The sequence below is a fragment of the Thamnophis sirtalis genome, unplaced genomic scaffold (genome assembly GCF_051295495.1).
Source record: "Thamnophis sirtalis isolate CommonGarterSnake01/CBP01778 unplaced genomic scaffold, rThaSir2_p1.2 scaffold_6, whole genome shotgun sequence".
NCBI lineage: Eukaryota > Metazoa > Chordata > Lepidosauria > Squamata > Natricidae > Thamnophis > Thamnophis sirtalis.
The window spans coordinates 133,057,514-133,129,602 of NW_028261386.1; the positions used below are offsets into that span (position 1 = coordinate 133,057,514).

Consider the following 72,089-nt stretch of genomic DNA (forward strand, 5'->3'; position numbering starts at 1 on the left):
TTTCTTTTAGATATTAAAATGATAAGCTTTTCTAATAAATGTGCCACATTTTCTGAGAAGTCACAGTGTGATACATTGGAATTTCACCCCCCCCATCCAATATTTCTGATGTTATATACTAAAATACATAACCTACTCATTTTCCACACAGCATTCCTTTTTTTCCTTATCAAAATATTGCCCTACTATGTTTGCTTATATAACATAATTCTGCTTTCCATATGTTCATAATGATTTTCAACACTCTTCTTTAATTTGCCTTTTATTTTACCAAAAAGGCACATGAAAAAAGAAATATCAAAACATATTAGGCTTTATACAAATAATACATCCTGGTTTTTAAACAAGATTTTGTTGAATAGTCTAATTTTAGGATCATAAGAAATATTCTTAATGATCTTTAAGAGCTATGGTTTTTAATATTTTAATGTAGGTTATTCCAACAACTGTTTCGGAAACCTTGAAAATGACTAATATCTGTACTGCTAATATTTTTTTAATTGTTGGGAGTATGGGTAGAATTATGAAGAAAGCATGCTGAGCCAATTCCTTTCCTTCTGACCCAGCTCTTTTGATAGTTTTAACTTCTCAAATTTGGCTGGAGCCCTGCTAAATTAAAGAATGAATAAAAAGACGTCTTAAAAAGGAAAGAGGAGGGGGCAGAGCAATTGAAGTTTATATGGTCAAACCAAACTCAGCAGAAGCGGCCCAGGAGGGAGATTAAAAATTAAGCATCGGAGTAGAGAAGGTTCAGATTTTGACTCAATATAATGTACGACGAAGCAATTTTAAACAAGAGTTGAAGGTGAAATGGCACAATACAAATGAAAAAAGGCAACAGCTCGAGCACAAATACATCCATGGCACTTCAACAAACATGTCGAACCTCCTAACCCAACACCCGAAGAAAGAATCAGGCCTTCAGATCTATTTAACACATGACAAAATTGGGTCAACGTGAACCTTTGAGAAGATAATGTTCCAGATAGCAAGTTCTGTGATAGAGAAGGACTGGCTCCCCTCTGATGACCTTACTTCAATGGTGAGACCATTTGATAGTACTAGATGGGCAGAAACAAAGGTAGAAAGGGGGTCCCTGCACTTTGAATTGTACCTGGAAGCTTATCAGTCAGTAGTGCAGTTGACACAACAAAGGTGATGCATGGATATACTTAGGTGTGTCCATCATGGCCTGTGCTGCTGCATTCTGGACCAGCTGAACTTCCCAAGTGATCTTCAGTGACAGCTCCGTGTCAACTGTTGTCAGGATTAAGACTAAGCCTTAAAAGACCTTGACAGCATCTCTATATCAGTCTCCAGTCTAGACATACAACTGGGTGTCAACAGCATACTGATGATACCTGATTCTGTATCAACAGATGAGCTTCTGCAGCAGCTTCGTCAAAATGTCAAATGGAAGAGTGAAAGCACTGAGTCTTGTGAAACTCTGCAAGTTGGATGTCTCAGGCACAACCCCTCCATTTAATCAACTGAAAGTGGTTGTGTAGACTCCTAATCCTCACAATTGATCCAGGATCCAGGTCTTGAAGAGATGAAGTAGGATCATGATCATTGCACTACAACTGCTCCACGTCTTTGGGAGAGAATCAACAAGCACAACCTTATTTATTTATTTATTTATTCATTCATTCATTTAAGTAATTTATTCCCCCACCCCATCAGAGGCATCATAATATAGAGATCACTGAGTCTGTGTACTATGGGCCAGCTTGAAACCCAAATGAAAAGTATCCAAGACCATCCAAATCTTCCATGGAGCCTCTGAAGCTTCAATCTGACCAAACTGTCCTAAAAAACGTTGGAAACCGGACAAAACATTGGGGTTGAACAGTGGTTTCTTGATGACTACGGAGATACAAAACCACTTGGAGGTTACGTTCAAACAAATTAATAAACAACTTAAAGAAATGCTTAATCAAATATTACAAGTCATCAAGACCGCTAGCAAAACACATAGCATTGCTATTGGGAAAGTTCACAAAGCTATTACAAACATTAGACTGCATTTGGCAGATGTTGTTCTGTCCCAAGCCTCTACAATATATACGGACGCAGACTTGGCTGTCTGCCACAACTAAGGAGAGAGATAAGCAACCCCTTGGCTGGGAGTCCAGAAAGCTATCTCTATGGAACAAGGCTTGAACTCACAAAATTCTCTCAATCTTTCTTTACGGCTGGATCAGTAAATTGTTCTTTCCTGCAAAATTCCCCTCCCGTTGCCCCGGGAGGAACCAATCAGTAGCCACCTATTCCTATTTCCTTCTGTGACCCGTTTTCTAAAGCTGATCCCTCCTCCTTGCAGCCCTATGCATACGTACATTAGGGACAGCCTCCCTCGGTTCTTCCTCACTGCTCCCAGACTCAAACACCACCTGGTGGCCAACAGGCCTCTCTAGTCCCTGCTCTGACTCCGAACACCCCCCAGAGTCTTCCTCAGCCTCCAGGGCAGTCCCATAGTGTTAATCACTGTCATATTCCACCAACAGCTCAGCCTGTTGGGCCACAACAGATGTCCAGGACTGAAACAGAAGAGACCATTTGAGATTTAAGTATATCTGAGTGGAGAATGTAATACAGACTGATATAACTAGATGTCTTATCTCTTCTTCCTTATGGCTGCTTACCTTTTGCTTTCAGACAAACATGCCCATAGGGGCTTTTTCTCTCCTAGACTCACAAAAATGCAAACTTTAAGAGATGCAGTAACAAGATTTGTAAAATCTTGTGTAAAATAAATGTGTCAAGACCTTGTCATCTGGAAAAGGTAAATTGGGATGGAGCTTTCAAGATCATAGCCCAGTTTTGATATAGAGAAGGAAGACATTTAAAGCATTCCCTAAATAATTATTTAGTGAAGAAGAGAAATATTGTACAAATAGGACTTTCCTTTTACACTAGTTATATTTAAACCATGAGGAAGATTAGATAAAAGAACATTTAGTACAGTGTTTCTCAACCTTGGCAACTTGAAGATGAAGTTTTATTTATTTTATTTATATGCCGCCCTATTCCCTAAAGGGACTCAGCATTCGCTGGCTGGGGAATTCTGGGAGTTGAAGTCCAGACATCTTCAAGTTGCCAAGGTTGAGAAACACTGATTTAGTAGCTTGAGAAACATAAATATATTGAATTTTCTAGAATATGAATTCAAGCTCGGTTAGGATCTAATTGAGGGGAAAAAAATAAGGAGAGCAGCGAAAGACTTCATTAAAGCTTAGGTAAAGGTTCCCCTCACAATATGCGCTAGTTGTTCCCAACTCTAGGGGGCATCTCCGTTTCAAAGCCAAGAGCCAGCGCTGTCCGAAGACGTCTCTGTGGTCATGTGGCCGGCATGACTAAACGTCGAAGGCGCACGGAATACTGTTATCTTCCCACCAAAGGTGGTTCCTATTTTTCTACTTGCATTTTTTACGTGCTTTCGAACTGCTAGGTTGGCAGAAGCTGGGACAAGTCACGGGGGCTCAATCTATTTGAATGGCTGACCTTTCTGATCGACAAGCTCAATGTCTTAGCTACTGACTAATATGTCCCTTCATTAAAACTTAGGTAGGTAAATAATTGACTGAGAAAAAAAAGGCATAGCAACTTCCATGCCATGTTAGACCATTGAAATTTCTAGCCAGATGCTACTCATATATAGGAATGAAATGCAGAATATCTCTGCAAGAGTTACACTGTACATGTAAAATAATAAAAAAAAAGTAATGGTATCTCACATATATTGTACCACTGATGTCAGAAAAACCCCAAGCAGCTTTTTCTTAATTTGGATTATTTCAATTGTCTTTTAACCACATTCTTGTCACATACAATTGAGATTTTATGGAAGCTCTGAGTGTTTTTGTTCAGTTACCTACCAGGTGACCCTTGTGCAATTTTTTTTTTTTTAGAATTAAGATCCCGACATGTAATTAGATTTTTAAAAAAGTATTTTCCAATGTATCTATAAATTCTCAAAGTACAAAATATTTTAACTCCAAGAAGATTAACTTTTCAATCTCCTTAGCAAGTAAACTATTTTTGACTAATGCAATAATTATAATTCTGAAGGCTAGGTAAGTGCTTAATGAAACAGGCCAGCCTTTCATTAAGAAACCAAGCTTTGTTAATATTTTCTATTATTCAGTATAAAACACATTTGCAGAGGATTATCCAAACTGTTTTCCTTCAGATACCTTTCTTGTATGCTCTTAATTCTCAGCAAGGTGCTTGCAGGTGTTAAAGTACCATGGGCACCACCCACGGTGACCCTTATCTAATATAACTTAAGATTCTTTTAGGATATTTAAAAATAAAAAAAACAGAAAAGGAAGTTCGTCTCCTGAAAAATCAAACCTAAACCAAATCTTAATTTGCAAGAAAAGTTTTGGTTCTTTTGGAACCATTTTATTTTCTTGGAATGGAGGCAATGGTGGCACAGTGGTTAGAGTGCAGCACTGCAGGCTATTTCAGCTGACTGCAGTTCAGCAGTTCGGCGGTTCAAATCTCACCGGCTCAAGGTTGAACCAGTCCGAACCTGTAGGAACCCATCACTGCCCTGAAGAGCCGAGGTGGCGCAGTGGTTAGAGTGCAGTACTTCAGCTGACTGTTAGCTGCAGTTCAGCGGTTCAAATCTCACCGGCTCAGGGTTAACTCAGCCTTCCATCCTTCCGAGGTGGGTAAAATGAGGACCCGGATTGTTGTTGGGGGCGATATGCTGACTCTGTAAACCGCTTAGAGAGGGCTGAAAGCCCTATGAAGCGGTATATAAGTCTAACTGCTATTGCTATTGCTATTGCTATTGCCCTACATATAGCAACAATCATCCAAAGTTGAGATCCTATGCCTAAAATATGCTTTCGTGTTTTATGTTTACAGATTTATTGAGGAAACGAAAGGCCACTAAAAAAGAGATCTCATTCACAGCAAAGTAAGGGCTTAACTTTAAAGTGTTAAAAAGGAAGCAGGCCTGTCCTCTTTTTATGTTCTGAAATACGGCTGATTCACAATACAAGGCAGGCAAATTCATATTGTGAAGCAGATAGATGTGAATAGCAAGACACAAAGCAGAGGTTATTAATGAGCTTCAAAAGCAAAGGATCGGTTTATGAAAGCATCGCTCCAGAGGAGGTCAGCCAATTTCTGAGATAATTACGATTTCCAGACAGAAAGGACAGAAACAATCACGTTCTCATCACAAGTGTAGACTTAAAAGTTGTTTTTTTTAAAAAAAACCTTTTTTGATATTTCTGGTGCAGAAAACATTACTTTCTAACAATCTGCTATTTCTTCTACACTTTTTTTAAAGTAACATAAATATTTTAAGAGCAGAGTCCACCAAAATAATTTACTTACAAAAATATATGGACACATGTTTATAAGTGTGAGAGAGAGACACCTTATTCAAAAGGGACAAAGAATCGTAATGGAACTCTATTCTTTCTGTCTTCTATCTGTCTGTCTGTCTCTCTGCCTGCCTGCCTGCCTGCCTGCCTGCCTGCCTACCTACCTACCTACCTACCTACCTACCTACCTACCTACCTCTGTCTGTCTGTCTGTCCATCTGAGTTAATTTAAAATAATAACAATAAACTTTTGTTTATTGTTTTGTTTACCTTTTTTGTTTTTTTGGATAACATTTTATCTTTTAATATTGAACATGATGCATTTTTGTTCTTAGCATGTAGTATCTTTTGTGGTAAATGTTCAAAAAGTAGAAACAATAAATTATCAGAAGGGAAAACTGTCAGTTCACAAATTCATACATATCTGTCTGCGTCTGTCTGTCTGTCTATCTCAGTGTTTCTCAACCTTGGCAACTTGAAGATGTCTGGACTTCAACTCCCAGAATTCCCCAGCCAGCATTCGCTGGCTGGGGAATTCTGGGAGTTGAAGTCCAGACATCTTCAAGTTGCCAAGGTTGAGAAACACTGGTCTATCTTCTTTGTTGCCCGTCTTGTCTAATATTATGAACCTACATCTTGTAATCACCAAAGATCAAAGCAGGGATCTCTTTCACTTTAAAAAGAAATAAAAATCTAATGCATTGATGACCCACAAAACAACCCCGAACAGGCAGCGTAATAGGAAAGCAAAGCCAGTGCACAACATTTTCTTATTTGAAGCACCAGCAGCAAAATTGCCCGCAATACAAAATGTCTCTGGGAAGCCATTCGTGATGTCATACATTGTTTCTGGGGATTTAAAAGGGTGCTCTTTATTTGAAGCTGCTGCAATCAACACTTTGTCAATGGGAGCTGTGATTTCCCCAAGCAATATGCTAATGCGTTTTACATTAGCGCTAATGACAGGTTTGTAGCTGGGAGCTCCTAGGGAAATTTCTACCTTCTATCAGTTTGGAATCTAGGATACTAGCACACTGCGTAGCATCAAATCACGCTAGACGATCAGCATCGGCACCGGGGAGCTGGTTATCTAACCAGAGGGCCTACTTTGACAGGACAAGATATGGGGATGGACCCAGGGAGAGCTTGTAAATGTATTATTACTTGTTTATTTGTCTCATTTACACCCTGTTGCAGTGCCAAAGGACCCTGGGCAGTTCGTGGAGATAGAAATACCCAAATATCTACAATCAGATTAAAACTTAATATAGAAATATATAAATGCACACCCAACAAAAGGCTATTTTGTCAGTCTTGGCTCTAATAATATCACCATAGAGAGTCTTCTCTAAGTGTTAGCAGTTAGCAATAGCAGTTAGACTTATATACCGCTTCATAGGGCTTTCAGCCCTCTCTAAGCGGTTTACAGAGTCAGCATATCGCCCCCACAGTCTGGGTCCTCATTTCACCCACCTCGGAAGGATGGAAGGCTGAGTCAACCTTGAGCCAGTGAGATTTGAACCGCTGAACTGCAGATAACAGTCAGCTGAAGTGGCCTGCAGTAGTGCACCCTAACCACTGCGCCACCTCATGTTGTGCCTTGAGCTAATTCCGAAAGTAATTCAAGTGGGAGTGAACCTAATCTCTCTTGTTTAAGCAGTAGTTGTGAGTCCAGAAGAACTTTCATGTCAGAGACCTGTTCCAGCAGATCAAGAGATGCCACTAGGAGAGACAAAACACTCTGGGGTTCAATTATTAGAATGTTTCTTTCTTGGTATATCAGTGAAGTCAGCAAAAATGCTAAAGCTCCTGCCCCTATTTATCTGCAGAGGTAGGTGGATTGAGAAAGAGGAACTAGCCAGCTGATTTTCAAGACTAAGGGAGGCCTAGAAACTGGTTTTCCCAGTTACAATGGATGGCTGTGAAAGTTGGACCATAACAAAGGCTGAGCGCCAAAGAATGGAGGCCTTTGAACTATGGTGCTGGAGAAGACTCCTGTGAGTCCATTGGACTGCAAGGTGATCCAACCGGTCAGTCCTAGAGGAGATCAACCCTGACTGTTCTTTAGAAGGCTCTTGAGATGAAACTCAAATATTTTGGCCACCAAATGAGAAGGAAAGACTCACTGAGAAGAGCCCAATGCTGAGAAAGATTGAGGGCAAAAGAAGAAGGAGACGGCAGGGAATGAAGTGGCTGGATAGAGTCACTGAAGCAGTCGGCGTGAGCTTAAATGGTCTCCAGAAAATGGTAGAGGACAGGAAGGCCTGGAGGAAGGTTGCCCATGGGGTTGTGATGGGTCAGGAATGATTTTGCAACTAACAACAACATCAACAGAATTCAAAGTTCTTATACCAAACTGGCTCTCTTTCACCCAGTTCCTCACAGCCTCTCAGCAATGGAACAGAACTTCTACAACATGAGCAATCTGGCCTGAAGTTATGATTTAAAGATCAGGACAATAAGAATATTGATGATATTGAATGCCAAGCTGTTGGATGACTTCATCTAGGTCAGTGTTTCTCAACCTTGGCAACTTGAAGATGTCCGGACTTCAACTCCCAGAATTCCCCAGCCAGCATTCGCTGGCTGGGGAATTCTGGGAGTTGAAGTCCAGACATCTTCAAGTTGTCAAGGTTGAGAAACACTGATCTAGGTGCTAAATAGAAACGGAGAGGATTGAGCTCTGCAGCATTCTACCAGGGAGCAACTAACAGGTCAATGTCTTCTCCTTCCATCCCATCAACTGAAAACTTCCAGTGAGGAATTAACCACTGCCAAAGAATATCTCCTACCTCCAACCCTGGTAAATGCCACAATTCATGGAATCGAAGGACACTGAAAGGTCTACAAGAAGCTCATCTCATATTTTTCTTATTCAGGTCCCAACAGAGTCACCCACTGGTGCACCAGAGGTGATATTCAGCCAGTTTCTCACAGTTTCTGGAGAACCGGTAGTGGAAATTTTGAGCAGTTCGGAGAACCAGCAAATAGGCTGGCCCCACTCCCGCTACCTCCCAGCCTCCCAGCTAAGAGCCGAGGTGGCGCAGTGGTTAAATGCAGCACTGCAGGCTACATCAGCTGACTGCAGTTCCGCAGTTCGTCTGTTCAAATCTCACCGGCTCAGGGTTGACTCAGCCTTCCATCCTTCCGAGGTGGGTGAAATGAGGACCCGGATTGTTGTTGGGGGCAATATGCTGACTCTGTAAACCGCTTAGAGAGGGCCCTATGAAGCAGTATATAAGTCTAACTGCTATTGCTATTGCTATTGATCTTCTTTTGTTACCCTGAACAGGAGAACGGAGCTGGAAAGCAGGTTAGTGGGGTGGGGAGGGAATGGGGATTTTGTAGTATCCTTCCCCTGCCACACTCCAAAAAGCCATGCCCACAAAGCCACATCGTGCCATGCCCACAGAGCCACACCCACAGAAACGGTAGTAAAAACATTTGAACCCAACCCCTGTAGTGCACCCAATGCTTTCTCTTGACTCCTGTCCAGGTATGAACCCTGACTGAAGATTATTTTGTTTCCTCTATTGCTCCGTAGCTGATTTCCCACCACTCCCCATCAATGTCTCAACAAGCTTGCCTTGAAAAGGAAAGTTGGAGACTAAGCAGTACTTGTCACATCTAAGGAAGCCTCTTAATGAACACTTGCATCACAGCTGAGGTGACGCAGTGGTTAGAGTGCAGTACTGCAGGCCACTTCAGCTGACTGTTATTTGCAGTTCGGTGGTTCAAATCTCACCGGCTCAGGGTCGACTCAGCCTTCCATCCTTCCGAGGTGGGTAAAATGAGGACCCAGACTGTGGGGGCGATATGCTGACTCTGTAAACCACTTAGAGAGGGCTGAAAGCCCTATGAAGCGGTATATAAGTCTAACTGCTATTGCTATTGCTATTCCTTTAAGGATGTCAAGGGATGCTAAAATAAAAATCTCTTAGATCCAGTCAACTACCTCCCCTACCCCTCTTCCACACACCCGTTTGATGAAACTGAGAAGAGCCAGGATCCATCCTAAAGGGACAGAGGCATCCTAGACACCCACCTATCCAATTTATTGGAGGCCACATGACAAAAGGAAACTGAGGTAAGTGGGCAAGATAGCTCTCTAGACCGGGGTGGGTTCCAAGCGGACACTACTGCCGGTTCGTTCGTGTGTGTGCCATGTGCAGGCTTGATGCATGCTCCGTGTGTGTACACAGTGTAATAAAAATGTTCTGCACATGCGCAGAAGCAAAAAACAAGATGGCGGCGCCTATGGGAACACAGAGAACTGGTTCGGGGGTGTGGCAGGCCTTCTAGTGACCCAGACTGCCAAACCACTACCAGTTTGGCCAAACTGGTCAGAACTAGTAGGAACCCACCCCTGCTCTAGACTCATGCCCTAGATCCTGCCCATGGAGGAACAAGCCTGGCATGAACTGAGTAATTTTGCTGTTAAACTGATGTGCTAAACTGATAATAGCAACCAAGCAGGAATTTTGGATGGTAGCTCTTCCCTAGCGGAGGATTAGCCCCCCCTAAATATTCCCATTGGACTAATGCAATAAGAAATGGGGAAATATAGATGCTATTCCTTTTTTTAATCACCATGGGGTAGGCTTAAACGCGGACACTTATTCACACTTGGTGAGAATCATGCCTAATTTTTCTCCAGTGATGCTCAAGGCAATTTCTGCCATTTCTTCTCCTGGTGGCTGTCAGTAAGCCAAATAATTATCTGGGATCAGCCAACAGAGAAATGCCACTCAAGGCTGATTTTCTCAAGGGCCTGCTTTGCCTCGTGTTTCCAGAAATAAACCAGGCCCTCCAGAGGTTTTCCCATTTTCTGTTGTAGACAATCAGATGTGCTTGTGCAGGTAAATTCCTCCAAAATAGGTGTTCATTCTCTCTCTCTCTCTCTCTCTCTCTCTCTCTCTCTCTCTCTCTCTGTGTGTGTGTGTGTGTGTGTGTGTGTGTGTCTCTGTGTGTCTCTGTGTGTCTCTCTGTGTCTCTCTGTCTCTGTCTCTGTCTCTGTCTCTGTCTCTCTGTCTCTCTCTCTCTCTCTCTCTCTCTGTCTCTCTCTGTCTCTCTCTCTCTGTCTCTCTCTCTCTCTCTCTCTCTCTCTCTCTCTCTCTCTCTCTCTCTCTCTCTGTGTGTGTGTGTGTGTGTGTGTGTGGGTGTTTGTGAGTGTTGGAGGCAAGTTCTACACATGATTGAACCAACTCTCTTTGTTAACTGCAATCTAACATTTATGTTTGTGATTCATAAAGCCTGTGGAAACCCCTTTAAAATACTTGCTAATGCTTGCTCTTCATACCTGTAGTAACTTTCTGGATTTTCTTTTTTTTTTCTTTCTTTAAATGCAATCAGATTTTCCATTATCTGAAAGATTTTTTTTTAAAAAAAAAGCAATAACACAGATGGAACTCTTATGAATTTAGAACTGCTTAGCAAAAACCGAAGGATAAAGGAGCCACTGACTTTCATACATGGCTGCAACTGGCCATCTGGCAAGTAGAACAAATGTTCTGTGAAGTTCATTTTGATCCGCGCATAGGGAAAATGTATTGGAACCCTTTTGAACACTGCACAATAAAAATAAATTAATGCTACAATTATTTATAATAAAGGTAATTAGGAATATAATTTCGGTGACTGTTGTTTTTAAAAGCAAGCCACAGTATATATCTTCTTGAGCAGTGGTTCCCAAACTTGGCAACTTTAAGACTTGTGGACTTCAACTCCCAGAATTCTCCAGCCAGCAGAGCTGGGAGTTGAAGTCCACAAGTCTTAAAGTTGCCAAGTTTGGGAACCACTGTTCTTGAGAATCAGTCATTGGTGCAGTCATCAAGAAACTGGGAGACAATGAGTTCTAGTCCCACCTAAGGCTGGGTGACCTTGGGTCTCTCTTCCCCCTAGGAATAAGGGCAAACCACTTCCAAAATCTTACCAAGAAAACTTTAGGAACTTGTCTAATTTATAGCTACAGCATCACGGTACAGATATATCATATTTCTGAAATCCAAGCCAACTGTTATCTCTTACAGAGAAGCCGATAAATCACAGTTCGACATTTATGTTTTGCAATGGCTGAGATAATTTCCTGGTTAAATGTAAAGCTTCCCCTCGCACATATGTGCTAGTCGTTCTTGACTCTAGGAGGCAGTGCTCATCTCCGTTTCAAAGCCAAAGAGCCAGTGCTGTCCGAAGTCATCTCCATGGTCATGTGGCCGGCATGACTAAACGCCAAAGGCGCACGGAACGCTGTTGCCTTCCCACCAAAGATGGTTCCTATTTTTTCTACTTGCATTTTTACATGCTTTCGAACTGCTAGGTTGGCAGAAGCTGGGACAAGTAATGAGAGATCACTCCACTACAGGGCGGTAGGGATTCGAACCACCACACTGCCGACCTTTCTGATTGACAAGCTCAGTGTCTTAACCACTGAGCCACCGCATGCCTTAATTTCCTGGCTACCACTGTGAAAATAAGGATGGCCATCTTTCATGGTCTCCCAGAGTCAGCATTGACACAAAGGAGAGTTTGGTTCAGCATGACCTTCTGAATGCATAGGTCTGGCTTTCCTTGTCCCTACTGTGGGGAACAGCATATAAGAGACCTCATGTTTTTTAATTCAGTCAATATCGCGGTTTATTGCCAGTTGTTTCTGCTTACCTGGACAAGGGCTCTTCCCATGGTCCATCTGAATTGTGAAATGGCTTGTGATGGGCTACTAATTGCTCCTTCCTGAAAGTATGTTATTTGCTTCTTAAATTGACATTAATATTTTGGGTCATATAGATTTATAGACACGTGAGGATGGCACATTACAAGAGTATATATAATGCTGAGCATGCAACATCAGCTTTTTAAAAATTGCTTATGTTTCTTGTCCTCTAAGCTCTGATTAAATTTGGATTATTAAGTGCAAATTATATACATGAAAAACAGTATATATATGGATCTACTGGCAACAAGTAGAGTTGATATTCATTACCTTGTGTATTGTCTGAGCCGGTATAATGGAGCATTATCTGAATTAAAGTGTCCTATGGTTTATTAACAGGCATGAATTTAAATACAGAAAATGGCTGACTGATAAAATTCTTGGAATAAATCTCCGTTCCTGTAGAATAAACATTGCCGGTATCATAGAATTAAGCCAATTTGACATTGACGATTTAGAAATATGGTAGAGGGAAATAACCTTTAATACGTATAGAGAAGAACAATGACGTTTCCTTATTTTGTTTTCTCCACTTGTTCATGGAAGGATGGAAAGAATGAAGAAATATAGTGGAGTTGGTTTCTAATTGCTCTAGGCATTTTCTGGGACAAAGAATATAAGATTTGCTTTCCAGGCGTTTCCTGCTCCGAAAATGAATTTTGATAGCAATATAGAATATCATTCAAGAAGCAGGAAATTGTGGCCACCCCTAGAGCCAAGGTGGCGCAGTGGTTAAATGCAGCACTGCAGGCTACTGCTAGATCAGCAGGTCAGCGGTTCAAATCTCACCGGCTCAGGGTTGACTCAGCCTTCCATCCTTCCGAGGTGGGTAAAATGAGGACCCAGATTGTTGGGGGCAATATGCTGACTCTCTGTAAACCGCTTAGAGAGGCCTGAAAGGCCTATGAAGCGGTATATAAGTCTACTACTGCTATTGATTATCAGTTGACCTTTAGGAAAAGGGAGGAAATAGACAGGGCTGCTGTTCACTACGTTACATAAAGCTAAGTTAAATAAATATGAGAACTGCCTTCTTAGAATTATGGGGAATATTTCAGTCTTGCTCAAACGATCATATCCTCCTTTTAAGGATAGTTAACATCATTCTCTTTTTTCCCCAAAAATTGTGTTCGCAAAGTGGCCCAAAGCTCTACTGTCTTATTACTTTTAGAATGTAAGTACAATTTTCTGGGTTTTTAAATACCCCTTGCTGAATCAGGATTAGTTAACTTCGCTTTTATTTCTCTCCCATCTATACTGAGTTGATCAAATGGCTTAGAGTGAAATGTTCTTCGGCTTAAGCTGGTATCCTTGTGACTCCATGCAATCCTTGTAGTTTACTTGGAAATAATGCAGAAATGGTTTGCCGCCTGTCCATCTATCCTATCATCTGTCTGGTCTGCTCTTTGTGTGTGTGTGTGTGTGTGTGTGTCTGTCTGTCTGTCTCTCTCTCTCTCTGTTTCTCTCTCTCTCTCTCTCTCTCTCACACACACACACACACACAAACACCTATCTATATTGCATTAAAAAAAAACCTGCCTATCTCCCTGATTGCTTTTTCCCAATTTGGTGGTGATTACAAGTTGCAGGAGGACTCCATCCACCTATTAACTAGGCATTATTTGCTTTTTGAGAGCAGCTAAACCTGGGAAGATATAACCAGTTAAGCACAAGGACGTAGACATTTAACACCCGTCTAAACTAGAAGGCAGAAATTGTGGGTTAGTCTAAACTCTGTCTGTGTTCATTTCTATTGGTGGCATTATATTAAAATATTAATTTGTGCTAGTTGTCTGTCTCTTTTAAAAGCAGTATAAAATATTGCTACTTTTCAGAACTTTCCCTACAAACACACATTTAGCCGTTCTCTCTCACCTCTACATTTTTAAAAAGTCCATAAAAATCAACGCAATTTGCCTAAAAGTTTCAGAAATACTTTGTTTTATGAAGTTGCTTTTTTGAATAACTGAAGCGTAAGACCACAAGTATAGACAATTAGTCCCCATAACTTTTGAGATTGATACCATTGTTTTCAGAAATCTAATTGCCAGTAGTTGGGTTTGAGTTAACTTTGAGTTCACTGAAGGAAAATATAGCAGACACAAAGAGATTTTACAAATGTGCTTCCTAAACACTTGGAGATAGTGAGTTTGTGGATATGTAATGATTCTATGCTGAGTCCTCTGTTGACTCATCTTCTCCTAAATCTTTCATCCCATTCACTCTTCTCTCATATACTTTTGTGGTCTTTTGCTCTATTCTTCTAGGGCCATACACCCTTTTTTTAGATGCACCTTCATCCCTCTGTTTTCATTCATGACTAAGTCACTGTCTGACATGCAATGTCAGCCTTGTCATCACGGGTTGTAGAGTATAGAAGACAGTACCAAGTGCACAAAGGAAGGATGACACTTCTCTACATCGAACAATTTATTGGCATTTTGCTTGCAGGCAGTTTGATTTGTCACATAAGTTGCTTTCTAAAGGATCTAGACCAGTGAGAGTCTTTTCCTCCTACTCTTGCATATTATCTAATGAACCCTGGATTCTCTTATGAACCATTTTCCATATGACCTGGTTCAATACCTAATATAGCCCTATCCACCTCAAAATTTATCCTTCTATATTATTTTTATAAATTATCTCTCTCTCTCTCTCTCTCTCTCTCTCTCTCTCTCTCTCTCTCTCTATCTATCTATCTATCTATCTATCTACATCTATCTATCTATCTATCTATCTATCTATCTATCTATCTATCATCTATCATCTATCATCTATCATCTATCATCTATCTATCTATCTATCTATCTATCTATCTATCTATCTATCTATCTATCTATCTATCTATCTATCTATCATCTATCTATCTATCATATCTATCTATCTACCCCACCCGAATTGTGTGACTGTTGTGCTCTCTTTTAATATGTTGTATTGTTTCCATATTGGAATACTGTTTGTCTTCCCCCCCCTCCCTTTTTGAATTGTGAGCCGCCCTGAGTCCCCCCAGGGAAAAGGGCGGCATACAAATAAAAATAAATAAAAAATAAATAAAATAAATAAATAATATATCATCTATCTATCTATCTATCTATCTATCTATCTATCTATCTATCTATCTATCATCTATCTATCTATCATCTATCTATCTATCTATCATCTATCTCTATCTATCTATCATCCATCTATCTATCTATCTATATCTATCTATCTATCTATCTATCTATCTATCTATCTATCTATCATCCATCTATCTATCTATCATCTATCTATTATCTATCTATCTACGGTATCTATCCTATCTATCTATCATCCATCTATCTATCATCTATCTATCTATCTATCTATCTATCTATCTATCTATCTATCTATCTATCTATCATCCATCCATCCATCTATCTATTTATCTATCTATCTATCATCTATCTCCATCCATTCTATCATCTCACAGTACTGATGGAAGAAATGGGTTTGGTTCCAAGTGGGGAAAAAGACACTGGAAACATGGAGGCTGCTTGGAAAGATGGTTGTAATGGTGGACAGGTTTGAGGTCCTAGGGAAAAAATTAATCACATGCTTCAAGATTTTGGGGTGAAGAGGAAAAGAGGCCGAAATGCTGAAAGTTCCTGGTTTTATGCTCTCTCTCTGGCCTTTGATCTTGATCTTGTATTCTGATTGGTTGTCAGAGTCTGCATGGGGCCATGTAGGGGCAACTCTCTAGGCTGTGAGTCCATGTTTGGTTGAGCATCGCTTCTCCCCAGGTGCCCTGTGGTGAGATGGGTAAAGAGCTAATACTATCATGCCTTAATCCCATCATCCTGGAGCAGAAGGGGGAGTTCTTTGTTATGTAAAATAGACTGACTCAGGCATTTTAATGGCCCATTGACAAAGGTGGAGGCTATTAAGAGTCTGTCTCCTACCTAAAAACATGTTTCTCCATTTCTTATCCAGGGAAATATAATATTCTGCCTTTTTCAATATTTCCCAGGATATTTCATTTTTCTAGGAGAGGGGTGGGTTTTAACTTCCTACAGTACATTGAAACAAACAAACTCAGAGTGGCAATTTACTTTTATACTTCTATAAGGTGGTTTGAACACATGATCATTAGTATTTTTTGTAACTTCACTCCACCTCTCCAATTATCAGGCCTAAAATGCAGGTAATTCTATAGCTCAGAAATACTATATCATATCTAGCTTTAACTGTTTCCTTGTGATGTAATGCACAACACAACATAATTAGATTTAGAAGTTGAAGAGAATAACTTTTATTATTAGCATGTTCAATTGGTGAGCAATTCGCCTTATGTAGAGAATTATTGGGGAAAAAAACATTTCTATGCACTATAGATGCAAAAATCTTATATAGAAAACAATGGAGCTATATCAAATTAAAGTTCAGTTACTTGATAGGTATTGCATTTAACAAATTGCAAAATGTCCTAAGGCTGATGAAAAGTTTTCATTTAGTTTCAGATTCAGCTCTTATTAATTTACTAAACAATTTCCTGGAAGGCAAAATGGCCTTTTTGTTTGAAGAACTTCTGATTATTCCTTGACCACTGAAGGAAAAAAATTGTTTCTGGGAAGTGGCTGTTATGTTTCATAAAATGGTAAATTACTCAAACCCGCAGACTATTTGGAAAGTCCCATTTTATTCTCACAGCTTTTTCTGGCCATACCCCAGAGTCGCAATAAATGTTTTTTCATCTGCAACATTTGAAATATTAGAAAATAATAGTGACTCTCATTATATTTACTCATTATAATAATGACTTTCAAGTCCAGCCTGGAAACAACTGAAGAGTTAATTAACATTTATAACACATTTAGTTGCTCCAAATTGTGCCTGATAGATGGCTGTGTAGGTTCAATCATTTAATATCAAAAACCGACATCTTCGACACAGTTTTTAGAAGCAACATTCTGAAATACGGGATTTAACCTTAATGAATCAGAGTTTCCATGAACTACACTTGTTGGGTTGCTTTAAATCAGTGTTTTTCAAACTTGGCAATTTCAAGAGGTGTGGACTTCAACTCCCAGAATTCCCCAGCTAGGAAGTAAAATGAAAAAAAAAGAAAGAAAAAGAAACACCCCATCTCTATGTTGGCACAAAGACTACTCATGAGCAGGAAGTGAAAGTAAAAGAGGAAGCTGCGTTTACAGGATATCTGCATAACAAGAGGGAACTGAGTGAACATGTTTTGAGGAGCTGGAAGTCCACCTTTCAGGAGAAGCTGAGAAGGTACTTGGAGATGTAAGTCAAGATGCTAGAGTAAGAGGGTGAGGAAGGAAGCAAATTGAAGGCCTGGTCCACAAAACCATCAGCTAGGTATAGGGGTGAAATCCAGCAGGTTCTGGAGAATTAATAGCAGAAAATTTGAGTAGTTTGGAAAACCGGCAAATGCTGCCTCTGGCTGGCCCCAGAGTGGGGTGGGAATGGAGATTTTGCAGTATCCTTCCCCTGCCATGACCACCAAGCCATGCCAACCAAGCCATGCTCACAGAACCGGTAGTAAAAACAAATGGATTTCACCACTGGGGGAGGCACATTTTAAGAAGGTGGGAGTAGAGAGTGTGTGGCTGTGAACTCTTTGTCCAATAGTTGATTGGATAGTTGCTATTGTACTAGGTAGTCCTTGACTTACAACCATTTCTTTAGTTACAACATCACTGAAAAAAGTGGCTTAGGACTATTGTTCACGCTTAGGATTTTTGCAGCATCCCCATAGTCATGTGACAAAAATTTTGACACTTGGCCATGGGCTCATATTTAGGATGGCTGCAGTGTCCTGGGTCATATGGGTCACCTTTTGTGACCTTCTGACAAGCAGACTCAATGGCGAAACCAAATTCACCAAGCACACAGTGTTACTAACTTAACAAGAGCAGTGATTCACTTAACAACCATTGGAAGAAATTTCCCTGGTTCATTCCCAGCTGGGAAGCAGTCAAGATACTGAGAAGAAATAGACATGGAAGCAGCTGCCAAAAAAAGGAAATCCTTCAATTCAGGAAGGAAAGAAAAGTAGTGACACATCTTGAGCGTTCCTGCCTTGCAAGCAAACTTGGAAGTGTGACTCTGAGCCTTTTATGCTTAATTCCCCTTTGAAGCTCCTGCAGCTTGATGGGTTTTCATGTGTTTCTGATTGCCCTTGGTCTTGTTTTCCTGAGCTAATCTTGGTCCCAGGTCCTTTGTTTTTCCTGGGCTAGGAGTTAATGCTCTCAGGGAGGCAGGAAAAGGGGAATTTTAATTACCTTGGAGAGTTTATTTTGAGCCTGATTCCCCTTATCTTAATGGTTGTACTTAAGTGTTCTTTTCAGCTGGTGCTTTTGCCTGGGCTTTTCTTAAAGGGGAAGGGCTGGCTTAAATCTCTTGGCACGGTTTTCTGAGGTTTCTGATGCTATGAGGTTTCTGGCACTGCCCTTTTGGGGTACACTTCCCACACAAGGATGGCAAGAAAGGTCATAAAATGGGGCAAAACTCCATAACTGTCTCACTTATCCATGGAAACTCTCGGCTCAATTATGAAAATACGTCAAGGACTACCTGTCTAAATTACAGTGTTATCAGCTGGACAACAAGGAGCTCACTGAGAAATTCTCAGCGAGAGCTCAGTGAGAAAGAAGAATTGTTTAAAAGTCAAAACCATCATTGCTGAAAAGCAATAATTTACGATAAAACCTGGCATTGGTTTATTTTTTGATCTGGGGCTGGAAGGATGAACTGTTGTTCAGAAATATAACTTTTACACAGACATACGTACAAAATCAAATATACTGGATAGTTCTAGCTAAAACATATAAAATTCAAGCAATTTTGTTTCAGTGGTGCTATGTTCTTTTCAATCTTTAGATATGTTGTTTAATATTTTAGATTTTTTTTTTCATTTACAGACCTAAAATGGAAGACAATAATATCAGAGGATACTTTTCACAGCAACCTTAGTGGAGGATATCTTCTTGATTGCAAAAGTCAACACCAATCACCTGAAAAAAAATGTTATTTTGAAATAATGTCTACTTCAATTTCCCATTAGGTAAACTGCATCGCGCACTGAGAGGCAGACACAGAGACTCGGTGAAATGTATTCGCTATCCATATAAATTAGATTTATACTAGTGGCAACATTTCTGGAATACAGCAGATTGTTTAACAATATCTGCTTTCTTGTAATTGATCGAACAAATGAACTCACCTTTGGGCCGTGCATATTGCTAAATCTGTTGACAAGCTAAATCATTTTCTCCCCCCCCCCTCTCTTCTTCCTCCTTCCTTTTCTAAAATATATATTTTTATTAAAGTTTTACAAAACACATAAGAACTAGCACAAAATGATAAAGAGGGAAGGAAGGAGAGAGTAAAGAAGGAAGAGACCGAGGGACAGAAGGAAGGAGGGAGGGACAGGAAGGAAAGAAGGAAGGAAGGAAGGAAGGAAGGAAGGAAGGAAGGAAGGAAGGAAGGAAGGAAGGAAGGAAAACTTCTGATATCTGTGCAACAAATGTTTACAAAAATCTGTTATTTTATGGTTATAAAAAACCTCTCATTTAACCTATTGTCCATTTTTTTCCTAATATCAAAACCACAAGTCATGAGGTCCAAAGTGGCTCTTTCTTTTGAAGACATTTCACTTCTCATCCAAGAAGCTTCTTCAATTCTGACAGGATAGTGGGGAATGGAAGGATTTACACTCCTTGCAGACAGCTGGTCATTTGCATCCTTTTAGCCTGTCGTTGAGGCCACTTGGAGGTTTATCTGTGTCCTCAGGGTCGCCTGAGTAGTGCTCCTCATTCCTATGGACTCTGATAGATAAATAGAGCAGGACTTTGATTGCATAATTATGTCTGCCATCTTGACTTGTTGGGACAATCCTTCCCTGGTTCTCCCAGATGCCACCCCTGTTTCATGATGGTTTTTGTTGATGCTTTCCTCAGAACTATTAACATTAACAAAAGACTTCTGACATATGAAGAACGGTTGCAGAAAGTGATATGTCTAATTTAATGAAAAGAAGGACCAGGGGTAACATGATAGCAGTCTTCCAATATCTCAGGGGTTGCCACAAAGAAGAGGGAGTCAAACTATTCTCCAAGGCACCTGAGGGCAGAACAAGAAGCAATGGGTGGAAACTAATCAAGGAGAGAAGCAATCTAGAAGTAAGGAGGAATTTCCTGACAGAATGATTATTTAGCGGAAGAGTTTGCCTCCAGAAGCTGTGGGTGCTCCGACACTGGAGGGTTTTAAGAAGAGATTTGACAACCCTTTGTCTGAAATGGTCTAGTGTCTCCTATATGAACAAGGGGTTGGATTAAAAGACCTCCAACACCCCTTCCAACTCTGTTATTCTGTTATTCTTTCTCCCTGCAGATTCCCAGAGAGTCAGAACGGTGGTCTTTTTTCTTTAGATTTTAATGACAATTTGCATTTCACGGGACTCTAATGAAGACGCCTCAGAAGAAGTGGCTGGCACATGAGCATCTAGGAAAACATAATTTACCAGTCTGATCGTCCCAAGCTATAGGGAAAGTATAAGAAATAGATGAGGCATTTGGTGTGAAACATTAAGAATTAGTGTTAAGAATTAGCTTAAGGAGATCTCATTTCTGCAAATTCTACTTAGGGGCATTTCCAGGAATGTCAATAATTGCTCATAATTACACATCCGATCATGTAGAACAGAGTTTTTTCCTTATCTTGCATAACTGCTTATTCCACAGAAAGTAATAATTGATTTCCATAGAAAATTAATCTACATATAATGTAAACTAAGTGGGCGCTTAATTATCAATGCTTTTTTTTTAACAAGCATGCATTGGCACCATTCTGCTAGCGAGGAGAAGTTTTCTATTTCACCATCAACTAGACAGTAAGGAGTTAGATCATAAACTATTATTAGCACATTACTTTGTTTGCTGCTGTTGTGACAAGACATTTTTGAATGAAGGAAATCAGGACATTAATTGCAAATGGTGTGGCTGTTGATACAGAGGTGGGATCTTCCCAGCATCTAATGATTAACTGCTATAGGCAGGATTCCTCTCCTTTAGCCAATTGCAAACTATCCACCCTGACTATTTTGTCTTTCTCTTGCTGCAGAAGAGACCAAACACTTGGCCTCCATAGATACTGTGGCAGTTTCTGAACACCTTGACTAGTGAAGGAGAATATACATGTCCCAGGATAAAGTGCAGGATCCAATATGGGTCACTCACTGGGACCACAGGTTCTGACTTCTGTTCTGACCTAGGCTCCCTGATACAGTAAAAAGCATACGCTTAGTCCCCCAAATCCTCTTTTTTTATTTCAAAGGCTGTGAATTATGTTCATTCACAGCCTGTAATGAGTCCAAAATAGTTGTAAAGAGTCCTACAGTAGGCTGCCAAAGTCTTTCGGGATAGAGAGCCGAGGTGGCACAGTGGTTAGGGTGCAGTACTGAAGGCCACTTCAGCTGACTGTTATCTGCAGTTCAGCAGTTCTAATCTCACTGGCTCAAGGTTAACTCAGCCTTTCATCCTTCCAAGGTGGGTGAAATGAGGACCCAGACTGTGGGGGCGATATGCTGACTCTGTAAACTGCTTAGAGAGGGCTGAAAGCCCTAGGAAGCGGTATATAAGTCTAACTGCTATTGCTATTGCTATAAGGCTGATAAGCACCCACCTTTATCTTCCTTGAAACGCTGCCAAAGACTTGGTTGGCAATTAGCTTGCCAAGGCCACACAGAGCAAGGAATCAAAATGGAGCTTCAGAAGGTAAACTGACCAGCATGAACAAAGTTGCTTCTTGCAAAGGCTCACATCCCTTTGCTCCTCGTTTATGTCCTATGGGAAGAGCCAATCACCTCCAAGCCTTACTCATGAGTCATCCCTTTTGCCTTAACTCTTTTTGCTTTCTGGCACCTTTGCTCATACGTGCACTGGGAACGGGTAGCCTGTTCCTCTGCCTCACTGATGTCCTGCACTGGAGGCTCTGGAGACAGCACATAACTCCCAGATGGCCCTGGTCCCATCTCTGCGTCTGACGCGGGGCCCTCGTCTAAGCCTTCCCCAGACTCCAGGACTGGCCCATGTTCCTCCCCAATTTCCTCACTGTCCAACTCTGCTGCCAGCTCCACAGGCTGCCAGTGGACCACAAGCTTTCCGAAGATGGGCTCCAGGATGAAAAGTAAACCTCTGGTCCTGGTGGCCAACCAATATTGGATCCTACAAACTTGTCTGGTGTTGCAAAAATGACACTCCCATTGACAGAAGGTCAATTTAAACAAGGAAAGTGAGCTGGATTCTGCCAGTTGTGTGTTGATTTTTCAGTCAGTTCAGTTCAGTTCAGTTTATTAAATTTATATGCCGCCCTTTTCCCCCGAAGGGGACTCAGGGCGGCTCACAACTCGAACCGGGGAAGCGGGATACAAACAAAAGATTTTTTTTAAAAAAACAGCAGCATAACAATATATAATTTAAAACTCACAACAGTCATACCATTCGAGACGGGGGCAACAGCTCTTTAGGCCCAGGCCTGTCGGAACAGCCAGGTTTTGAGGGCTTTGTGGAAGGCCTGGAGGGTGGTGAGGGTTCGAATCTCCACGGGGAGTTCGTTCCAGAGGGTCGGAGCAGCCACAGAGAAGGCTCTCCTCCGGGTAGTCGCCAGTCGACACTGGCCGGCGGATGGAATTCGGAGGAGGCCTAATCTGTGGGATCTAATCGGTCTAGTGGAGGTAATTGGCAACTTGGTCTAGTGGAGGTAATTGGCAACTTTTCAAGTCAACTTGAAAAGCCTTTCACATTTGTGTTGCTTCTGCCAATAAGGGTTTTTGTTTGGCTATATAGTCTAGTGTTTCCCTTATGTTGGAAGATAGATGGTATGGATTTGCCAGTTCAAGGGTCATCCACCTACCTCTAGCTGTTATGCGTTACTAGGAAAAGATGTGACTCGCTACTAACATCCTCTTGCTGCATTAGTCATGAATGGAGCTTCTTTGTTCTTGATTATTCCCTCCCCTTTCATCTGATACTTTATTTCTGTGCTGGAGCTTGTCAGCGCTAGACCAATATTCAGAAATAGCCTGATTGATAGGTAATAAGCATGGAGCACCTCTGTTAACCAGGGTACTTGATTAGTGAAGACACCTGTCATTCCAAGCACCCACCTATACTTACCCCATTCTACCCATCCTACATAAGGGAGAATGATTGATAGGAGTTTCCATGCCAACTGACAACACTTGATGAAAGCTGGAGGAGCCCACCAATCAGAGTCCTCCTCTTCTCCTATTTTAAAACCTTAAAAGAAGTACCAGTCGTCAGTCTTGCTATCCTAGCAGACTAAAGGTTGGGAAATGGAGCAGCAGATTTTATACCAGCCTACGCTTCTTCTGGCTCAAGGACTGGTGGATTGCTCTCTAATCTGAACATCTGACTTTGCCCTGAAATTTAAGTGGGTTTTTTTTTTTAAAAAAAAGTCCTTAAGTATTGTTCATCATCCTTTCTTGAAACTTTTTTTTCCCTGTTGCTTCTTTCCACGGGCAGGAAGCTGTTTCGTTTTAACAAAGTGAAATGGCTTTCGCTCTTTGGCATCAACAGAAATGCTTTTTGGTAGAGAATAATTCCAAAAATGTCAAATAAAGAGCTCTCAGATGGGATAAAGAAAGATTCCTGGCATTCTACGAGAATCTTCGTTTTGTGCCTGTCTTTGTAAAGACCTTCCAGCTAATTTTATTAACACATTTTTCTTTTCTTTTTTTCTTTTAAAGGCCACATTGGTTGGATGGATCTGCATATGGTTTGCTGTAATTAACCATTGTAATGTGCTTGTAAAATGTGTGGGTCCTTATGAGAAAATACCTCATGCAGCATAACCTCTTAACGAATTCAAATTTGTCCCATTTTACTACAGCCTTTTCAAGCATCTTTTAGCAGACTTATTAGTGTAAAGGAAGGGAAATAAGAAGGGTTTAGTATTTAGTGGACTGTCCACCAATGTTCCCTCTATTTTTTTCCCCGGTGTGTGCAGAAAAGTATAGTGTTAGAGCGGCACATTTTAATGCCTGAGCACCTGATTATTTTTTTTAGCCGTAATTGCCATGAGAACAGATGCTGGGGAGGGGAGCAAGGAGGAAAAGGGTCCCTTCCCCCTCCCTCAGACCCCCAGGAAGGAAGGGAGGGAAGGGAGGGGGAGGGAAAGGAAATGGGAAAGAAGAAAAGGAAAGGAAAAGAGAAGAAAGGAAAAAGGAAAGGAAAAAGGAAAGGAAATGGAAAAGAAGGAAAGAAGAAAAGAAAGGAAAAGACAAAGGAAAGAAAAGGAAAAGACAAAGGAAAGGAAAAAGTGAAAGTAGTGAATTAGCTAATTACATAGTGAAATTAACGCCAACAGTAGCATCTCTGTCTAGTTGTATTTCTCTTTAAGAAACAAATAATAATAATCAAGCAGGCTGATAGATTGCAGAACGGCTTTCAGAAGTGACTGTCTTATCTGAGCAATATGAAGACGTGTTCTTGAGCTTTACTTCAGGAAATCAGAAGAAAGAATAATCACTATGCAGTGAGCAGACTAACCCGATTAGTTCATTTCCAAAAACTACAGGAAAAAACATGACATTATAGAAAAACACAAAAAAAAAATTCTGGTTTTCTTTTGGCAGCAATCTGCTGTGCAAATCACTCAATAGTGATTCATTAGCACTTCCTCAGTTATCCTGCATTAAAAAAAAGCTAGCAGAAAGCCCTAACATTAGCTGACTTAGGGTAGCAACATCAAAAGGGCTCTGGAAAAAAAAATCCAAAGAGATGAGGATTCTGCTTCCATCATTAAAGAGAGCTGTCAATTTGCAACTACCAAAAACAAGATACCATTTATTTGGCCTCTGCACCAATCCATCCTCAAACTTCTGCCCCATATTCATGAGAAGTAGAAATCACAGGATGAAAGGTATGGCACTTGAGTTTATTTATTAGATTTTTTCCCCACTTTTATTACTTCATAGGTAACTCAAGAAAGTGAACGTAGATAATACTTGGGTATGGGGAAAGGAAAGGAAATGGAAAAAAAAAAGAAAGGAAAAAGGAAAGGAAAGAAAAAAGGAAAGGAAAAGAGAAAGGAAAAGCAAAAGCAAAGGAAGATAGAAGAAGGACAGAAAGGGAAAAGGAAAGAGTGGAATGGATTGGTACTGCTCAAAAATCAAGTCGCAAGATCCCGTTGAACCCTTTGGCTCAGGCAGTCCAATTCCATGCTGCTGCTTCCCTCCCTCCCCAAAGGGAAGGGATCACAGAAAGGCTGCCAAGCCCAGAACGGGGCTTCAGACAACGCAATGCCCGAGAAACCCCGGGTGTGCAGAGAAACACAGGCTACAACCAGCGAATCGCGTTTTCCCAGAAACCGACAAAACCGCAGAGAACCAATGGGAATTCTCCCTTCTGCAGCGTCATCAGTCTCCGGGCATAGTCTTCCTTGATTTCACCAATCACCAGATGGAGGAGAGAGTTCAGTGGAGAGAGAGAAGGGAGAGAGGGGGGATATTTTCAGTCATATTTTAAGAGATTAAAAAATTGCACGCAGTTTGAAACTTCTGCATGGTGTTTTCTTGTTATTTGTATGGCCATGCAGGTGCACGGTTTAGAGGGAACATTGCTGTCCACTGAAAGTAACAGCGCTTGGATGATCTTGGCTAAGCTTGAAAATTTACTAGTTCCCGTTTACCTAAAGATGTAAATAGTACACCAAGAATTCCTAGGTGACACTGGAAAGTTTAAAAAAAATTTTTTTAGTGATTTTAGTGATTTTATTGAAATTTGTAGGCCGCCCTTTTCCCTGAGGGGACTCAGGGCGGCTCACATAAAATCGGGGAAGGGGAGATACAGACAATAACAAAGACACATATAATAAAAGCAGTAACCAACATGCATTCATCATTCGGGGGGGGGCAACTATCTTCATCCCCAGGCCTGACGGGCTAGCCAGTTCTTCAAGGCTGCGCGGAAGGCCTGGACGGTGGTGAGGGTACGAATCTCCACGGGGAGTTCGTTCCAAAGGGTCGGGGCGACTACTGAGAAGGCCCTCCTCCTTGTAGTTGCCAGCCGACACTGGCTGGCCGATGGAATACGGAGGAGGCCCAATCTGTGTGATCTTATTGGTCGCAGGGAGGTAATTGGCAAAATTCAAAGAAAATTCAAAAGAAAATTCAAAGAAAAGGCAAACCATCAGTGTGCTGTTGCCAAGGAAATAACAGAGGGAGGAAGAGTAGTGGGATGTGTGAGGCCATTTGGTCACCACATGCCTAGCTTGAGGTAGAAATCACTTGTATAGTTTATAATACACTATTTATAATAGTAATATATTACACCAAGCATACTCAGTTAGCTTAGTCTAAATTACAGTGGATTAAAAGTCAAATCTTCAAACATGCGAGCCTTTCAATTTTCCCGGGAAGAACTATTTTAATAAACGATAGAATTAAATAAAGAATTAGAAGCTAGGATGTCACTGCTTAGAGGAAACATACATATTACAGATCACGAGAACTAGGAATTATGTACCAACTGAGGCATGCAATACTTTAACTCTAACCCATGCAAATTTACAGATTATTGTTAAGATAAGTATGATTACTTTGCAATGAATAGTCCAACTGCATTATCAGCAAGATGTCTATTTCTCTTCCTGTTCCTCCAAATAACTAAATCAATAGCACTACATAGTTTCATTAGAAAAATAATTGTTTCAGGATTGCTTGTTCGGTTAAAAACAGAAGAGTTTTGATATCCTTCACTTGATCAAATCCCTTCTAGGAGGATGGGAAACGGGTCATTTTTCTCATACAAAAATTAAATTTACCGAAACTATCAATGATTCTTGTAATGAGGATGGGAACGCATTCAAAATATGAGTTCAGCAAGCTGCTCTCACCAACCTGCCTAGGGAATTTTTCAGATAGAGTCACCTAGAGTTACTCCAAACAGCGAGATGGGTGTTATATACATTTAATTAATAAATAAAATAAATAAAAATAAACTAAGGAAGTATGTGCTGTACCTAAGGTCAGTGTGAAGATCATTCTTCCACGTACTCTTTTTATTTGCTTTTCTCCTAATCCAAAAAAGAGCAAAGATTAACTTCTTTGAACATGGTTAGAAACAGAATTCCCACTTCCAATTTTCTTACATTTAAGTTTCAGTTTAATAAATTTATATGCCGCCCAATCCCGAAGGACTCCTGGCGGCTTACATAAAAAACAATTTAAGAAGTACTAAAAAGTTTAAAAAGTAGAAGACAAAGCAGGTTAAAATACAACACACACTCAACCGTAATGGGGCTGGACCTCATTCATGAGGTCAACAGCCCCAGGCCTGCCGGAATAGCCAGGTCTTAGTAGACTTTCGGAAGGCCGCGAGAGTGGGGAGGGTCCGGATCTCAGGGGGTAGATCGTTCCATAGGGCCGGAGCAGCTACAGAGAAGGCCCTCCCCTGAGGAGCCATTGTCTAGTTTATTAGACAATCCTCCTTCAGTTTGATGGGGGAGACATATTGTTTCCGATTTCTTTATCCAGAGGAGAAGAAAAATTCAGAAGGAAATTTGCGCATGAATGAGATAATCTTGCCATTATTTTAGCGCCAATCTTGCTGGAAGAGGCGAGGCCCTCTCTTTCATTACCTAAATCAAGAGGGGTTAAACAGGCTGTCTATGTCAAAACTGAACAGTCCCCTCTCAACAGAGGAGGAGGGATACGACATCATCAATCTCCAACCTGCCACACAACAGTTCCAAGAAGGCTCCACGCTAATTTGCACCACTCAGGTGACCCTGATGACACAGATAAACCTCCAGGTGATCTCAACAACCCACTAAAAGAATGCAAATTATCAGGTGTCGGCAAGGACTATAAATCCTTCCATTCCCCACCATCCACATAGAGCTGAAGAAGCTTCTTAGATGAGAAGTGAAACGTCTTCAAAGAAAAACCGAAGATCCAGTTGCCTCCTTTGGGATGGCATCATGACTGGTTGTCACTTTGATGTGAAAGTGATTTGTTGTGGCTGCTGCTGTCACTGTTCTTTATATTTCACCATTTTTCTATGGAGAACATTACATTGTCGCATAACACCCTAGGGAGATGTGCACCTTATAGCTGCCTTTATTTATCCATAAACAACACATTAGCATAATATTTTCCAAAGATTTCCCGGTGTGAAAAAAGGAAATTGGTAGAGTAGAACTGTAGGGTTAGTTAACCTGCTTTTAATCTTCAAGCTCCATCCAATGAACATAAGGTTTTGTTGTTGCTTTTGGGGGAATGTTTGACTGAACCCTATAACAATGATGTGTGGTGGAAAGTGTTCTGGATCCCCAGGAGGAAGGCGTTACTTTTCAGAGGGCAAAGAGGCAATGGAGCTTGGAAAGGAGGAGGGTTAAAATTCCCAGAGTATATCTATAGTTATGCAAATGGTTGCTTTAGCCAGGCAAGATTCTGTCTATTCCTGAAGAACAATAAAGTACTCTTAAGTAACTCCACATGTCATTCTTGGGACCTGATAAATCTTTGAATAAAGGAAAGAGTTGGTTCAGCAATAAGTGATAATAATACAATGTCTCCAGGAAACATTTCCTTTAAATTAGTCCTATAAGTGTTGAATATGCACTGACAGTAGTATACAATTGTCTGAAGTAAAATTGATTATACAGTGTGCAAATTGCCTATGTCTGCAAACAGGGAGAGAAGCATGGAAAGAATGATGTACTCTGGTTTAATGTAGGACTATCAAACATGGGCTGGGAAAATCAGAGCTGTAGAGAGCCCTAATTCTTTACCGTCATCTAGACATTCAGCTGAACCACTAATAGAGTTTCTGCTCTCTGCCACTCCACTCCCTGAGCTGTGCCTGTTCTATGAAAGGCTTTGTAAATGATGACCTTGAATTGAAACTAAAAGCTGGATGTGAATCAATGAAGTTCCTTTAGTAACAATGATAACCTAACCAAGAGTCACCTTCAGTGAGATGGACAGCTGTATAATTTTGAGGTAGGTAGGTAGGTAGGTAGGTAGATGATAGATAAGTAGATAAGTAGATAGGTAGGTAGATGAATGATAGATAGGTAGGTAGATAGATAGATGTTAGATAGGTAGCTAAGTAGATAGGTAGGTAGACAGATAGATGATATATAGGTAGATAAGTAGATAGGTAGGTAGGTAGATGATAGGTAGATAGGTAGGTAGGTAGATAGGTAGGTAGGTAAATGATAGATAGGTAGATAGTAGATGATAGGTAGCTAAGTAGATAGGTAGGTAGGTAGGTAGGTAGATGATAGGTAGAAAGTAGATAGGTAGATGATAGATAGGTAGATAAGCAAGCAGATGATTGATAGATAAGTAGATAGGTAGGTAGGTAGGTAGGTAGGTAGGTAGATAATAGGTAGATAAGTAGATAAGTAAATAGGTAGATGATAGGTAGATAGGTAGGTAGATGATTGATAGATAGATAGATAGATAGATAGATAGATAGATAGATAAGTAGGTAGGTAGGTAGGTAGGTAGATGATAGGTAGATTAGTAGATAGGTAGGTAGGTAGTAGATGATAGATAGGGAGATAGGGAGAGAGACAGACAGACGTATCTTTTACTCCTTGGGCCACCATATTTTGAACACATTGATTTTCAAAAGCAACACCATGTGGGACCAAAGCAAGCCTTTTAAAAGCAATGTAATATACCGTATTTATGGTGGAAAACACAGGAAATGTATTTTAATGCGTACGTACAGCCCACATCAAAATATGGATTACATATCCACACCCAGATTAGTACACTTTGTTGCCTTTGCATCAACCTACATTAAGAGGTTGGCATTTCTGAATTCCATTTCTTTCTTGCCAGGAATTTCTCATAATCAAACCAAGCCTACATCAAGCTTATGGCAGGCCATATACTGGAAAAGGAAGCTATTTTAATAGTGGAATAATAATGGTATTAAAAAATAGTGGAATATCCACAAACACCATATATCACATCAAAATCCACAGAAGGGGGCAGAATTTAATTTTACAGCAAAAGGGAATTTAAAAGGAGAAATAACTTGATGCATTTTAGAGTATTTGCCAAGCAGTCAAAGTTGAAGTGACTTTCCTTGCATGAATGCAATTAACATGCATATGGCATTGTAATATAAATAGCTTGTGTGGGGGAGGCTCAACAGCTGGTGAAAACCATGTGGGTGAGAAGAGAATGTTAACTCTTTCTCTCCCAGCTTGTGTTGATAGAAACCATTTCTCCAAACGTGCTGATTAGCATTTCAAAATCAGCTTTCACTGACGTCATTGGGATCTGATGGGCTGCAATATTTTTGGCAGCCTTGACACACGCCAACTACTCAGTTTATCTATACAAGGTTCCTAAGCCTTTATCATGGTTTCTCAAAGAGTAATCAATCTAATCCGGTCAAAATCCAACAATAAAATAGAACAGAGTTAGTCACTAAGGAAACACTTTAAAAAAAAAAAAAAAACTAAACAGAATCATATATTTGCACCAGAGTTCACATAGCTACAAACATTTTGGAGAATGTTGTATGTTTAGATGTTTCTTTCAGGGTGACAGAATTTTTCCTCTTGATTTTTGTGATAGGTAGATAGATGATAGATAAATGGTAGATAGATAGATAGATAGATAGATAGATAGATAGATAGATAGATAGATAGATAGATAGATAGATAGATAGATAGATATTGGATGGATGGATGGATGGATAGATGACAGATAGACAGATAGACAGATAGACAGATAGACAGATAGACAGATAGACAGATAGACAGATAGACAGATAGACAGATAGACAGATAGACAGATAGACAGATAGACAGATAGACAGATAGACAGATAGACAGATAGATAGATAGATAGATAGATAGATAGATGATAGATTATAGATAGATGATAGATAAAGAGATAATAGATAGATAGATAGATAGATAGATAGATAGATAGATAGATTATAGATAGATGATAGATCATAGATGATAGATAGAGATATGATAGAAGATAGATAGATAGATAGATAGATAGATAGATAGATAGATAGATAGATAGATAGATAGATGGATGGATGGATGGATGGAGATATGATAGATAGATGATAGATGATAGATAGATAGATAGATAGATAGATAGATAGATAGATAGATAGATAGATAGATAGATAGATGATAGATAGATAGATAGATGATAGATGGATGGATGGATGGATGGATGGATGGATGGATGGATGGATGGATGGATGGATAGATAGGTATGATAGATAGAAGATAGATTATAGATAGATGATAGATAAAGAGATAATAGATAGATAGATAGATAGATAGATAGATAGATAGATAGATAGATAGAAAGATAGATAGATGATAGATAGATAGATAGATAGATAGATAGATAGATAGATAGATAGATAGATAGATAGATGATAGATTATAGATAGATGATAGATCATAGATGATAGATAGAGATATGATAGAAGATAGATAGATAGATAGATAGATAGATAGATAGATGATAGATAGATAGATAGATAGATAGATAGATAGATAGATAATAGATAGTTGATAGTTGATAGCTAGACAGACAGACAGACAGACAGACAGACAGACAATATATAGAATATATTTCCTACAATTTCTGTCTCTGACTTCCTTTTTTCCTTGACAGAGAAGAGTCCTAAGGCTCTCACTGAGGTCGCAATACAAAGTCCACAGCGTATGAAATGTTTCAAGTCCTGCTATGATAATTATTGTGAATCGGGCATTTGTGGGTTGAGGAACATGAAAAGAGTTGAACAAGCGTCTACAGCCTTCTTCTCCTCATCTGTGGCTGACTGGAGGTCAGATAGAATCTTGTTCAGGCTAATGAATTGCCCGGCATTGGGGAAACCGATTAAAATAGGGATGTGCCATGGAGTAGCAAGGACAGGCAGATTCATATTGAAATGCAGCCATTGACCGCAGTTAGAGAACTACTTAGTTCTTAGTAGCTACAGAAAAGACTCCATTTGTTCCACTTCCCATTTATTGAAGTGCTTATGTTCGCTTCCTTAGTGGCTTTATGAAGTATGCCTTTAATCAGAGGCTTTCTGAGAAATTCCTTTGAATGGCTTCTTTATGTTCTTGGTATCACACTCTATACATCTTTTCTAACAAGGCAGAACTTGAAGCACAATGTAGCTAAAGTTCAATGCCCTTAATTTCCACTTGGATCCTCTTTAGGGCTGTAAATCTTAAGTCACCTCTCTGGAGTGACTCTACAACCACTTTCTACTTATATGCAGTACAAGCGAATGTGGCTGGGATGGGATCTAATAGTTTGTAGATTCTACCCTATCTTTTGAGAAAAAATGGGAAATCACATAGTGCAGACCAGAAAAAAATATATTTTATGGCTCTTCTTCTTGTCTGCCTAACCAGAGGTGGGTTCCGGCAGGCACTACTGCCGATTTGCTTGTGGGTGCACTGCGTGCACATGTGCAGTGCAATAAAAATTGTTCTGTGCATGCCCAGAAAATGGTTTAGGGCTGTGACAGGCCTGGGTCACTGCCAGTTCCGGCAACCCAGGCCCTCAAACCACTACCAGTTTGGCTGAACTAGGCCGAACCAGTAGGAACCCACCACTGTGCCTAACCATAACATCAACCCCAGGAACTTTTTCTATATTCCATGTCCACGTAACATTGCTTTCATGTCACTGGAACTACAACTAGGGTAACTTGAAGTTGTCCTTACTTCTTCTTTATTTTAACTACAGGTAGCCCTCAATTCACGGTCATATGTTTAAGGGCTGGTCAAAGCAATGATGATGATGATGCTAGAAAAATGACTTATGATTGGTCCTTGCATCCTGGGGGATCATCGTGTCATGTGGTCAAAATTTGGGCCCTTGGGAAACTTGCATATATTAATGAAAGTTCCAGAGTCATGTGATTGACGCTTCCCAGGTAGATTCCAATAAGCAAAGTCAATTTGAGGAAGCCAGCTTTGCTTAAGAACCAAGCTGATTTGGCGCAGTGGTTAGGGGTGCAGTACTGCAGGCCACTTCAGCTGACTGTTATCTGCAGTTCAGCGGTTCTAATCCCACCGGCTCAAGGTTGACTCAGCCTTCCATCCTTCCGAGGTGGGTAAAATGAGGACCCGGATTGTTGGGGACAATATGCTGACTCTGTAAACCGCTTAGAGAGGGCTGAAAGCCCTATGAAGCGGTATATAAGTCTAACTGCTATTGCTATTGCTATTGCTATTTAAGAACCATTGCAAAAAAAAAGATAGTAAAATCAGGTGCCACTCACTTAGAATGGACGTTCCAGATTCAATTGTGGTCATAAGTCAAGGACTACCTGTAGTGTTTTTCTTCTAATTTTTTTTTGCCATGCATAAGGTCTGTGATGTCTCTTTAACACTGTGGTTGATAATCCAGAGCTTGGACTTGATCAGCTTCTACTGTTGACTTTAAGGTGCTATGGCCATGCCACCTATTCTCTAGTCACTGAGTACCACCTTTGGCTTATGCTACAGGACAAATTGGACATGTGGCTTCTAGCCACATAATGTCTGGCCACACTTTCCAAAACACGTATCAGACGCCTTTTGGGAGTTAGATCTCTTTTGATATATAACTCTCTATGCAAAAATTGATTTAAACTGGGAGGAGATCCAGGTGTGTCAACTGTATATTGCCAATGAATAAATGGCAACGTATCTAATGCAAAGTTTTGCATGGCAAAACAATTTTCATCTTTTTTTAAAAAATTGTTTGGGCAGAGGGAGAAAAATGATGACATTCTGTCTCTTTCTGTACCAATTTCTCATTTCCCTATAGCCACTCACTGACTACACTGCTATTGCCTGGCACCTTTAGTTTAGAACAGTGTTTCTCAACCTTGGTGACTTTAAGTCCTGTGGACATCAACTCCCAGAATTCCTATGCTATGCAGCTATGCTGGCTGGGGGATTCTGGGAGTTGAAGTCCACAGGACTTAAAGTCACCAAGGTTGAGAAACACTGGTTCAGAATGTAGCAATAGAAATAGCATTTAGACATGTACCGCTTCACAGTGCTTTACAGCCCTCTCTAAGTGGTTTACAGAGTCAGCCTATTGCCCCCAACAATCTAGGTCCTCATTTTACCAACCTCGGGAGGATGGAAGGCTGAGTCAATCTTGAGCCTGGTGAGATTTGAACTGCCAAATTGCAGGCAGCCAGCAGTCAGCAGAAGTAGCTTGCTATAATGTTTTCTAACCACTGCGCCACCATGGCTCAGGTAGTTGCCTTGTTATTGATGATTTCCTCCTGCTGTATCCCTCACCCTTCCTCACTGAAAAGTCAAGTTGCAGAAGAGGATGAGGACAGGGGGAGAAAGTGGCTCTCATGTTCTTTACAATCCCTCCTGTGTATCTGTGACCTGTAGACTGACTACTTCTGAACATGGAACTAGTGGTCTTTAAAAAAAAAGCTCTAAACCCATATTTCATAGTCATTTCACAAGTCATGAAGGAGGACTCAGATTTGAAGCAGGACAAAGCTCTTCTAATGAGGCGTGAGATGCAGGTTGAGGAAGCACGCCTAATATTCCTTGCAACTACTCTCTGAGACTGCAACCTGTTATCTAGGCTATTTTAGAACAGGGATAGTCTCTTTGAGAAGATCACATGTTCAGAAAGAGCCTGATTATGGTACCACAGAGGCACGGAACACTTTGTCTTCCTGTAACCTGTTGAACAATTTGACAGGTGAGTAAACATCCTTCTATATTTGCAATTTTGGACTACCACACATTAAGGGATTATTGAATATTTGGCAGCTGGCAGATGATGCTTTGTAGAAGGGGAAATGAAGCTAGAAGATTCTATCAATCACTTTCCTTATCTGTCATTAAAACTGTAAAGATAGTAGAAAGTCCCAATCCAATTAAGGTAGCAAAAGGTACATTGTTCTACTTTGCTGCTGGATCAATAATTCATCAGTCATTTTTTTAAAAAAATGGGAAAAGAGATAAGACAAAGAATCCTGCTCTTATAAAATCCTGTATAGACTGAAGTTCTGCCTTCTTACGTGGGAAATCAATTGAAATGTCCTTGTGAAAGTTGAAATATGTTTCAGTATTTGAATGGATGCTGTTTTTTTTTAAAACACAAAACCCAGATCAAATGCATGTAATTGAATAAGCTCCTCTTATTCAATATCATTGTTTTAAGGTCTAATGAAAACATATGATAATATCAAAATATCCAAAGGGTTTTATTTACAAATTTTAACTGTTGCATCTTGTTAAATCAGAGGTAGGGGTTTTTATTTGTTTGCAAAACAACATGGCCAAGGCTGTGCTAAAGTTAGAAGCATTATATGAATCCATTAGTGCCAGGTTTTATCTTTCAAGGTCTCTTGGGACAACTAAAATAATGGCAGAATTTAAGACATACAACACTAATGAAGTCTGTTTTATAACCCCAGAGCCATGGTCTCGCACCAGTTTGACAAAAAGTAATTATTTTCTTTATTTTACCCAAGGGCTGACATTCTAGCTGAACAAAATATGACAGAATATGTGTTGAGCTAAGTGTGTGGAATAGCCAAAAGAGATATTACTTTCCAACACCCATAGAAGTTCAAACTGAGATTAATTGCTTCATTGTATGGCATCGTAAAGAATTAAAAGATATATTGTCTCTTGATTTTCCTGGAAAACAAAGCTTATTTATTTATTTACCTATACCCTACCTTTATTATTTTTTTACAAATAACTGGATACAAATCAACAGACTGTTAAATTGGCCACACTCCCTAGTCACATGACCTAGCCACACCCAACCAGTCACATGACTACCTAGCCACACCCACCCAGCCGGTATGGACCCCCAACAGTCTGAGGGACCGTAAATTGGCCCCTTGTTTAAAAAGTTTGCAGACCCCTGGTTTATATTATAAGAGCCAAGGTGGCGCAGTGGTTAAATGCAGCACTGCAGGCTACTGCTAGATCAGCAGTTCAGCGGTTCAAATCTCACCGGCTCAGGGTTGACTCAGCCTTCCATCCTTCCGAGGTGGGTAAAATGAGGACCCAGATTGTTGGGGGCAATATGCTGACTCTCTGTAAACCGCTTAGAGAGGGCTGAAAGCCCTATGAAGCGGTATATAAGTCTACTGCTATTGCTATTGCTATTGCTATATGGTTGAATCACAAGATTGATTGGGTCACAACACTGATTGAATTGCTAGACTGATTCTGGTCTTGTGATTTTGTGATTTCTGACTGGCTGCTCTGAGGCACGGAATTCAACTGGTGGGAGAGGGGCGATTCAGTTGTTGGTTGGTGATTCAGATGGCCTGCTTCCTTATTGGTTCATACGCCAGTTCTAAGTCAATGTATTTGTTGATGGAACCCATTGGTAGAATGCCAGGCTTCGATAAACTCACAAGCCTGATAGGTTTTGGCATGGCCAATGATTTTGGCTTCATCCTAGTCAAACTGGTGTCATTTCAGCCATTGGTAGTTGAATTGAATTGAATTTGAATTGAATTTATTGGTCTTGTATGCCGCCCACTCCCGAAGGACTCCAGGCGGCTTACAATAAACAAAGGAAGGGGATAAATAGACAAATGGACAAACAACAATTTAAAATACACAACATTCATAGTTCCCGTGGGGCTGACTATTTCAACAGCCTCCCAGCCTGCCGGAACAGCCAGGTCTTCGTGGCCTTGCGGAAGGCCGGGAGTTGCCTGGTGTTGTGGGGAAGGCATGCTGTTTACAGGTAAAAGGTAAGTTCAAGTACAGGTGACATTCACCCTGAGTAGTGTTTTGGCTCCTGGCAGAGGAGCAAATCTGTTGAATTAGGAGACAAAGAATCCCAAGCATAACGTTTGCTGAAAATCCCCCAAGGAGTTTTTGAAAACACCTCTCATCTTTCTCCCTTGTCTTTGCATAATTTTGATTGGCATCATTAAAGGGTTGGTTCTCCTGCCTAACAGGGAAATAGTCAAGGTGTACCAAAGAGAGCCATCTTAAAGCTGCAGTATAAGTAGAAAATGGAAGACAATTATTATACCTTTAAATTGATTTTTTTTAAAATCCAGAGAGTTTATATATACAGAACTGAGATGTCAGTTTGTTAGAGTATTTGGTCAACTAATTTCTGAGACATCTGTGAATTTATGATTGGAGGCAAAAATAGTATATCAAATAGATCAAATCCCTTCAACTGTGAGAAAAGTTATCCCAACAATGCTCTTTTTATTATTATTACTAAGCACTAAAAGAACACATCATTGCTTCAGCCATTCTTATTATTTGGAGTCCTTATCTAGGTTATTCCTTCAGGCAAGAAACTCTATAATGCGATATCAAATAATATTGATTAGCCCAAACATAAAGGTAGAATATAGCTGGGAAAGGATTTCTGTTTTTATTATTATTATTATTATTAAATTTAATGCTAGGACTCTAGGTTATCTAGGTTAGAAGACTAGGCAGTAGTGGAATCATAGAGCTTTAATATTCCTTCAACAGTAAAAATCGCAATAAGCTTTTGAACCTCTGTATCCTTTGTATCTATTTTACGGCATGATCCATGTTTCAATTAAATATACAAGTGGGTAATGATTCTCATTTTGCTATCTGCCTGCATTTGATCTCCTTTTAATGCCCGCTTGGGATAACAGTGCATCATGTGCGTGCATCTTCAGACTGGAGCTTCCCATAGGAGGAAAAAGTCACCCCCAATTCTGAGCCAAAACGGGACCGATTCCATGGGAATACAATCTAATCCACTCTTCAAACACCGCTGCTGGTTTTAAGAAAGCCACACTTTAAGCTTAGCTTGAAGCTAGACTTAGCTAGACTGAAAGCTACACCAGACAAGAAGAAGAGAAATTCTGGAAGTCAACCTTTGAGTTCTTATTTGGTGTTGAGTGTCAAACAGAAGTTTTAGAGTTACGTAGGTAACAGTGATACAGAAACAGCAATGCTGGTGTAAGATTGCAGAGTTAAATCTTGTGGCCAAATCTCAAATGCTGAACAATTAGAGTGACCAATAGCCATTTTTTCCTTACATTTTCAGAAAGATCTAGATCAACAGAACCTTGAGGTGGTCCTCTTTTGTCAGATGTCTTGAACTTGAACCAAAGGAGTCCTATTGCTGCTCATATTGAGTAGAAAGGGCTGTTGGATGCTGCTGAAGAATTCTACCTGCCCTTTGCCACTGAAGATGACGAAAGAGACTTCAGGGGAGTCTGCTAAAAGTGAAAGTGCCACTGATTCTGAACAGACAGATCTATCTTTCTACTGCTACAGAGAAGTATTGTTTCTACATATTCTCTTTCTAAGCCAACCAACATGCATATTCATCTCCCCGACCAAACAAGGGTACCTAATAAACCTCAGTTGCCCACAGCTTATAATTATAAGACCAGTGGCTTTCTCATCCCTGGATCATTAGATGAGGAGAAGGTCTTCTTCTACCTGGGGAAGCGTATGACTAAATAGATGCCCATGAGATTAGAAGCCTCAGCCTTATAAATCCTCATGTTCTAGTAGCATATAAACTGCACCAACCACCAATTGAATCAGAAGGAAACAGAGACTTGCAGAACTTGTGTGTGTGTGTGTGTGTGTGTGTGTGTGTAAAGCTCACTAACTATTTTAGTGAGGTGAACAGTGTGTATCTATCTTTCCTACTGCTGCCCTACTTCATCTTACAAACAACACAAAGAGACAATATCAAAGATCAGACAAACAGTAATTATTATTATTATTATTATTTAAATGTGTAATGCCTGCCCATTTCATAATCCAAATGAACTGAGAATTAAAAGAGGAAGCCGAAAAAGACGTAGGTCTGGGGAAAGGTAGAGGTCATTCAAGAAATGTAAATCAAATAAAAAGAGTATCAGAATAAATCTAATCTTATGTGTGAAAAGGGACAAATAAAACAATGAGAAAGTTATCAAGTTCTAGAACATTATATGAGGTGATTAAGGATCAGGATCGCTAAAATAAAGGGAAATAATACAAAGTGGGATTATTTGATCAAGGTTAAAATAGATATTTTATCTCTGGTAACCTTTAATTGATTTTTGCTGATCAGGACTAAATGAAGAGGTTTTAAGGATTTATTTAGAGCCAAGGTGGCGCAGTGGTTAAAATGCAGCACTGCAGGCTACTGCTAGATCAGCAGGTCAGAGGTTCAAATCTCACCGGCTCAGGGTTGACTCAGCCTTCCATCCTTCCGAGGTGGGTAAAATGAGGACCCAGATTGTTGGGGGCAATATGCTGACTCTCTGTAAACCGCTTAGAGAGGCCTGAAAGGCCTATGAAGCGGTATATAAGTCTACTGCTATTGCTATTGCTATTTATAGATAAGAGATGGGATATGGGAAGAAAAGATGTTTTGTTGTATTTTTTTTAAAAAGGTGATAACTTACAAAAACTTATCACTTTTATATTTGTTGTAATGAAGGAGGAAGTTATATATACATTTATACATTTTTTTTCTAATTTTCTTTCTTTTTTTTAAATTCTGCATGTAATGCTTTCTTTTTGTTCTTGTATTTTAGTTTGTATTAGTTTGCAGATTTTTAATGCTAATGTTCAAAACAATTACTATTTAAAAACAAATCATTTTAAAGTGTTTTAATGCATTTGATTCAATTTGACACATCACACTAATTAGAAAATTCCATTAGATGTAATGCGAAGGAGTTCTACGATTGAATCCCCTAATCAAATCACTTGTTTCTGCTTCACATATCATGTGTGTGTCACTCAGTGTCTGTGGGGTGGGGAGAGTTAGATAATAAACTGTTACAATGTGATTTTCACCTAAACGGGTTCTATTTAAATAATCACCAATTAACAATGAAGCCAAATTAGATTTACTTTGCAGAGCTAGAAGAGCAGAAAGCACAGTTTTATTAGACGTCTTACATTTCTCCTTTGTTGTGCCGTTCTTATCCCATTGACAAATAAAGTTAACAAAATTTAACAAAAACATCTTTGGTATAAATATAAAAGCTCTCTTTTTTGGACTAAGTTCCAACGGATTATTCCTTTGTACCGTTTAGCTGTCACTTGCCTTCATTTTCATAGCATTTGATATCCTTTGCATTTTGATAATGCATCTCCTTTCACTTCATTAGTTCTAAAGGCTGCTCAGCTAGTCTTTCAACCCGGTTGGCAAGTCGTAAAAACCAGTGGTCTGAACCATGTAAGTATGATCATTATTTGCAAGGTCCTTGAGAATAACGTTACATCCAAAGCAGTGATTGCCACTGTTTGAATTTCAATAGTAATCGTGCCTCAGTTTGTTTAAAAATCGTATCAAGCAAGTTGCAACTGAGAGCTTTATTAAAATATATTAATTCACTTTTTCTTCATATACAAGTGAACTTTTGAATAAATTTTTGTGAATTCAAAACAAGAATATAAATGAAGGCTTTTAAGGGCAAATTGCTACACGTGGATCTGGATCAGTGGTGGGATTCAAAGAGTTTTACTACCGGTTCTGTGGATGTGGCTTGGTGGGCATGGTGTAGCTTGGGGAAGGATATTGTAAAATCTCCATTACCTCCCCACTCCAGGGGAAGGTTACAGCAAAATCCCCATTCCCTTCTGATCAGCTGGGACTCAGCTGGAAGGCAGAGAATAGATGGGGCTAGGGGCAGTCAAAAGTGGCATTTACCAGTTCGCCAAACTACTCAAAATTTCCACTACCGGTTCTCCAGAACTGCTCAGAACCTGCTGAATATCACCTTTGATCAGGGTCCTACTTTTGAAAGGACAGCTATGCCAATACAATAAGGAAATTACATTTGTGTGTGTGTGTGTGTGTGTGTGTGTGTTTTAAATTAAGCTTTGTTCTATCTTCTGAATTTATTCAGGCAGACTCCTAAAGGTTCGGCCAGATTCAAACGGATTAAATTCTCAACAAATATTGGTTGGACATGCTAGAACAATCTCTGGACCATAGCCAATAAATAATGCTATTTTGAGACTTTAAATCTAATTTAAATCTAGTTCGCTTTTGCTGACACAATTGGAGCACGAGAAGAATGATGTAAGTTCTTTTTTCATTGTTGTTTTCTCTTTTCTTTTCAATTAGGTAAACTACTCTAGTAATTTTGGAATTGGGCATCCTTTTAAAGCCAATTAGCTAAAAATAAAATTTCTAAACTCTGTAATCTAACTATTAATCCTGAAGATGGAGGACCTTCTATGAACTATAGTACCCTTCTCCAGCCGGACCCCACACCTATGAGTGGATCTGAATCAGAGGTGGTATTCAGCAGGTTCTGACCAGCAGGAGAGCCAGTAGCAGAAATTTTGAGTAGTTCAGAGAACCGATAAATATCATCTCTGGCTGGCCATGCCCCCACCTATTCTCTGCCTCCCGAGTCCCAGCTGATCGGAAGGGAATGGGGATTTTGCAGTATCCTTCCCCTGCCATGCCCACCAAGCCAGGCCCACAGAACCGGTAGTAAAAAAATTGGAATCCCACCAGTGATCTGAATTCTCAGAAATTTTGGCATCAGCTAAAGAATATGGGGAGATCATACTCAGAATGGAGAAGGGATATGGGACAAGTTGTAGATGGGCGCTGATGAAACTTATGTGTGCGGGTTTAAATAAACAGATCTGTTTTCTATTGAGGTAGCACCGTCCATGGATACATAGCACCTCTGGACTTAAAACAGTATCTTTCTCATGAAAAGATTTGGAGGGCGTAAGCATTTGTTTTTATATTGTAAGCTTCTGATTCATTGCTACTGGAAATGAAACACTGAACTGGACAATTGGCTAATTTACTGAATCAGTAAAAAAATATGCATTATATCCCTATGCAAATTTGAAGTGATGCATGTTGAAAAGCCTCTTCTGAAAGGTGGGTCAAATAGTGAGAAGAAATAAAAGAAAAAAAAGACCAAATGCTGGATCACTGGAGTGGATGTGCAAAAAGACTTTACTATTTATTAAATATCAAATGTTTTGTGTGCTACCTATACCATCATCTTTTTTTCAGAAGAACATTTGATCTATTCCATCTGGACAGCCTGTAGTTTTAAGTATAAAATCAGACTATAAATATATGGACTTTTCTAAGATACAGTGTAAAAAGTCCATCTATGAGAAGAAGAAAAAAGAATAGCTGTGGGTATAAAAGAAAAAAATAGCGCTTAAATTTGTAACAGCCGATAGTTGGAAGTAACCTAAAAGGACAGTGTGTCTCTGGAAACAATATCCAGAAATGGGTTGCTGGAGCAAATAAAAGACACAGCTGTTCATCATCATGTTTCCATTGCTGCCAATAAACAGGATACTAATATAAAATCATGTTATTGATCATAATTCACATCGCTAGGCAACATTATTTATTATATATCAAATTTCTTAACCGCCCATCTCCCTCATAGAAAGGGATCCTGGGCAATATACAATTTAATCAATATAATAAAAAAAACTTTCTCTTTATAACCCTGTGATCCCTGAGTAAAGTCGGGGAGACTGGATGGAGCTGGGTGGTCCGATGCCCTTCCTGACACCACGCGGGGTTTTGATTGATTGATTGATTGATTTAGTTTATTTGTATGCCGCCCTTCTCCAGGAGGGACTCAGGGCGGCAAACAACTCAGGGGGGGAAAGGGGACATAAAACACAATACACGTAATTAAAATACACGAGAATCACACAGCCATACAAGTCAAGAGGGGAGGGGAACTCATCAACCCCAGGCCTGCCGGCACAGCCAGGTTTTGACGGCTTTCCGGAAGGCCTGGAGAGAGGTGAGGGTCCGAATCTCCGCGGGGAGATCATTCCAAAGGGCCGGAGCTGCTACAGAGAAGGCCCTCCCCCGGGTAGTAGCCAGGTGGCATTGGCTGGTGGACGGAACCCGGAGGAGGCCGACCCTGTGAGATCTGACGGGTCTTTGGGAGGTAATTGGCAGCAGGCGGTCTCTCTCATTTTGTTTTTCTCGGCACCCTAAGAAATATCTGCTGCTACCTAGAATTGAACTCTCAAACTTTCAGAATGGAGCTGAGTGTCTTTCACCCCTAGATCACCAGGCCGCTACTATTTAATTAATATAATAAACATTATAAACCAGGTAATTTAGGATTATTGTTTTTTTTAAAAAGAATGTAGAATAACAAGGTAGAATTAATTTAATTTAATTTAATTTGATTTATAGGCCGCCCAATCATGGAGGACCCCGGGCGGCTTACACAGAACAGAAAAGAAAACAAGACAAAAAATAAAAATAAAAAATTTAAGAATTCTCCAACACGCATACGTTCAAATTGGGGCTGGACCCTACATAATGCGGTCAACAGCCCCAGGCCTGCCGGAACAGCCAGGTTTTAACAGCTTTTCTGAAGGCCATGAAGGTGGGCGAGGTCCGGACCTCTGAGGGCAGCTGATTCCACAGGGTCGGAGCAGCCACAGAGAAGGCTCTCCTCCGGGGGTCCGCCAGCCGACACTGTCCGGCTGACAGCGTCCCAAGGAGGCCCACCCTGTGGGATCTTATCAGATGTATAAAATTGCAAAAGATGGAGAGTTCCAAGATGGGGAGATTAGTAGTTGTTCATGCAGGCATATGGAGAAGACTGATCCTGGAATTAGCATCTGACTGTCAGGAATAATAAAGATATATTCATGCCAATCAAGCTATTCTTAATCAGGGCACTCTATATTATGTAAAGCACAGTAAAGCATGACATACATTCCTCACTGATTCATTGACTATATTAGTTTTTCTCACTCGCCATTTCTGTATAATTTACACAGTAACTGTGGATTTCATCTTCTCTATCAGATCTATTCTTTAAATTTGAATGTTCAGACCCATGTTTCTCAATGTGACCTAGTAATATTCACTTCAAACCATTCAGGGATCAGCCAATAGCTCTGTATGAGGTTCAATCCTTTCTCCAACAAATACACAATCAACAACAACTTTCCTCCAATTCTCTAACACGGGCAAATCTTCACAAACGTTGAACGAGCCACATCACCATTCTAAAAACAAGACAATATATATTTTAATATTTCTTCAGTTATATAATCTAGATACTCCTCAACTTACAACCACAATTGAGCCCAAAATTTCTATTGCTAAACAAGGAATTGTCAAGTGAATTTTATTCCATGTTATGATCTTTTTTTTTTTTTTTTTTTGGCCACAGTTCTTAATTGAATCAAGCAATCATTAAGCGAGTCTGGCTTCCTCCATCAACTTTGCCTATTGGAGGCCGGCTGGCAAGGTTACAAATGGTGATCACATCATCTTGGGACAGTTCAATTGTCCCTAAATACATGCCAGTTGCTAAGTGCCTGAATTTTGATCATATAACCATGGGGATTGTGATGACCCGGGGCATGGCACAGAGATAACAAAGGCAGGTGGCAGTTCAAAGCATCCCTTTATTGTTCCAAATTTCCCCAAATGCTCCCACGTTTCTGGCAAGTCCCAGAGCAAAGTTCTCTCTCTCTCTCTTTCTCTCTCTCTCTCTCCCTCTCCCCCCTCTCTCTCACACACACCTCAAGCAGCCTCTGGCTCTAAACAGTCCAGCCCAGTGCTGTGAGCACCACAGCTGCAACGCAAGAAATCCAGAAAGAATGCAAGGAAGTCAGGAAAGTTCAAAAGTCAGCACTCAATGCTCCAGGGGTTCAGCATTTGTTCCTGACAAATGCCCCTCCCCACAGCATCTTGTTAAGGCTCAGTCCCCAGGCGTGCCTTGTGAAGTGGTGCAGGGCGCTCTCCTCCGGAGTAATTGGGTCAATCTGTGCTGTTCTCGCCTTCTCTCCACTCTCCATGCTTGAGGATCAGGAGGAGGTGGTCCTTGCTCATCGCCTGAGCTCTGTCTCTCATGTTCACTGCTTAGCCTCTCCTGGTCATCCTGCTACCCTTCCTTCCTGCATACAAGCCATCCCAATCCTGAAAGGCCCAGGTGTGGCTGGGCCTGCTCCTCCCTTTTCCTCCCAAGCCACTGAAGCCGCCCCCTTGATCTCTGTCTGCTCCAGCTCTGGCTCCTCTTCCTCCACCAATTCAGGCTGCGATGTGGGCATGACTGTGATGCTTCAACAGTGGTAAGTGTAAAAAACAGTCGTATGTCACTTTTTTCCAGTCCTGTTATAATTTCGAATGGTAACTAATGGAATGGTTGTAAGACGAGAACCACCTGTATACAATCAAGTGATTTTTCAATAATCTTACAGTACTGGTGACTTCATTTTCAACATATGTTTTTTCTTGGACATGAATATTCACTTCAGCTTTACTCTTTGATATATCGCTGTCATTTCAATATGAATTTCTTTGCCACATTCCTTCATCACTTTCTCCTCATATTCCTTCATAAAAGTTTCATCACTGATCATTTTCTTCACATTTATTCTTCCTTCACCTTTCAATTAGATCTTTTAAACTTTGAACATTTGTTTAGTTCTGTCCACACAGAGTGCTTTTACTCTTCTTTTAAAGAGGCTTTATTAGGAAAACCAATTCTCCTAGCCATGCTTTTTTAAGGACAAGTTAATTATACTGACGTCCTACTATTTATTAGATTTGAAATGCTTCATTATTGCTAATAGCAGAGGCATTGCTTTGCAAAACTGTTCTTTTTTCAAAATAAGTAATGTATAGACCTCTCATAAATAAATGGTCTCCTTTTGATACAGCTTCCAATGAGATCTGTTCCTGGAAATTAATTTTACAGTGCTGGATTTGTATTTTATTTTTTTAAATTATTCATTGCACAAAACATATCTCATACATTAATGAATAAAAGAATACATCTGTTTTTCAGAATGCATCATTTATACATGGATGATTGGCTTCCAGTGCTGACAAGTGATTTCCAATCCAGCCTAGGGCGTCATCATTTTTTTTAAACGTTACATATAACAAGGTTTATTTTTTTCCCTTATTATGCTTGGTTTCCTAGCAGGCAGAAGTCTATGATACCTATAATAGATAGCAGCTCTTTACATTCCAATTGTGAAAGAATATCATGAATAAATATTGAGTTATTTATGGAATAGAATAAATATAGATGAAAGCCTATAGCAAATAAGCATATTCTTCTGTAGAAAAATAGGTGTGCATACCAAATGCTATCAGTGCTCACTAATTCACAGGACACCCAGAAACCTGGGTGGGAGATGAGGTGGGCTACATACTTAGACCTTCAGCTAAATGCAACAGACCAGGTCATTTACAGTGGATTTTAATACAATTTAAGCAATCCTGTCTTAACATTTTTAGACCGAGCTCTTAGAATTCAATCCTCTCAATGCAGGCTGTGCATTTAAATGGGAATTCATGTCTATTTAAGAAGAGTGTTAAAAAAAATTGCCCATTTCTTCAGTTCATTCACCTGCTTTCTCTCCCACTCCTCATCAGTTGGGAGGGGAGATTTGCATAAAATGATGCAAAAAGCACCTTCTTCTGAGCCATCCTCTAGAAATGACAGAGTTTAAATAAAATCAGCAAAATTTCTAATGTTATAAAAGGGGGGAAGGGAAAGAAAACAATTGTTCATGCCTTCTCATTTAAATCTGTACATTTCATGGCTGGAAGAAATGTCCATCTGGGTTCAGTTCTAAGTGGGGAGAAAGACACTGGAAATATGGTGGTTGTTTAGAAAGATGGTTTAATGGTGGACAGGACCATGTGGTTTGAGTTCCTGGGCAAGAAAGCACATGGGAGAGAGAGGGGGGAGAGAGGGAGAGAGGGAGGGAGAAAGGGAGGGAGGGAGACCTATGGGTCTGCATGGGCACACTTGTGTGTGCATGCGCACACATCTGTGTGTATGTTCAGTGTTGGGCATTCTGAAATATTAAAATCTGTGCATGATATAGGCTGGAATAGAAATAAAGATAAGAGATAACTTCTTTCCTTCTTTCTTTCTTTCCTTCTTTCTTTCTTTCCTTCTTTCTTTCTTTCCTTCTTTCTTTCCTTCTTTCTTTCCTTCTTTCTTTCCTTCTTTCTCTTGAAAGAACTTAGACTTTTTTTTTCCAGGAGAAGCAATTAGTGAGCAAAAATTAGACCAGTTCAGGAACTGATTTAAGCATTTCCTCTAGATTGAGTCATAATACAAAGTTGGAAGATATTTCTATCATCCATATCCTCAATCCACATGAGACTTCCCTGTATGACATTAATATCGTTTTTCCCCCCCCTGGGAAATTATAGCAGGACTTGAAAAGAGTTTTCTGATGCCAGGTCTCCTATCTGAGACTGAAGCTTTTCCTCTGAACTAGAACTCTAATTAACTGGTGGATTAGAGTTTGGCTTGGGCCAGGCTATTTCCAAAACTGCTTGTGCAATTGTCCTTTCATTGTTCAAATGTGCTGCAATTCCCGACATTGTTTTTTCCCCCATATTTGTTATATACTTAGCTAGTCCTATCTACAGTGTATACATTACAATTTTTCGGCTTTAAACTATTTCAGACATAAGGCAAACTGACAGATAAGAGAGTGATTTCAAATGCAAACGTACCCAATGAAAGATTCATGTAGAGCAGTTCAATTGAGACATTTGAGTTTCGTTGGGTAAATCATCCATCAGCTCAGCCTATATAAAGCATTGTCTGATTATGCCACTCCAAAATGATCTTTTAGCTTTTCCCTACACCCGAAACGTTTAGCTGAGTTAACATTATCTCTCTTCTATCTACTGAAGTACAGGAAAATCATTTGGAAATGGAAGTCCGATGTGTTTGTTGAAGGCAGAGCAGATAATTATGCAATCTCAACAATGACAAGGTGGCATTCCAGATAACATAATGGGTTACAGTAGTTCCTTGTCATTACTTAGAAGCACTTTAGTTATCCTAAATTATTAATTACACCTGTGTCAGATGTAATTGGGTTGAGTTTTTCACTACAGGATAAAATATTTTGATAACTGTTATAACTGTACTAGGAAACAATTAGAAACACTCAGGGATTCTAAAGCCCTGTCATTTGCAGAATTTTATCACAGAAATAGGAAAAAAGAGCCACAATCTTTGTCCTGCCTGTTTAGTATTTATTTATTTAACTTAATTTATTTATTTAACTTAACACTTCCCATGTTACCTAGAGGAAACTCTAGGTGGCTTATAGCGGATCAAAGGAACAAGATCAAACATTAAAACAATAAATATTACCCCAAATTGAAGGGTTTATATTCTTTGCAGACATCTAGTCATTAGCACCATTCTCAGAAAGAATACTAATGACCAGATAATAGCAAGGAATAGAAGTCCTTCCATTCTCTGCCATTCAATCAGAACTGAAGAAGCTTCTTGGATGAGAAGCGAAATGTTTTCAATCAAAACAAGAAAGCCCAGTGGCTTTTTGAAAGAAAGCATCTTTGGGTTAATAAGGACACATTTTCCTATTATCCCTACCAAGCTGGTTAAGTGGGATAAAGTTTAGTGGGGATTTGAATTTTCTTTTTAAAGAAAATGCCTAACAACAGCCTTAAAATTCTTCTTAAAAAATTCCTCTTCTTGTACCAAGTCCAATCTAAGCATCTTTCAGAACCATAACTCTTTACTGCTCTTGTGTTACCTCCCATTTTACCCTTTGTGGGTTTTCTAAATCAGGATATCCCAACTTCAGAGCAATTTCTTGGCTTGAGGCAGGTGGAGACTGCTGGAGGAAAGAAGATGGGCTTTCATGCATTCAGTTAACCTAGCAATTAAAAATAAATAAATAAAACTAATAGCTAACAATTAAAATAGTCAGTTAAGAGGAAGTATTATCCTTCCAAATAAATGGGTCACAATAGAAATGGCTCCATTCTGAGCTCCTCCCACAGCAACAGTAAGGGAACTTCCTTCCATGGATTCTCTGCCTGAGGTTAAAATTTTGTCCCGGAATTAAGGAAGGGAAGAAAAATGGAATTCAATGATACCCAGATGATGAGAATGCTGTTGAAATGTTAGATGCCAACATTATTTGCTTTTATTTATATGTCACCTTTATTATTTTTACAAATAACTCATGGCAGCGAACATATCCAAACACATCTTCCTCATCTATTTTCCCCACAACAACAACCCTGTGAGGTGAAGACTGAGAGAGAGAGAGAGAGACTGGCCTCAAGCCACCCAGCCAGCTTTCCTAACTAAGGTAAAACTAGAATACATAGTCTCCTATTTTTCCAGCTAGGTGCCTTAGCCACTAGTCCAAATTGAGTCTTGCCTCGCAAGACCCTTTGGAGAATGTAGAAAACTGAGAACTGTTTGGGTCGGGTAAAAATTCAAAGTCAAAATTATAAATTTTTAAAATATAATGATAGTATATCTGCACAGAGACACAATCTATTTATCCATTAACTGAAGGAATTGCGCTCTACATGGGGCTGTTCAGAGACTCCAGCTGGTCCAGAATGCAGCCGCGCAAGCGATTGTGGGTGCACCCCGGTACACCCACGTTACACCTATCCTCCGCGAGCTGCACTGGCTACCTATTGGTCTCCAGATACACTTCAGGGTGCTAGTTATTACTTACAAAGCCCTACATGGTATTGGACCTGGGTACTTGAGAGACCGCCTTCTGCCGATTACCTCCCACAGACCCATTCGATCCCACAGATTAGGCCTCCTCCGTATCCCATCTGCCACCAATGTTGGCTGGCGACTACTCGGAGGAGAGCCTTCTCTGTGGCTGCTCCGGCCCTTTGGAATGAGCTCCCCGTGGAGATTCGGACCCTCTCCACCCTTCAGGCCTTTCGGACAGCCATGAAGACCTGGCTGTCCCAGCAAGCCTGGGGTTGAGTTCCCCTCTCTACTCGAATTTGCTGTGTCTGTTGTGCTTTTAAGTTGTTCGTATTGTCTGATTGTCTTTGTCTTACTTTTTGTAATTTCCCCTCCCTTGGCTTTGTTCAGCCGCCCTGAGTCCCTTCGGGGAATAGGGCGGCCTACAAATTGAATAAACTCCAAACTCCAAACTCCAATCAAATTTCTCCCATTTACAACAAATGTTATTACCAGGAGCTAGGGTCATAAGTCAAGATGATGACCACCACTGCTTGCCTTTCAAGAGGCAACTGGAGTTTCTGATTTTTCTTTGAAGACATTTCACTTCTCATCCAAGAAGCTTTTTCAGCTCTGACTAGATGGTGAGGAATGGTTGACTGAGAATCGCCATAAACCCACTGCTTAAATGAAAGTTACCATGCTGATATTGACTTTTCCCTTAAGTAAATCAACTCTTTTCTGTGACAAAAGTAAATTTTGGTGCAGAAATATTTCACATTTCGACTTATGCAACTGTATTTCACCTATAATTATTTTGCAAACCAATTTTACCTTCCAAGTGATACCAGTTCCAAAGAGATGGGTTCTTATTTAAAATTAACTCTTGCCGGTATTTAACTTTGGAGTTTAATTTCAACCTAGCAAAAGGAAAGTGAGACTGATAGAAAATATTTGATGGATTAGAACTGGATTTAGCCATTTATTTGTACAATAGACCCGTCGAACATGGCAATTGCATTAAACCCGCTATTACAAAGAGACTCGCAAGCATCAAGAATGTGCAAAGAAGCTATTACTGACAGACAGGCCTGGTGGGGTAATGCCTCTGTGATCACAAAGAGTTGGAAGCCACCAAATAACTAAACAACATTTTTTTTTATTATATGATGTTATCAGGATCCAGGGAGACTGAACTTTAAACATTTTGCATGTGTCAAAAAATTATAGAGCAGAAAGACATCAACAAGAATGGAAGACGGAAAGGTGATTTAAAAAACAAAAAAACAAAAACCTGAACACATTTAATTACCTTGGCTTTTTGTTGTCAGCTACAAATGAGTCTATCAGTGGAAACAGAGCAAGATCCAGAAAGGGAAAAGAGCATTTCACACATATATATATGATTTCCAAGAGGCAAAATATAAGATTTATGAAAGTCCATTTTTTCATCTGTCACCCAAAAAAGAAGAAAAAAGCATGAGGCAATAGGAACTATTTTGGAAAAAGATGTCTGAAAATATAGTTTTCCAAAAGTATCAGGACCAGCCTCAGGCAACCTAATTTATGTAGCCACCTGCCTGGGACATGGAAATACATTATGCTTGACCCGAGGCTTTCATTTCAAATGACAGCCCCAAATCCCATTCTTTACACTGCTTTGTGATGTTTGAGAACCTTGCTTTAATTAGGCATCATTAAATGGTACCCATGGAGTAAAGCTAAATGCACCATCCTCTCTGTTCATACAGCCACAAATTATATCCTCAAACTTGATGGCTTAAGGAGATTAAAATAAGCACCATTGTGTTCAGGTGTATCCACAGAATGTCCTGGTTGGAATTTTAATCTTACTAGTTCATTCATGTAGAATTAGAGTAGAGTTAGGTAATACTTTTTGGGCATGTTGTGACATAAGTAACTCTTTTCTGCAAAGCTCTGCCTTATTTTAGTGATTTATTTACTTATTAAACTTATCTTGCCTAACCAAGGGTGACTTTAGGCTGCTTCCAATCAATAAAACCCACAAGATAAAACATTAAAACAATAAATAACGTTCAAAATTGATTTTAAAATTAACAAAGGTGAGGAGGAAGGGAACAAGATGCGCACAGGTGGAGGGGGGAACAAAAGAATAACAGAGTTGGAAGGGACCTTGGAGGTCTTCTAGTCCAACCCCCTGCCTAGGCAGGAAACCCTGTGCCACTTCAGACAAACAGTTATCCAATATCTTCTTTAAAACTTCCAGTGTTGGAGCATTCACAACTTCTGGAGGCAAGTGATTAATTGTTCTAATTCTCCCTTCCCCCTACTACTCACATGCCCATCATCCCTGCACTCTCTCTCCCATGCGCTCCTCTTTCCTGCCATCTCTATGATCCTGGCACTTTATAGGCCTACCGCGTGAGGGAGGCCTAGGCGTTAAAGGTCCACCGTGTGAGGGAGCACGGCCAATCAAAGACCTCTGTACTGGCCTAATCAGGTTCCCTTCCAGCAGCTCAGATTGCTGAAACAGCTTGCTTTCGGAAGTTGTGGTTCAGTGGTGGGTTTCAAAAATTGTTGGAATCTACTCTGTGGGTGTGGCCTCCTTTGTGGGAGTGGCTTGCCACCCATGTGACTGGATGGGAGTGGCTTGCCACCCATGTGACTGGATATGACATTATGAATTAGTACTTAGGTCGGTCCAAGTAGCTATTCAGAAGTTAGTGGTTAGAAGCAATCGTAAAGCAAGATATGGAATTAAAACCAGAAATATTTTGTTTGCTATTTGAAAGGGAGTATAAATATATATTTAATTTTACACATGTTAGCAGCTGCTGGAATTGTGTTTGCACAACAGTGGGAAAACAGAGATATGTAAATGAATAAATATTACAATGTGCAGGAATAAATAAATTGACAATTAAAATCAAGAAGGCTTTGAATATTTTTTCACGTGGGATTGGTTTTAGCAATTGCCAACTAACGGAAACAGAAATTAGAAATCCAAAAGTATGAAAGAAAACACCAATTATGTAAGGAAAGGTCCCTAAAATGTATAAGGAAATATTACTAGATCATTATTAATGCGTAGATAACTGCGGGACATTACACACCCACCAGTGGTGGGTTTCAAAAATTTTTGGAACCTCTTCTGAAGGTGTGGCCTGCTTTCCGGGTCCACTGGTGGAACCAAGGTGGCGCAGTGGTTAAATGCAGCACTGCAGGCTACTGCTAGATCAGCAGTTCAGCGGTTCAAATCTCACCGGCTCAGGGTTGACTCAGCCTTCCATCCTTCCGAGGTGGGTAAAATGAGGGCCCAGATTGTTGGGGGCAATATGCTGACTCTCTGTAAACCGCTTAGAGAGGCATGAAAGGCCTATGAAGCGGTATATAAGTCTACTGCTATTGCTATTGCTATTGCTCTTCTAGCCGGTTCAGTAGATTTGACGAACCGGTTCTACCAAATAGGTGCGAACTGGTAGGAACCCACATCTGTTGTGGTTCTTTCATCACTGGAGGTTTTCAAGAAGAGAATGGACAGCTGTTTGTCCAAAATGGTGCAGGGTCTCCAGCTTGTGCAGCGGCTTGGACTAGGAGACCTCCAAGTTCCCTTCCATCTCTGTCATTCTGTTATGTCTCTCTAGCCTGAAATCTATTTTTAAAAAAAAAACACTTAGTGATAGAGGATCTATCACCTCTCAAGGTGGTTTGTTTCACTGTCAAACAGTTCTTAGGAAGATTTTCTTTAATATTCAATTGGAATCTGTTTTCCTGTAATGTCCACTATTTCATGTTTAACATGTTGAAGCAATGAAACAAAGAATGACTTTCCGTGTTACATCTTTTTAGGCATTTGAAGAGTTGCCATTACCCATTTTCTGTCTTTTTTTCCCCCTCAAGGCTAGATATGTCCAGTTTTGCCAATTCTGTCCTCAGTATCTAGTTCTCACGTAGCAGAGAATATATTTTCTCCCTCAAAAGAAGACAATTATTCCCTCTATCAGGGCTCTCTCTTAAGCACTCTAAATGCAGTTATCAAATCCTGCTCCCTATCTTTGCTCACACCCCACTTCCTTTCAAATAAATATTTCATGCACTTTGCAGGCACAGATAAAAACATGCAAATGGATGGGCTAAATGATTCAAAAGAGGCTTGGTTGAAAGTTTCATTAATACCATTCCAGTTGAACATTAAATGAGCACGGCCTTTTTTGAAAAGCAGTAAAACACTCAATTAATTTATGTCTTCAGATAGGAAGGGTTCCTTCAAATGCTGGCTAGGATTATAACATGTAAAATGGCAGTTAACTGGCTGACTGAGTGATGTGCCCCAAAACAGTCATTTTGGCATGTTTAATTGGCAGTGGTTGGAATTTTAAAAAAAGTGCCATAAAAATTCCTTTCCCGAGTTTTGCTGAGCTTAATGTGAGCAGATTATGCCTAATAATACTCTTATTTTTCTTTCTTAATGATTTAGAATCAACAAGCCTTCACTAATGTTTTTGGAAGTATAAAAAAAGATCAGCTTCGTGACTCTTCTGCATATAAACTACGGATACCTGAAGATTTCGCTTGGTGCCCAGATCTTTTGGTGAATTGTTTCCATCCCCATTTCTCAAAGTAGGATAAGGATTTGCAGTGTTGCTATTCTTTTATTTTTGCATTTGTCTATCCTCTGAATTACAATTCTTGGTTCAAAAACAAATTAGTTTTTTTTTTTTTTTTTTTATTAAATGTTTTTTAAGTTTTAGTTTAAAACTGGTACAACATCTTTCTTAATATATCAATCAATTACAGATAATACAGAAAAAAAAAACAAAGACAACAATCAGAAAAACAAAACGAAACACAGGTATCTATTATGAAAAAATAAGAAGTATATCAACTGGTTACAACATGTTTTGGTGCTTCTCTTCGATTGACTCCTATTAATTCAAGTATCTTAACTCAAATATTTGCCATATCAAGATCATTATACCTCCGGTTTTAATTATTATAATTATTTAAACATCCTTCATCCTTAGTTATGCTAAGGAATTAGTCCATGACACATGCTGGCAGTTCATTTACTTATTTGTAAAATCCTCTATTATCATCAAATCCTCATGTTCTATTTTAACTAAACATCCATAATATTCAGTTATATCATATATCCTAACATTTTCCCAATATTGATTAACATTTAATTATATGGATTTTATTTAATTTTTTAATAGTGCTAATTATTATAGTTAATACTCTTTATGTATACCCTAAAGGTGTTTTCTCATATCCAATTGTTAGTTATCATATCGACTCCACATTATATACATTACTATTAATATCAATTATTATTCAACTATATCTGTTACACAAAAAAGCAATTAGATTTAGCTAATTTTCAGTTATATTCATCAATCTATCAACCAATTCCAAATTATATATATTGCTATCTATATCAATCATTGTTCAGCTATATCTATTACAAATTGAAGTAATCCGATCTAGATATTTTAGCTAAACATCCATAATATTCAATTATATCATATATCATAACATTTTCCCAATATTAATTAACTTTTGATTGTATGGATTCTATTTAGTTTTTTTAATAGTGCTAATTATTATAGTTAATACTCTTTATGTGTAATCTAAAAGTATTTTCTCATATCCAATTGTTAATTATCATGTCAACTCCACATTATATACATTGCTATCAATATCAATTATTATTCAACAATATTTGTTACACAGAAAAGCAATTAGATTTAACTAGTTTTCAATTGTATTCAACAATCTATCAGCCAATTCCAGATTATATATATTGCTATCCATATCAGTCATTATTCAGCTATATCTATTACATATTAAAGTAATCCGATCTAGCTAATTTTAAATTTTTTTGTCAGCCTGTGTCCCTCCAGCCACAAGGTTTCCTCCGTCCAGTAGCCATTCGTTGAATAGATTTACCAAATGTTTCCATAAGCAAGTCCAAACAAAAATATTTCGGCACCTTTGGATTCTGAATGTCAGTGATGAAGTAATAAAGTTGTTCTTGGTTTATAAATCTTCCCAATTTAACTTTAATTCTCAGGGGTGGATTCTTCATTCCTTCTGCACACTGTCTCTTTAAATGAGACGTCTTTATGGCTTCCCCCTTCTTCTCTTCCTCTGAGATAGACCAGACACCATTTCTCACATTTTCCGTTTGTGTTTCAGGGACATTTAAGCATTCAACGTTCTCAGTTTTAGCTTCATATTTTAGAATAAATTGATCCAGTTTTCGTTCCAATCTTTGATAAGAATGAAAAAGTTCTCTACACGCAGAGAAAAGAGTCTGAAATGAAGTCTTGGGGGTATCTTGGGACGCCATGATGTGTCGTAGTTAAAATAAAAATTCTCTTTTTTTCCCCAGAGGCTTCGAAGCACTCTTTTTTTTAAATATAGTCTCTTACCGGCTGTCAATCTTATCTGATTGTAAACAGAGCTGGATAGTAAAGTAATAAAAATGTCGAATCGTGACGGGCTAGTTAGTAGGAATTAAGTTTTACGATCCACTTAAGGAGATTCAGAGGGGGGAGGATATCGCAGAGTTTCTTGAAGCATTTAAGAGGTAAAGTAACCACCAGTCATAAAACCATTAGAAAAGCTAATTCGCCGCTGATCTTCTTATTGTTTGGTTTCCAATTAGCTTAATTTTTAACAGGAACAATCTCTCTTGGATAATAAAATCAGCTTACCAGATGATATCACTTCTTCCATTCTTAGGGGCACCTGCAGTTTCAGTTAGCACACAGCTAATCCAAAAGGAATTGGCACGGGGAGTTAATACCCTCCCCCAGAGATTTGCGATTACCTCTGGGGTCCTGGGTCCCTCCCCACCTCCACTGTCGTCTTCGGGACAGCTGGGGTTCAAGGAACCCGTCCAAAAAGTCCTTTGGTATAGAGGAATTTCAGGAGTAGCCTAAAACTCCATCTTCTCACTGCTAAGCCCCGCCTTAAAATTCCTTTCCCGAGTTTTGCTGAGCTTAATGTGAGCAGATTATGCCTAATAATACTCTTATTTTTCTTTCTTAATGATTTAGAATCAACAAGCCTTCACTAATGTTTTTGGAAGTATAAAAAAAGATCAGCTTCGTGACTCTTCTGCATATAAACTACGGATACCTGAAGATTTCGCTTGGTGCCCAGATCTTTTGGTGAATTGTTTCCATCCCCATTTCTCAAAGTAGGATAAGGATTTGCAGTGTTGCTATTCTTTTATTTTTGCATTTGTCTATCCTCTGAATTACAATTCTTGGTTCAAAAACAAATTAGTTTTTTTTTTTAAGGAACTGCATGGACGTTGATTTTGAAATAAACTGATTCTTCTCTAATATTATATATCTTTTCTGAGAGTTCACAATATTCCTGGGATGGGTGCCATTAAGATAATTGTTAGTTAGAGCAATCAGTACACATTAGATACAAATGATATTATTCTTTTAGAGTTCAAATGAAATTGTAGAACAAAATACTAAAAAGAAAAAAAGAAACACATATTTATAGTACTTACTCAGGAATAATTTTCTACTGCTCAAGCAATTCAGTATGAAACCACATGACCAGTGATGGGACAAGATGCATTTGTTAAATGTATTTATTATAAATATCTATATATTTTAAATTCATAGGCACGCAGGAGAGGGTTCCTCAAAAAGACGTTTATTAAAGCAACACAGCTAACGCAACAGAGTGGAACAGAACAATGCCCGCCTGACAGCTATTTATACTGACAGCTGTCAGGCGGGGAACCAATCGGGTGGCGGTAATTCTCCCGCCGGCCAGCAGCTGCGCCAGAGCCAATCAGGTCTTCTTCCGGCTGTGGCTTCGGCTGCCGGCTGCGTCGGGGAGGACACAACAATATAGATACAGATATTTTGGAGATTATTTCACATACATTATTCTGGGTGGCATGCAAGTTAGAAACACTAAAAGAAAACAGTCCAAAACAACAACAACAACAACAAAACACTCATAATTTTCAGGACAGCACACTCACTTTCCCTAACAGTATAACCAGTGGTGGGATTCAAAAAATGTAACTATTGTTTCTGTGGGCTGGGCTTGGCTCGGTGGGCATGGCAGGGGGACGGATACTGCAAAATCTCCATTCCCACTGCACTCCAGGGGAAGGTTACTGCAAAATCCCCATTTCCTCCCAATTAGCTGGGACTCAGGAGGCAGAGAATAGATGGGAATGGGCCAGTCAGAGGTGGTATTTACCGGTTCTCTGAACTACTAAAAATTTCCGCTACCGGTTCTCCAGGACTGATCAGAACCTGCTGAATACCACCTCTTTGCAGGCTCCATATCACCATAGCAAAGCCATGTCTTCAAGCCTTTTTGGAAGACCAACACTCAGAGCCAGTTTGACCTCAGGGGAAATGATGAGAAAATGATCCCTTTCTGCGTCCCATCATATGACATTCCTTCACAGCTGCTGGACTGATGGGAAGGGTAGACAAGGTTGGGGAGAAGCAGCCCTTCAAATAACTCAACCCCATGCCATGCCAAGATGCTGGAATAATAATGGCAAAAGATTCCATTAAGGACTAAGCTGCTTAAGATAATAGCAGTAGACTTATATACCGCTTCATAGGCCTTTCAGGCCTCTCTAAGCGGTTTACAGAGAGTCAGCATATTGCCCCCAACAATCTGGGTCCTCATTTTACCCACCTCGGAAGGATGGAAGGCTGAGTCAACCCTGAGCCGGTGAGATTTGAACCGCTGACCTGCTGATCTAGCAGTAGCCTGCAGTGCTGCATTTAACCACTGCGCCACCTTGGCTCTTAAGATACTTTCTGTTTAGTGACACGTAATAACCAGTTGCAGTCTGGGTGCAGATTAATCCGGGTAAAACTAATTAGAGTGCAAACTGATTAGCAGGTCTAAACTCAAGCGATGGGATGGTGCAAGAAAACTTTTAAAACTGCTTTTATAATTTGAATAAGAAGTTTTTTTATTGTGCTTTTTTATTTATATTTAAATAAGGACTTTTTCATCGTGCTTCTTTTTATTATTTCATTAAAGTTTACTGTGAGACAAAAATTCGAAAGGAAACAAAAATTAGAAAGGTTAAAGAAGAAAAGAGGAGTGCAGAGAGAAAGGAAGAATAAAAAAGTAGTGATATCCAGTTTTTTTTCAGTGCAATAGAATGCAGAATGTACAACCTGAATGCTCAATCTTTTGTTTTGCATTTTTAAGTATTCCAAGCCATTTCTATGACAACAAAGTTATGATAGTTATCAAAACCTAAAATCAAAGTTTCATTCATATATATATATATATATATATATATATATATATATATATATATATATATATATATATATATATATATATACACATACATACATACATACATACATACATACATACACATACACATACACATACACATACATACATACATACATACATACATACATACATACATACACATACTCTATAACTCTAAAATAGATACCTTTCACCCTGGCTTGGCTGATAAGGAGTCGAACTCTGTAGCTCAGTGGTTAACACATCTGCCTAAGATGCAATACAGCACAGGTTCGAATCCCAGTAAGGGTATGGCTAGCTGATGAGAGCTAAATAGCTTGAAATAGATCTATACTAGTCTCCCTTTATTCATTTATCAGCACAAATACAACACACACACACACACACACACACACACCACATATATATATGCTTTTTATTATCCTCCTTCTAAAACTGTGCTAGCATTTTGCTTCCATTTTTTTTGCTAAGTCCTTGAATAATGGTGCACATATGTTTATTAAACACATACAACTTATATTTGAGGAAGCCTAAAGAAATTAAGGTTGACACAGAATTGTTCTACATGGCATATAGTTGTAGTTGGAAAAGTCAGCCGTGGGGAACCGAGGCATCCCCAACTCAAAAATTACATCCCTTCAGAGCTCATTTGATCTTAGGCCAGCTGCAATAAATATCCATCTGCAATATAATAGTCACTTTACCTATGGTAGGATAAGGGCAGAACATGGCTCTTGATGTTGCAACATAAACTCTGCCCCTTTGGACTTTGGTCACAAGATCAACGCAAGGGTGTAAAAGTAAGAACTTGAGCTGTGATATTGCCATGCCTGTTTTAACGTTTGGACAAACTCTCTGCTTGCTGAATCTGCCTCTGGTGACAACAATCTTCAATTTATTACACAAATGCAAAGTAAAGTATTGTTAATACTGATTTAAGAGTGGGCAATTACATTACATTAGCATATCAAGATGTACTTTGTAAATAGAAGAAATGAACTAGGAGATCATGGATTGGTTGCTCCTGTGCTAATAAGGCAGGGACATAGTGGATTTTTTCCTTTGAGAAATTAGCATCAAATAGCTTCATTACAGTTATTTACTTTTTAGTTACCCCGATTAAATCCAGAGAAATAAAATAAAGAATAGGAACAAAGATACAACTGAAATCTGATAAATCATCCCTTCCTTGCTGTAGTTAATTTTCTTGTGGACAAAGGGAGCCAAAGTATCAGAGGATTTTTTTTTAATTAAAATAATAACAGAGTTGAAAGAGATCTTGGAGGTCTTCTAGTCTAACCTCCTGCTCAAGCAGAAGACCCTATATGATACCCTGGATAACCATTTGGTATACTATACCTATACCAAATGGTGGTCCAGCCTTTTCTTAGAAACCTCCACTGGTAGAGCACCCTCAACTTCTGGAGGCAAGATTAATTGTTCCATTAGGAAATTTGTTCTTAGTTTTGATTATGTGTCCCAAAGGTGATTTTTCAAAAGGGAACTGGACTTTCTGGTTTTTCTTTGAAGACATTTTGCTTCTCATCCGAGAAGCTTCTTCAGCTCTGAATGAGGAGCAAAATGTCTTCAGAAAAAAACCAGAAAGTCCAGTTGCCTCTTGAAAAACCACCTTTGACGCAACCATGACTGAGAATCTCCATAGATGTTTGATTCTGTGCCATCAAGTCATTGTGGGCTCCTTATGACCACATAGCTAGAATTGCTCCATGGTGATCTGTTCTGACCCCCCCTTCTTTGCTCGTTCACAGACGACAGTCAGACAGACTTAAAAGGAAATAACTTTATCAGTCCTGGCTCACGCTGGCTGAGAGCCCAAAATAAACATAAATAATGTCTCTGGCAAAAAGGTTACGCAGCAGAATGCATAAACAAAGAGCTATTACAGCAACACCAGGTTTACAGAAAGAAAGCAAATCACTTCTCCAAGTGCCTCTCATAAACAAACCACGACCAATGAACGACGAATCACGAACAAACGAGTGAACGTTGACCTCTGCAACCAGGGCATGGCATCATCAGTCCTTTTATCTCCAGAAGACAACACTAACGAGCCCCAGCTACATTGTTATTCCTGCATCCCGACTCAACTCACAGCAAACTTCTGCTGAGTCACAACAGTGATCTATCCATAACTTTCAGGTCTTCCAACAGAGCTTTCATTGTCCTCCTACCTTGCTGGAAATCACCTTCTTCCTTTCTTTCCTTCTACCTTTTTTCAGCATCACTGCCTTCTCCACAGATCTACCGTAAGTCTTCACATGTGTCCAAAGTAGAAGAAATTGATCCTGGCCTTGAGTGAGACCTTTGAGTTGATTTGTTCAGTGATTCATTTGCTTGTATTCCTGACCATCTGTGGTATCCTCAGCAATCTTCTCTAAGGCCAACATTCAAAAGTATCTCTATTCAAAAAAGAACCGAAGTGGCGCAGTGGTTAGAGTGCAGTACTGCAGGCTACTTCAGCTGACTGCTAGCTGTGGTTCAGCAGTTGAAATCTCACCAGGGTCAAGGTTGACTCAGCCTCCCCTCCTTCCGAGGTGGGTAAAATGAGGACCCAGATTGTTGGGGGCAATTGTCTGGCTCTGAAAACTGCTTCAAGAGGGCTGTAGAAGCACTATGAAGCGGTATATAAGTCTAAATCTATTGCCATTCTTCCTGTACTTCACAATCCAAATTGAGGACTTCAATTTCCCTACAGTTGCATAGGATTTGTCATGTGAGAGATCCAGTTGGGGAAAAAAAAGTAATGCAGAAGGAAATAATTTTCAAGTGATGTTACATCTTGTTTCATTCAAAAAGCAACTTGACCATAAGAATTAAGCAGAGAGAACACACAAACACACACACAAACACACACACACACACCCCTCATAGGAAAAAAAACAATCAAGGAAACACTTAATCTTCCTTTCCTTGGTATGAACTATTGGCATGTTCAAGCACCATAATTAGTGTTTTTCCTCTGAAGTGTCTTGATTAGGTAAAGATTATGCTAATCATCTGGCAAAGTCTAAAAGCACTTTAACAGCCTTCTGGGAGAATTTTATCAGCGAGATAAAGGCCACCACAGGAGAAGCAAAGGGGGAAAAGATCTCTTCATTGAGACATACAGTATCTTGAGGGCAGGAATAATTTGTGTTCTAACACTTTGAGTCTGTTTTAGTTGAGAATAAACAGCAAAGTCAGGTGTGAATTCAATAATTAACAATATATCTTATAGGCTGATGGTGTCAAACGAGAAAGCTATATGTTTATTGTAATACAATACTCCGTGTCAGGGGCCGCTGCAAAAATAACACATACAAAAGAAGTCAGACTTTGATTTATTTTATTTTTATTGATGTATATGTTTTAAGTAACTCTGGTCCAACTCTGTATAGCATGGCCACTATTTGGATATTTTTGTTATTCTCTATAGAGATATTTTCCTGTGGCTTCCCTCCCCTCCTACTCTATTTTAAAAGTTTCCCTCAGTTTTTTTGAAATTTAGAAAAGTTGAATACAGAGAATAGTCAGAAGATAAAACTGGTGTCCCTGTGTCTGAACCTGGACCTCTTATTCATGCCCCAAAGGAAGAAACATAATACATTCTTGGGCTTCCAGGCAGCTCTTCCACTGTAACATTGTGCAGGTGGCAATTAAATCTCCTACAATTCAAGAATTAAAGTTGAGAATTTGAAAGGAATTCTGAAAGGCCTAAAGATCCCTATATCTTATATTGATGAGCACCCTAGAATGATACATCATGGCCACTTTGGGATTTCTTGACAATTTTCAGCAACAGCCCTTTGTAAAGTACACTGAAAAGGAGCACAAGGTGACCTCAATGATGTCTTATAACCATAGGACTAATTTCAACTTGGCCACTTAGTCAGCCAGAAAGGACAAGGATCAAGCAAGCATGTAGTACCCCCACCTGTGCCTGTTACCTGCCACCGTCCCCCTCTTTCTTTCTTTCTTTCTTTCTTTCTTTCTTTCTTTCTTTCTTTCTTTCTTTCTTTCTTTCTTTCCTTCCTTCCTTCCTTCCTTCCTTCCTTCCTTCCTTCCTTCCTTCCTTCCTTCTTTCCTTTCCTTTCCTTTCCTTTCTTTCTTTCTTTCTTTCTTTCTTTCTTTTCTTTCTTTCCTTTCTTTCCTTTCTTTTCCTTCCTTCCTTTCTCTTTCTTTTCTTTCATTTTCATTTTTCTTTCATTCTTGTTCTCTCCCTCTTTCTTTTTATTTCTTCATTTCTTTCTCTTTCTTTTCTTTCATTTTCTTTTCTTTCTTTCCTTTCATTTTCATTTTCCTTTCTTTCTTTTTCTCTTTTTCTTTCATTTTCATTTTTCTTTCTTTTCTTCTCTTTCTTTTCTTTCATTTTCATCTTTCTTTCTTTCTTGTTCTCTCTCTCCCTATTTGTTTTATTTCTTTATTTCTTTCTCTTTCTTTTCTTTCATTTTCATTTCTTTCATTCTTTCTTTCTCTTTCTTTCTTTCTTTCTCTTTCTTTCCTTCTTTCTTTCTTTCTTTCTTTCTTTCTTTCTTCCTTCCTTCCTTCCTTCCTTCCTTCCTTCCTTCCTTCCTTCCTTCCTTTCTTTCTTTCTTTCTTTCTTTCTACCATCAAAACAAAGTCCTGAAGAAAACTGAGTAAAGAGCAATCTGTACTCCAGATGAACAGAATTGCAGACGCACCAGTTGCCATGTGTTATGTGTGCGAGGACTAGAACATGCCCATTTGGGAATTTGGAAAATTGTAATGCACCAGATATCCTCAGCGCAGGGACCACTTCTGCTCGGATTTAATTCCATTCCATCTCAGTATTTAAATCAATATGTCAAATGGAGCAGTGAGGCAATTATGTATCACTTTCTATGAACTTTGCAATGCTGTAGTATTTAAGAGTGATCTAGCTTTCCTACTAATTTTGCCCTGTTGAGGAGAAAAGTAAAAATAGTTTTGGACACTTAAAAGAAATATTTTTAGAGGCAGGTTTCTTTCACATATCATATTCTAACCTACATAGAAATTGAATTCTATTTTTGGTCTGCTAGATAATGGAGAAATGGAGTTCTGGGCTTCCCTAATAACATTTAAGAATCAGAAATGAGTTGGGGAAAGGAAGCCCCAAGCTGTATCTGGGCATGAAATAGATTGGATGGTTCAATCTGAACCAAGAAACTATTAATCATCTCTGAACTGTGACCAAGATGAAAATTTGCAAGTAGGTTAAAGGAGGTCAGTCCTAATTAGCGAATAAGACTGGAGGAAGATTTACCATCCGGAAAACAGTCGAGAAATCATAAATTATTTTTGCATTTTAAAAAAGAAATCAAAAATTATCTATATGTTTTCATTCCGCACAGTTGAGTGGGGCCATGCAAAAGATAAGGACCTTGTTTTAAGGTGGTTATAAATGTGGCATTTCCTAGAAACCCCCAAAAATAGAAATGGTATTTGAGCCTAACCCCTGTGCAGATGTATAAATTAAAGTATCTTCGACAGATGGCTCTCCAGTCTCTGTCTCAATTCTTGCACCGTCTTACTCTCCTACATCTCTTATTGTTAAGATGGGCTTTTAAACATTGGGTTGAAATCTGGCCTCCTGTTCTGCAGTCTGCAATGAAAGAAAATCACCATCTCCTTCAGTTCCACCTTTTCTGATATTTGCACAGTGCTGTCAGAATCTCACCCCAGCCTTCTCAAAAGGAGACCTCTTCTTTCCCTTTGGCCTTTCTTCAGAAGATTTAGCTTCTAGCCAGCTAATAATCCCAACTTTTCTTCTTTTAAACCTGTTCCAATTTTCCGAATCCTTTCTAAACCACGATACCTGGGACTGAATAGAGTATTTGAGATGAAATCTCACCAAAGCAGAAAAAAGTAGAAGCAGTAGGAAACTACTTCCACTGAGGCAGTCTAAAATTGCTTTCGGCTTTCTGCAGTCTGATCGCCCTGCTGTCTCAAATTTAGTTTACAATCAAACAAAATATTTTTGTTGCAGAAATACAATTAACCGATTACATATTTTCCATCCTGTATCTGTGCAGCTTTTTTTTTTCTCTTGGTGAACAATTTTTTTTATTTCATTCAGTTACTTCAATCCATCCAGTGTATTTTATAAAGACCACCTTGAATATTAATTCTATCTTCGATGGTATTAAGTATCCTGATCAATTTATTATTAATTATGAAACCACCTCATTCAATACCACTTTTGAGTTTGATGAGGGATATTGGTGAGTGCTCTTTAAGTATACATTTCAAATCAGTTATGCATCAATTTAATTACCATTCTATTAGCCCAAAATTTATTTAGCTTACTTACCAACATTCATAATGACCTCTGTCAAAAGCTTGGCTAAAATCAAAGTATCTCATAGTCACAACACACATAAAGATGTATCATGTCAAGACATGAATTAAAATTATACACGCAAGACATGTTTTGAGAAATTGGAGACTTCTAATAATTACTACATTGTAATTCTAATTGTAGATTGTAGATTGTAGATTGTAGAAGTTTATTTGTATGCCGCCCTTTTCCCTGGGGGGACTCAGGGCGGCTCACAACCCTAAAGGGAGCGGGAGACAAACTTTTAACATATAAGACAATACATAATTAAAAACACAACATTCATACCATTCGGGCGGGTTACAGTCTTAGCCCCAGGCCTGACGGGATAGCCAGATTCTGAGGGCTGTGCGGAAGGTCTGGAGGGTGGTGAGGGTATGAATCTCCACGGGGAGATCGTTCCATAGGGTTGGAGCTACCACTGAGAAGGCTCTCCTCCACGTAGTTGTCAGTCGGCATTGACCGGCAGATGGAACTCGGAGGAGGCCTAATCGATGAGATCTAATAGGTCGCGTGGAGGTAATTGGCAGTAGGCGGTCTCTCAAGTACCCAGATCCACTACCATGTAGGGCTTTATGGGTGACAAGTAGCACCTTGAAGCGTACCCAGAGATCGACAGGTAGCCAGTGCAGAGGATAGGTGTTATGTGGGTGAAGCAAGGTGCACCCACAATCGCTCGCGCGGCCGCATTCTGGACTAGCTGAAGTCGCCGAATACTCTTCAAGGGCAGCCCCATGTAGAGCACATTGCAGTACTCCAGCCTAGAGGTCACAAGGGCACGAGTGACTGTTGTTCAATATTGATACAGAGCAACCAATTTATAATCTTATAGAATATTCCTAGGCACCTCGGTTAGAGTGATGTGGCTGTTACTACCTAGATTTTCCCTTTTTCCTTGGTTTTGAAGAGTTGAACATTTGCCATTTCCAGGCCCCTGTCAGTTCAGTGGATCTCCAGATAATATTTTCAGAGATATCCCAAAGGTGCTTTTTCAAGGGGCAACTGCACTTCTTTTTTTTTTCTTCGAAGATGTTTTGCTTCTCATCCAAGAAGCTTCTTCAGCAGAGTCATCTTTCAGCAGAGCTGAAGAAGCTTCTTGGATGAGAAGAAAAACATCTTCCAAGAAAAAGCTGAAAGTCCAGTTGCCTCTTGAAAAAACACCTTTGGGACAACGATGACCCAGATGACTGAGAATCTCCATAGACATTTTCAGAGATTGATTACCTCAAGATTTGACCAAGCAATCAGCAAGTTATTTAAATACTTCAGAATGCCATTTTGTAAACTTAAACTATTGGATATTCCCCTGTTGTGTTTTCGCTAATCTAAAGTTCCAATCTCTTCCCTTTCTCATCACATTTCCCCCACATATCTATTTTTTGTGTTGGAAGAGACTGAACCAAAATAGGAATTAAAGTAATTCCACTTTTTCTTTGTTACCTTTTTACTGTCTTCATTGAGCATACCGATTCTTTTCTTTTTATTCCGAATATATTTTATCTAAAGAAGTGGCTTTTGTTGTCCTGTACATCCTTCGCCAAACTCATCTCATTGTGAGTTTTAGCTTTCCTGATATCCTCCTTTCAATGCTAAGTTATATTTTTGTGCTGTGCTTCATAATCTGGCTGTCATAGGTTCTTTTATAAGGGTGAGTGGAAACCTGGAAGAAGATAAGACTTCTGTTACCAAAAAAAGGCACTTTATTATTTACGTACCGTATATACTAATATAAACTGAATATTCACATCCGAAAGGCAATGATTTTTTTTTTATTATTTCATCAAATCTTCTCCTGATATAGTTTTAGAAGTTTGTTCCCTTTCTGTTCCGACTTAATCCCCTGCAGTTAAGTTTTAGTTTTGATCTTGAATCTCTGTGTACTTGTCAAGATTTATTTATTTATTATAGCAATATAATAGCAATAACAGTAGACATATACTGCATCATAGGGCTTTCAGCCTCTCTAAGCAGTTTACAGAGTCAGCATATATTGCCCCCAACAACAATCCGGGTCCTCATTTTACCCACCTCGGAAGGATGGAAGGCTGAGTCAACCTTGAGCCGGTGAGATTTGAACCGCTGAGCTGCTGATCTAGCAGTCAGCCTGCAGTGCTGCATTTAACCACTGTGCCACCTTGGCTCTTATTAAACTTGTTGGCTGCCCATCTTGCCAGATGTGACTTCCTCTGCTCAAATAGTTCTTTATTTCATCCTGTCTACTCTCACTCCTGGATTATCTATCTCTTTTAGCCTTTTTATTGCTTTACAACTTGAAATTTACTATCTTCTCTCCCTACCTTCCTCTCTTCTCCTGAGTTACTTGTTACGCTTCTTTCTGTTTTTTCTTTTCTTTCGAGTGTTTGAGCCTGAGGAACCATGGTGTCAGTAAGACAGTAGTTTCTGCTTCGTTTTCTCCCAGAGACCTATGTGGGAATTCCCCCCTAGGATCACTTCTGGAAGCCGTTGTCTTCTCTTGTCCTGGTCCTCATGGATTCCACTCAGCTCTTTCTGGCTCTTCTTAGGCCCTAACATCCATTGTTGGAATCCATTCCGTGTGTGTGTGTGCAGGGCAGTTTCTGCTGTCTGAAACACACATACACAGGGATGCAAAAACATCGCACCAGAAACATCTTTCCGGCCTAAACGGCCAGGACTCACTATGCAGCCTCATGTAACATGGACTATGTTAGCCAACTACTCCTACACATGCCCTTTCCCCTCCCAATGCCATGCAGCTTGTAACTTTCTATTCCCCCTTTGCCCACCCTTTGCCTTTGCCTTGTGTAGGTGTGGCGGTCACCCATGGCCCAGAGCATAACAGGGCACGCACAGCCACGCTGAAACACAGGAGAAAACAAACTCCTAAAGAACATAACATCCTGATATCCTGATAGTGCATAACGTAACATCCTGATAGTTCACTCTAGATGTGCCTTACCCAACGACTCCAGGATATGACCATATATAGAAAGAACTTCCCTGAGCAGTAGATTAGCAATTGTAGTTTTACAGGCTGTCTTTAATCACATGCTGATTGCTCCTCCTGCCGTTGTTCTATCTCAATAAAAGGGACTTCCAGACCCCAATCTTGGTCGCTCCATCCCGAGAAAGATTGTGTCCGTGTCTTTTCTCAACATTGGCCTCATGGATGACCCACGGGTACATCACAATCCATCCCAACTTTTGAGTCTGCATCACAAAGTGTTGCCACTCCTCTATAGTGGTCTTCTCCCCCAGATCTGCTTCACCTAGAATTTCTGAAGATTTCTCTGCTGAATTGCTTACCTCTTATCTCTGAATTGCCTCCACTAAACACCCTCACACCTGCAACACCAATGTCTCTCTTCTGAGAAATGTTTTCTCAGTCTTTAGATACTGTTTTCTATACTTCGTGACTTCTGGTTCCTTCCCTTCTCCGCATTGGCAGAAAACCATTTTGGCATACTCTAAGGCAGGGGTCACCAAACCTGGCAACTTTAAGACTTGTGGATTTCAACTCCCAGAATTGGCTGCTTGAGAAATTCAGGAAGTTGAAATCTACAAGTCTTAAAATTGCCAAGTTCAACAACCCTGCTCTAAGGAATAATTTGACGATTGTGCTGTGTCACCCTTTAATGCCTATGACAGTGTTTCTCAACCTTGGCAACTTGAAGATGTCCGGACTTCAACTCCCAGAATTCCCCAGCCAGCGAATGCTGGCTGGGGAATTCTGGGAGTTGAAGCCCGGACATCTTCAAGTTGCCAAGGTTGAGAAACACTGGTCTATCGGTTCCAATTCCTCCTTTTCAGTAAAACTCTTCTGTGGGAACCACAGGTCACATACTCTGTTGGGAGGTGCTCATAGGTGGCCATAGATACAGGTGACATCCAGAGAGAGTCATCTTTCCAGCTGCTACATGATGTCATTTTTGATTTAAAGAATTCCATTAAGCTTTTTGTTTCGCAAAATCTTCCTATTAAAATGTAAACCAAATGCCAATGAGCCAGAACATAGCTTTTTTTTTTTTTTTCAAAATGCAAAACTCAGATGTAACAGGAAGGAGTTATGGCAATTGTCACGTAGAAATAGATGTTGATGCTCGCGGAAGTGAAGGAGCAAATTCTATTCTCAGAACTAAGATGAGGTTATCTAGAGAATCAGCCGCTTGTGCGGAGGACGGGGGAAATTATGATCTGAAAATTGCCAGTGATGAATTCCTTTCTGTTGACCTTGTAATTGTCAAAGAGAGAAACAGGAAATTTATGTCTGCTCAATGCTACTGTAGAGGAAAGAATCAACTTTCCTTCTGCCCACTCCCTCTTCAGTTCATCCCAATTTAAATCCCACATCAATTTAGCTACTCAGATGAAGTGAGCTGCAGCTGACCAAAATGTATGCCTTTTAGTAACATTTGTCAGGCTGAAAAGGTGTTATCAGACTCCCGCTGAGTGACAGGGTAGAGATTAATGCATTATTGAAAATTCATTGTTCCCACTCAAGAAAATATAAACATCCAGCTCTCAGGGAAAACTAATGGACAATCCTGCTGCAGGATTCTGGTTCTCTATGTGGAGGAGACGGATTATTTGATAGTTTATTTATTTGAGAGGGTATTAATAGCAATAGCAATAGCAATAGCAGTTAGACTTATATACCGCTTCATAGGGCTTCCAGCCCTCTCTAAGTGGTTTACAGAGAGTCAGCATATTGCCCCCAACAACAATCCGGGTCCTCATTTTGCCCACCTTGGAAGGATGGAAGGCTGAGTCAACCCTGAACTGTTGAGATTTGAACAGCCGAACTGCAGAACTGCAGTCAGCTGAAGTAGCCTGCAGTGCTGCATTTAACCACTGCGCCACCTCGGCTCTTGATCATTTAGCGCAACAAGGAAAACGATGCACACCAACTAATAGCTATGTGTACCATTATTCTGAAATGAAACAAAGAGAAGAAATCCTTATATCTCTCTTTATTCTTGCTAAGAAGTAGGAAGAAGAACAGGTAGTCCTCAATTTAGGATAGTTCAAAGCAGAGGTGGTATTCAGCCAATTTGGATCAGTTCGCCCGAACCAGTAGCGGAAATCACGACTGGGCCCGCCCACCAGCCCGGCTCAATGCCATCTTATTTAGGCACATTTTTGAGGCCGGGTGCATGTGCGGATGGGGCATGTTTGAAGCGAATGGGCGCACACGTGAACCGGTGGTAACAAAATGTGAAACCCATTGCAGGTTCATAGTAGTGTTGGCCTTGGTGGAAAAATGACTTGGAGTACTGGAGAAAATGCAAATAGAAAAAACAGGAGCCATCTTTGGTGGGAAGGTAACAGAGTTCTGTGTGCCTTTGGCATTCAGTCATGCTGACCACAAATTCAATTCAATTCAATTCAATAAATGAAAATGAAATAACCACCAAGAAGTCTTTGGATAGCGCTGGTTCTTTGGCTTTGAAACTGAGATGAGAACCACCCCCTAGAGTCGGGAACAATTAGCACAGATGTGTGAGGGGAACCTTTACCTTTACTGGAGAAAAAAAATGCATGAATACAAATAAATAATTAATGCTGCCTACTCATTTCAGTTTTAGCAATAGCAATAGCAGTTAGACTTATATACCGCTTCATAGGGCTTCCAGCCCTCTCTAAGCGGTTTACAGAGTCAGCATATCGCCCCCACAGTCTGGGTCCTCATTTCACCCACCTCGGAAGGATGGAAGGCTGAGTCAACCCTGAGCCGGTGAGATTTGAACCGCCGAACTGCAGATAACAGTCAGCTGAAGTGGCCTGCAGTACTGCACCCTAACCACTGCGCCACCAGTGTTTTTGGTGTGACCAAATTCTGCTATGCTCTTTGTCAAATTAAGCAAACTTTAACCGTTTAACTTTAACTGAAAGTATTATCACTGTTAAGCCACCACCAGTTGCAATGTATTATTCTCTTTGTCTTCTATTTTTTTTCCACTTTTTATTACTATTATTGTTTTAATGCTTTTATTTGCTGGTCTGTGAATGTAACCAAGATTGATTGATGGATTAAGTTTTGTTTTCCGATGTATGGAAAAGATCTTTGATTTTGGCTTGGTTTGGCCCTGCCGCATCTCAGACATGGGGATGTGAAACAGAGATTCACATCCGAGGTGGCACAGTGGTTAAATGCAGCACTGCAGGCCACTTCAGCTGACTGTTATCTGCAGTTCGGCTGTTCAAATCTCACCGGCTCAAGGTTGACTCAGCCTTCCATCCTTCCGAGGTGGGTAAAATGAGGATCTGGATTGTTGTTGGGGGCAATATGCTGACTCTGTAAACCGCTTAGAGAGGGCTGAAAGCCCTATGAAGCGGTATATAAGTCTAACTGCTATTGCTATTATGTTTAAAGCTACCTATAGCTTTAATCACCTCTAATGTTAACGTCTTGGTAACTTCAGTTTAACTGCTGAAGACTCTTATGCCAATGATTGTGCCTGTCATTTGTGCTCAATGACAAATGTCACAAAGGCAATGACTTGAAAAAGGTCAATATCTTTCTGGAAAAAAAAAAAACCCAGAATTGCCTTACAGAGACATGACATTCACCCACCTTAGTTAATACAAGTAGCTAAATGAAATAACATAAAGAGTACAGAGCTACACAGAGGCTGAATAAAAGTGTAAACAACAAAGTTCTAAGTCTACTCTAAATAAGAGTTTGCTAAGAAGATCCTCTGACTAAGCTGGAATTAAGCCAGACTTCTTATGCAAAGAAACATCTAAAAACACCGCGGATCCTTTTCTTTGTGTTCAAAAGCAAACTGAGGAAACACTTTATTTTAATCGCATCATCTTTGCTACATAACATGCCCACATCTCCTGTGAACCCCATGTTACATTTTCAAAGCTTAATTCTTAGTTTCCCTCTTTCAATGTTGTTTCTTGCCAATACCATTCAATTCATCTTTCATTGCTATGCTTTGATTACGGCTGTA

At 39.7% G+C, this 72,089-nt stretch overlaps 1 long non-coding RNA gene across 1 annotated transcript; it reads left to right on the top strand.

Moving 5' to 3' along the window:
* Positions 1–39,705: 39,705 nt before the first annotated feature.
* On the top strand, positions 39,706–54,089 carry LOC148045229 (uncharacterized). The gene is made up of 3 exons (XR_015697198.1): positions 39,706–40,270; positions 45,864–45,965; positions 53,989–54,089. It is a non-coding gene; the product is annotated as an uncharacterized LOC148045229 (long non-coding RNA).
* Positions 54,090–72,089: the final 18,000 nt, after the last annotated feature.